Here is a 71,619-nt window from a genome sequence, read left to right as displayed (position 1 = left end):
TCAATATCCAATCAATCGGAAGCCAGTGATCAATATCACTCCCAATCGATCAGGAGTCGGTGATCAATATCCAATCGATCGGAAGCCAGTGATCAATATCAACATCAATCGATCGGGAGTCGGTGATCAATATCCAATCGATCGGAAGCCAGTGATCAATATCAACATCAATCGATCGGGAGTCGGTGATCAATATCCAATCGATCGGAAGCCAGTGATCAATATCACTCCCAATCGATCAGGAGTCGGTGATCAATATCCAATCGATCGGAAGCCAGTGATCAATATCAACATCAATCGATCGGGAGTCGGTGATCAATATCCAATCAATCGGAAGCCAGTGATCAATATCACTCCCAATCGATCAGGAGTCGGTGATCAATATCCAATCGATCGGAAGCCAGTGATCAATATCAACATCAATCGATCGGGAGTCGGTGATCAATATCCAATCGATCGGAAGCCAGTGATCAATATCACTCCCAATCGATCAGGAGTCGGTGATCAATATCCAATCGATCGGAAGCCAGTGATCAATATCAACATCAATCGATCGGGAGTCAGTGATCAATATCCAATCGATCGGGAGTCGGTGATCAATATCCAATCGATCGGAAGCCAGTGATCAATATCACTCCCAATCGATCAGGAGTCGGTGATCAATATCACCCTTCATTCTGTCATTGTTACTTTGTGCCTGATGCCCTATGATCTCATTGGCTACCAGTTATCAGGATCTAAATAGACACAACTCGGCCGAGTTACTGCTTCGAGGCAGGTGGCCAATCACTTGTGCTCATGTTCCCTGTGAGGCAGCAATCACGTCCACTCGAGGCGGTAACGGGTGTCGTTGCGCCCTGGCAGGAACAGTTCCCCGCGGCTGGGACACCCCTCCACCCTCACTCTGTAACCACACAAACAACCAACAAGGAGGTAATGTTTGAGGGGACCTACTCTCTGCGACGCTGACTCCAACCACGACCGAGGTACAGATCAGAAACCACAAGGGTAGTTCTTGCTCCTTTAGAACCATAGTATTCAGACGGAATCAGCAGCACTTCCACTTCATTGGCGGCTTTCAGTTGCATTTCCTCCTAAAATAGCTCTCCGCCCTGCATCGGCCAACTCCCTCATCTTCCAGGTTTGCCCGCTAGGCCACAAGACTCTGGAACTCCAGGCCAGTGGAGGCAATGGGAATCTCGGAGGCAGGGACAAGGAGCCTCTGGAACTGGGATGTGAGGCTGACTGGAGCTCCAGGATCTGTCGAAAGCTGCTGCCTCTGGTACCAAAGATTCAAGTCCCACCCCTCACAGCAGCTCTTACTGGCCTTCGCCAATAACAGGAAGTCCTACAATTGGCCAGTTCGACTGTCAATTATGATGACGACGCATCCCGCCTCTCAGAATTATAACTTCACCCCAGCTCATTCCCTCCTCCCCTCCCCCCATGTACTAGTCCATGGTTTTGGAGTAAACAGTCACTTGTTTTCAGTATAACACTGGGTTACAATCTGTAAGGTTCTGGTGGAGGTGAAGCTCGGAATAGTTACTCACTGACATCTTATCCTACATGCCATGGTAACTAAACAGAGAGATACAGCGACAAGACTACAGACACCCAGACAGAGAGGAGAGACACACAGTGACCAGACACCCAGACAGAGAGACACGGTGACTAGACTAAAGACACCCAGATAGAGGGAGAGAGACACAGCAACTGGAATACAGACACCCAGACAGATAGGATTGACACACAGTGACTATACACCCAGAGAGAGAGACACACACACAGTGGCTAGACTACAGACAAAGAGAGAGACAGTGACTAGATCAAGGACAGACAGACAGAGCGACTAGACTACAGACACCCAGACAGAGAGAGAGCGACACAGTGACTGGACTGCAGACACCCAAAGAGAGAGACACAGTGACTAGACTACAGACACCCAGACTGAGAGAGAGACAGAGGCTAGACTACAGACACACAGACAGAGAGACACACTGACTGGATTGCAGACACCCAGACAGAAAGAGACACAGTGTCTAGACAATGGATACACAGACAGACACAGCGACTAGAATACAGACACCCAGACAGACAGAGAGAGAGAGAGACAGACAGTGAATACACTACAGACACACGGACAGAGACAGACGCAGTGGCTAGACTACAGACACACAGAGAGAGAGACAGTGACTAGACTACAGACATCCAGACAGAGACACAGTGAGTAGACTACAGACACACAGACAGAAAGACACAGTGACTAGACTACAGACCCCCAGACAGAGAGAGAGACAGTGACTAGACTAAAGACAGAGAGAGAGACACACACACACAGTGACTAGATTACAGACCCCCAGAGAGAGACACAGTGACTAGACTACAGACACCCAGACAGAGAGAGAAAGACAATGACTAGACTACAGACACCCAGAGAGAGAGAGACACACAGTGACTAGACTACAGACACACTGACAGAGAGAGACACAGAGACTAGACTACAGACACCCAGACAGAGAGAGAGAGAAAGACAGTGACTAGACTACAGACACAGAGAGAGAGACACAGTGACTAGACTACAGACACCCAAGCAGACAGAGAGAGAGTGACTAGACTACAGGCACACGGACAGAGACGGATACAGTGGCTAGACTACAGACACACAGACAGAGCGACACAATGACTAGACTACAGACACCCAGACAGAGAGAGACAGTGACTAGATTACAGAGACAGAGACACACACACACACAGTGACTAGCCTACAGACACCCAGACAGAGAGGGAGAGACACAGTGACTAGTCACTCTGTATCCCTGGTGTCCTGGGACCAATATTTATCCCTCAACCAACATCACTAAAGACCAATAATCTGGGTCATTAACACATTGCTGTTTGTGGGATCCACAAATTGGCTCTTGCATTTCCTACATTACAAAAGTGACCACATTGTCTTGCCGTGCCATTTCAGAGGGCAGGCAAGAGTCAACCACATTGCTGTGGGTCTGGAGTCACATGTAGGCCAGACCGGGTAAGGACAGCAGATTTCCTTCCCTAAAGGACGTTAGTGAACCAGATGGGGGTTTCTTTATGACAATTCAGCAGTTTCACGGTCACCGTCACTGAGATGAGCTTTTTAAATTCACTCGCGCGCTACACGTCAGTTTAGCTCTAATGCAGTACAATTCTCTCTTTCACCACTCGTCTGACCCAAAGACGGCTGTTGGGAGGATGGGAGTGAGAACCTGCCCCATTAACACCTGCGGACAAAGATCTGTGTAAATATCACAGAGAGAGGGAGAACGCACAAACAATCTGTTAACCTCGCCTTTGAAAGATTGGATGGGAACCGTCAGTGATAGAGTGTAAGGCCGATAGGACGTCAAGCTGCTCAGTCAAAAAGAAACATTTACCTTCTAACTTATCCAAACACAAGGCAGGAAGAGATCCGCAGCTAGCGTTGTTGCCATAGTGGCCTGCCCACACTATGAATCTTAGGCAGGACTGATCCCACAATATGGTCGACAAAAACACAAAGGGTTTGACAAAATAAACCACGCTCAAAGATACCCTGACTGCTCGATGATCTGGAAGATCACATCACGGGAGCACGCACTGGTCAGTCCTGAGATCCGCCGAGACAACAAGCTGCATTTATCGAGTGCTTTTAACGTAGTAAAACATCACAGTAACATAAATCAGACAAAACCAGACACTGAGCCACATAAGGAGATATTAAGGACAGGCGACCGAAAGCTTGGTCAAAGAGGTCGGTTTTAAGGAGCATCTTAAAAGAGGAGAGAGAGAGAGAGAGGGAGACGGAGCAAGAGAGAGAGGCGGAGAGGTTTGGGAGGGGTGGGGGGGTGGGTAGTATCCCAGAGCTTAGGGCCCCAGGCAGCTGAAGGCATGGCTGCCAATGGTGGAGCGATGGGAATCGGGGGACATGCAAGAGGCCGGAATTGTCCAGATCACCCTGAAGCCTCTCTGCATCCTCCTCACAACTCAACCTCCCACCCAGTTTTGTGTCATCTGCAAATTTGGAAATATTACATTTAGTTCCCTCATCTAAATCATTAATATATATTGTGAATAGCTGGGGTCTGAGCACAGATCCCTGTGGTACCCCACTAGTCACTGCCTGCCATTCGGAAAAAGACCCATTTATCCCTACTCTTTGTTTCCTAATTTACTATCCATCGCAATACACTACCCCCAATCCCATGCACTTTAATTTTACATGTAATCTCTTATGTGGCACTTTGTCGAAAGCCTTCTGAAAGTCCAAATAAACCACATCCACTGGCTCCCCCTCATCAACTCTACTAGTTACATTCTCGAAGAATTCTAGTAGATTTGTCAAGTATGATTTCCCTTTCGTAAATCCATGCTGACTCTGCCCAATTCTACCACTGTTCTCTAAGTGCTCTGCTATAAAATCTTTGATAATGGACTCTAGAATTTTCCCCACTACCGACGTCAGGCTGACTGGTCTATAATTCCCTGTCTACCTCCCTTTTTAAATAGTGGGGTTACATTAGCTACCCTCCAATCTGTAGGAACTGTTCCAGAGTCTATAGAATCTTGGAAGATGACCACCAATGCATCACTATTTCTAGGGCCACTTCCTTAAGTACTCTGGGATGCATACCATCAGGCCCTGGGGATTTATCGGCCTTCAATCCCATCAATTTCCCCAACACCATTTCTCTACAAATACTGATTTCCTTCAGTTCCTCTCTCTCACTAAGCCCTGTGATCCCCAACATTTCTGGTATGTTATTTGTGTCCTCCTTTATGAAGACAGAACCAAAGTATGCATTTAGTTGGTCAGCCATTTCTTTGCTCCCCATAATAAATTCCCCCGTTTCTGACTGTAAGGGACCTACACAAACCTATAGAAACTTTTACAGTTAGTTTTTATGTTCCCCGCAAGCTTGCTCTCGTACTCGATTTTCCCCTTCTTAATCAATCCCTTGGTCCTCCTTTGCTGAATTCGAAACTGCTCCCAATCCTCAGGTCTGTTGTTTTTACTGGTGAATTTATATGCCTCTTCCTTGGATCTAATGCCATCTTTAATTTCCCTTGTAAGCCATGGTTTGGCTACCTTTCCAGTTTTACTTTTGCACCAAACAGGGATAAACAATTGTTGCAGTTCATCAATGCGCTCTTTAAATGTTTCCCATTGCCTATCCACCGTCATCCCTTTAAGTAATGTTTCCCAATCCGTCATAGCCAACTCGCATGTCATACCTTCGTAGTTTCCTTTACTAAGATTCAGGACCCTAGTCTCAGAATCAACTACGTCACTCTTCATCTTGATGAAGAATTCTATCATATTATGGTCGCTCATCCCCAAGGGGTCTCGCACCACTAGATTGTCAATTATTCCTCTCTCATTACACAATACCCAGTCTAGGATGGCCTGTTCTCTCGTTGGTTCCTCAACGTATTGGTCCAGAAAACCATCCCGTATACACTCCAAGAATTCCTGTTCTATGGTATTGTGACTAATTTGATTTGTCCAATCTATATGCAGATTAAAGTCACCCATAATTACCTATGTTCCTTTATCGCATGCGTCTCTAATTTCCTGTTTAATACCATTCCCAACATCACCACTACAGTTTGGGGCTCTATATACAACCCCCACTAACGTTTTTTGCCCCTTCGTGTTTCTCAGCTCTATCCATACAGATTCCACATCGTCAGAGCTAATCTCTTTCCTCACTATTGCATTAATGTCCTCTTTAACCAGCAATGCAACTCCACCACCTTTTGCTTTTTTTCTGCCCTTCCTAAATACTGAATACCCCTGGATGTTCATTTCCCATCCCTGGTCACCCTGCAGCCATGTCTCCGTAATCCTGACTATATCATACCCGTTTACCTCTATTTTGCGCGATTAATTCATCCACTATATTGCGAAAGCTCTGCGCGTTAAGGTACAAAGTCTTAAGGCTTGTCTTTTTAACATTACTTGTCCCTTTCCCACTATTTTTCACTGTGGCCCTGTTTGATTCTGGCCTTTGATTTCTCTGCCTATCACTTTTTTTATTCCCCTTACTGTCTTTTGTTCTTGGCTTTGATTCCCTCCGCCTCTGACTCCTTGCAAAGGTTCCCATCCCCCTGCCATTTTAGTTTAAACCCTCCCCAACCACTCTAGCAAATACTCCCCCTAGGACATCAGTCCCGGTCCTGCCCAGGTGTAATCCGTCCAGTTTGTACTGGTCCCAACTCTCCCAGAACCGGTCCCAATGTCCCAGGAATCTAAAACCCTCCCCCTCACACCATCTCTTCAGCCACATATTCATCAGATATATCCTGCTATTTCTACTCTGACTAGCACATGGCACTGGTAATAATCCTGAGATCACTACCTTTGAGGTCCTACTTTTCAACTTACTTCCTAGCTCCCTATATTCTGCTTTTAGGACCTCATCCTTTTTTTTTACCTATGTCGTTTGTACCAATGTGTACCACAACCACTGGCTGTTCACCCTCCCCCTTCAGAATGTCCTGTAACCGCTCTGAGACATCCTTGACCCTAGGACCAGGGAGGCAACATACCATCCTGGAGTCTCTTTTGTGGCCACAGGAACGCCTGTCTATTCCCCTTACAATTGAATCCCCTATAACTATTGCATTCTCACACTTTTTACTCCTCCCTGTGCAGCAGAGCCAACTGTGGTTCAACAAATTGGGCTGTTGCTGCTTTCCCCTGAGAGGCCATTCCCCCCAACAGTATCGAAAGCAGTTTATCTGTTTTGCAGGGGAATAGCCACAGGAGGTTCCTGAACTGCCTGCCTAGTCCTCTTGCTCTGCCTGGTAGTCACCCATTCCCCTCCTGCCTGTGGAGTCTGAGCCTGCGGTGTGACCACCTCTCTATACGTGCTATCCACGATACTCTCCGCCTCGTGGATGCTCCACAGTGTCCCCGAAACCCGGGCTTCCAGCAGCTGCAGCTGGAGACACTTCCTGCACACATGTCGGTCCCGGGCACTGGAAATGTTCCCGGCTTCCGACACCTGCCCTGGCCTCCCTCACCTGTTCCTCTGCTCCCTCTGCTGTTCTCCCTCTGCCTCACTTGAATTTCCTCTCCCTGTCTCTCGCTCAACTGTTTCTCCTCCACCTCACCTGTACCCCCTCTCCCTCACCTGTTCACCCTCTCCCTCACCTGTTCACCCTCTCCCTCACCTGTTCACCCTCTCCCTCACTTGTACCCCCTCTCCCTCACCTGTACCCCCTCTCCCTCACCTGTACCCCCTCTCCCTCACCTGTTCCCCCACTCCCTCACCTGTTCCCCCACTCCCTCACCTGTACCCCCTCTCCCTCACCTGCTCCCCCTCGCCCTCACCTGCTCCCCCCGCGCCCTCACCTGCTACCCCCACTCCCTCACCTGTACCCCCACTCCCTCACCTGTACCCCCTCTCCCTCACCTGTACCCCCTCTCCCTCACCTGCTCTCCCTCTCCCTCACCTGCTCACCCTCTCCCTCACCTGCTCACCCTCTCCCTCACCTTCTCACCCTCCCCCTAACCTGCACGCCCTCTCCCTCACCTGCACGCCCTCCCCCTCACCTATCCCATCGCCCCCTCACCTGTCCCTCCGCCCCCTCACCTGTCCTCCCTCCGCCTCACCTGCTCCCCCACTCCCTCACCTGCCCCCCCACTCCCTCACCGGCCACCCCCACTCCCTCACCGGCCCCCCCACTCCCTCACCTGTTCACCCTCTCCCTCACCTGCTCCCCCTCGCCCTCACCTGCTCCCCCTCGCCCTCACCTGCTCCCCCCGCGCCCTCACCTGCTCCCCCCGCGCCCTCACCTGTATCCCCTCTCCCTCACCTGTATCTCCGCTCCCTCACCTGCTCCCCCTTCTCCCTCACCTGCTCCCCCTCTCCCTCACCTGTTCACCCGCCCCCTCACCCGTCCCCCCTCCCCGTCCCCCCTCCCCCTCACCTGCTCCCCCTCTCCCTCACCTGCTCCCCTACTCCCTCACCTGCTCCCCACACCTGTTCCCCCACTCCCTCACCTGTTCCTCTGCTCCCTCTGCTGTTCTCCCTCTGCCTCACTTGAATCTCCTCTCCCTGTCTCTCGCTCAACTGTTTCTCCTCCACCTCACCTGTACCCCCTCTCCCTCACCTGTTCACCCTCTCCCTCACCTGTACCCCCTCTCCCTCAGTTGTACCCCTTCTCCCTCGACTGTTCACCCTCTCCCTCACCTGTACCCCCTCTCCCTCACCTGTTCACCCTCTCCCTCACCTGCTCACCCTCTCCCTCACCTGTTCCCCCTCTCCCTCACCTGCTCACCCTCTCCCTCACCTGTACCCCCTCTCCCTCACCTGCTCCCCCTCTCCCTCACCTGCTCCCCCTCTCCCTCACCTGCTCCCCCTCCCCCTCACCTGCACCCCCTCTCCCTCACCTGTAACCCCTCCCCCTCACCTGTACACCCTCACCTGTCCCCCCGCCCCCTCACCTGTCCTCCCTCTGCCTCACCTGCTCCCCCACTCCCTCACCTGCCCCCCCACTCCCTCACCTGTTCACCCTCTCCCTCACCTGTTCACCCTCTCCCTCACTTGCTCCCCCCGAGCCCTCACCTGCTCCCCCACTCCCTCACCTGTATCCCCTCTCCCTCACCTGTACCTCCGCTCCCTCACCTGCTACCCCTACTCCCTCACCTGCTCCCCCTCTCCCTCACCTGTTCACCCGCCCCCTCACCTGCTCCCCCTCTCCCTCACCTGCTCCCCCACCTGTTCCCCCGCTCCCTCACCTGTTCCCCCGCTCCCTCACCTGTATCCCCTCTCCCTCACCTGTGCCCCCTCTCCCTCACCTGTGCCCCCTCTACCTCACCTGTGCCCCCTCTACCTCACCTGTTCCCCACTCCCCCTCACCTGTTCCCCACTCCCTCACCTGTTCACCCACTCCCTCACCTGTTCACCCACTCCCTCACCTGTTCACCCTCTCCCTCACCTGTTCACCCTCTCCCTCACCTGTTCCCCACTCCCTCATCTGTTCCCCACTCCCTCACCTGTTCACCCTCTCCCTCACCTGCTCCCCCTCTCCCTCACCTGCTCCCCCACCTGTTCCCCCGCTCCCTCACCTGTTCCCCCGCTCCCTCACCTGTATCCCCTCTCCCTCACCTGTATCCCCTCTCCCTCACCTGTGCCCCCTCTCCCTCACCTGTGCCCCCTCTCCCTCACCTGTGCCCCCTCTCCCTCACCTGTTCACCCTCTCCCTCACCTGTTCCCCAATCCCCCTCACCTGTTCCCCACTCCCTCACCTGTTCACCCACTCCCTCACCTGTTCACCCACTCCCTCACCTGTTCACCCTCTCCCTCACCTGTTCCCCACTCCCTCACCTGTTCACCCTCTCCCTCACCTGTTCACCCTCTCCCTCACCTGTTCACCCTCTCCCTCACTTGTACCCCCTCTCCCTCACCTGTACCCCCTCTCCCTCACCTGTTCCCCCACTCCCTCACCTGTTCCCCCACTCCCTCACCTGTACCCCCTCTCCCTCACCTGCTCCCCCTCGCCCTCACCTGCTCCCCCCGCGCCCTCACCTGTACCCCCACTCCCTCACCTGTACCCCCACTCCCTCACCTGTACCCCCACTCCCTCACCTGTACCCCCTCTCCCTCACCTGTACCCCCTCTCCCTCACCTGCTCTCCCTCTCCCTCACCTGCTCACCCTCTCCCTCACCTGCTCACCCTCTCCCTCACCTGCTCACCCTCTCCCTCACCTTCTCACCCTCCCCCTAACCTGCACGCCCTCTCCCTCACCTGTACCCCCTCCCCCTCACCTATCCCATCGCCCCCTCACCTGTCCCTCCGCCCCCTCACCTGTCCTCCCTCCGCCTCACCTGCTCCCCCACTCCCTCACCTGCCCCCCCACTCCCTCACCGGCCACCCCCACTCCCTCACCGGCCCCCCCACTCCCTCACCTGTTCACCCTCTCCCTCACCTGCTCCCCCTCGCCCTCACCTGCTCCCCCTCGCCCTCACCTGCTCCCCCTCGCCCTCACCTGCTCCCCCCGCGCCCTCACCTGCTCCCCCCGCGCCCTCACCTGTATCCCCTCTCCCTCACCTGTATCTCCGCTCCCTCACCTGCTCCCCCTTCTCCCTCACCTGCTCCCCCTCTCCCTCACCTGTTCACCCGCCCCCTCACCCGTCCCCCCTCCCCGTCCCCCCTCCCCCTCACCTGCTCCCCCTCTCCCTCACCTGCTCCCCTACTCCCTCACCTGCTCCCCACACCTGTTCCCCCACTCCCTCACCTGTTCCTCTGCTCCCTCTGCTGTTCTCCCTCTGCCTCACTTGAATCTCCTCTCCCTGTCTCTCGCTCAACTGTTTCTCCTCCACCTCACCTGTACCCCCTCTCCCTCACCTGTTCACCCTCTCCCTCACCTGTACCCCCTCTCCCTCAGTTGTACCCCTTCTCCCTCGACTGTTCACCCTCTCCCTCACCTGTACCCCCTCTCCCTCACCTGTTCACCCTCTCCCTCACCTGCTCACCCTCTCCCTCACCTGTTCCCCCTCTCCCTCACCTGCTCACCCTCTCCCTCACCTGTACCCCCTCTCCCTCACCTGCTCCCCCTCTCCCTCACCTGCTCCCCCTCTCCCTCACCTGCTCCCCCTCCCCCTCACCTGCACCCCCTCTCCCTCACCTGTAACCCCTCCCCCTCACCTGTACACCCTCACCTGTCCCATCGCCCCCTCACCTGTCCCTCCGCACCCTCACCTGTCCCCCCGCCCCCTCACCTGTCCTCCCTCTGCCTCACCTGCTCCCCCACTCCCTCACCTGCCCCCCCACTCCCTCACCTGTTCACCCTCTCCCTCACCTGTTCACCCTCTCCCTCACTTGCTCCCCCCGAGCCCTCACCTGTTCCCCCACTCCCTCACCTGTATCCCCTCTCCCTCACCTGTACCTCCGCTCCCTCACCTGCTACCCCTACTCCCTCACCTGCTCCCCCTCTCCCTCACCTGTTCACCCGCCCCCTCACCTGCTCCCCCTCTCCCTCACCTGCTCCCCCACCTGTTCCCCCGCTCCCTCACCTGTTCCCCCGCTCCCTCACCTGTATCCCCTCTCCCTCACCTGTGCCCCATCTCCCTCACCTGTGCCCCCTCTACCTCACCTGTTCCCCACTCCCCCTCACCTGTTCCCCACTCCCTCACCTGTTCCCCACTCCCTCACCTGTTCACCCACTCCCTCACCTGTTCACCCACTCCCTCACCTGTTCACCCACTCCCTCACCTGTTCACCCACTCCCTCACCTGTTCACCCACTCCCTCACCTGTTCCCCACTCCCTCATCTGTTCACCCTCTCCCTCACCTGTTCCCCACTCCCTCACCTGTTCACCCTCTCCCTCACCTGCTCCCCCACCTGTTCCCCCGCTCCCTCACCTGTTCACCCTCTCCCTCACCTGTTCACCCTCTCCCTCACTTGTACCCCCTCTCCCTCACCTGTACCCCCTCTCCCTCACCTGTTCCCCCACTCCCTCACCTGTATCCCCTCTCCCTCACCTGTGCCCCCTCTCCCTCACCTGTGCCCCCTCTCCCTCACCTGTTCACCCTCTCCCTCACCTGTTCCCCACTCCCCCTCACCTGTTCCCCACTCCCTCACCTGTTCACCCACTCCCTCACCTGTTCACCCACTCCCTCACCTGTTCACCCACTCCCTCACCTGTTCACCCTCTCCCTCACCTGTTCACCCTCTCCCTCACCTGTTCCCCACTTCCTCACCTGTTCACCCTCTCCCTCACCTGTTCACCCTCTCCCTCACCTGTTCACCCTCTCCCTCACCTGTTCCCCACTCCCTCACCTGTTCACCCTCTCCCTCACCTGTTCACCCTCTCCCTCACCTGTTCCCCACTCCCTCATCTGTTCAGCCACTCCCTCACCTGTTCCCCACTCCCTCACCTGTTCCCCTCTCCCTCACCTGTGCCCCCTCTCCCTCACCTGTGCCCCCTCTCCCTCACCTGTGCCACATTCCCTCACCTGTTCATCCTCTCCCTCACCTGTTCACCCTCTCCCTCACCTGTTCACCCTCCCCCTCACCTGTTCACCCTCCCCCTCACCTGTTCACCCACGCCCCCTCACCTGTTCACCCACGCCCCCTCACCTGTTCCCCTTCTCCCTCACCTGTTCCCCTTCTCCCTCACCTGTTCCCCTTCTCCCTCACCTGTTCCCCCTCTCCCTCACCTGTTCACCCACTCCCCCTCACCTGTGCCCCCTCTCCCTCACCTGTGCCCCCTCTCCCTCACCTGTTCCACATTCCCTCACCTGTTCCACATTCCCTCACCTGTTCACCCACTCCCCCTCACCTGTTCACCCACTCCCCCTCACCTGTTCACCCACTCCCCCTCACCTGTTCACCCACTCCCCCTCACCTGTTCACCCACTCCCCCTCACCTGTTCACCCTCCCCCTCACCTGTTCACCCTCTCCCTCACCTGTTCACCCTCTCCCTCACCTGTTCACCCTCTCCCTCACCTGTTCCCCACTCCCTCACCTGTTCACCCTCTCCCTCACCTGTTCACCCTCTCCCTCACCTGTTCCCCACTCCCTCACCTGTTCACCCTCTCCCTCACCTGTTCACCCACTCCCTCACCTGTTCACCCACTCCCTCACCTGTTCACCCACTCCCTCACCTGTTCACCCTCTCCCTCACCTGTTCACCCTCTCCCTCACCTGTTCCACACTTCCTCACCTGTTCACCCTCTCCCTCATCTGTTCACCCTCTCCCTCATCTGTTCACCCTCTCCCTCACCTGTTCACCCTCTCCCTCACCTGGTCACCCTCTCCCACACCTGTTCACCCTCTCCCACACCTGTTCACCCACTCCCCTTCACCTGTTCCCCACTCCCCCTCACCTGTTCCCCACTCCCCCTCACCTGTTCCCCACTCCCCCTCACCTGTTCCCCACTCCCCCTCACCTGTTCCCCACTCCCCCTCACCTGCTCCTCCACTCCCTCACCTGCTCCTCCACTCCCTCACCTGCTCCCCCACTCCCTCACCTGCTCCCCCACTCCCTCACCTGTTCCTCCTCTCCCTCACCTGCTTCCTTTCCCTCACCCGTTCACTTTCCCCCTCACCTGCTCCCCCCACTCCCTCACCTGTTCCTCCTCTCCATCACCTGTTCCCCTTCTCCCTCACCTGTATCCCCTCTCCCTCACCTGCATTACCTCTCCCTCACCTTTCCCCCCCCTCGCCCTCACCTCCCCCCTCTGGCCCTCACCTACCCCCCCTGGCCCTCACCTCTCCCCTCCCCCCTGGTCCTCACCTCCCCCCCCTCGCCCTCACCTCTCCCCCCTCGCCCTCACCTCTCCACCCCCTCGCCCTCACCTCTCCACCCCCTCGCCCTCACCTCTCCACCCCCTCGCCCTCACCTCTCCACCCCTTCGCCCTCACCTCTCCACCCCCTCGCCCTCACCTGCATCCCCTCGCCCTCACCTGCATCCCCTCGCCCTCACCTGTGCCCCCTCTCCATCACCTGTTCCCCACTCCCTCACCTGTTCACCCTCTCCCTCACCTGTTCCCCACTCCCTCACCTGTTCCCCACTCCCTCACCTGTTCACCCTCTCCCTCACCTGTTCCCCACTCCCTCACCTGTTCACCCTCTCCCTCACCTGTTCACCCTCTCCCTCACCTGTTCCCCACTCCCTCACCTGCTCCCCCACTCCCTCACCTTCTCCCCCACTCCCTCACCTGCTTCCTCTCCCTCACCCGTTCACTCTCCTCCTCACCTGTTACCCCTCTCCCTCACCTGCTCCCCCCACTCCCTCACCTGCTCCCCCACTCCCTCACCTGCTCCCCCCACTCCCTCACCTGCTCCCCCACTCCCTCACCTGCTTCCTCTCCCTCACCCGTTCACTCTCCTCCTCACCTGTTACCCCTCTCCCTCACCTGCTCCCCCCACTCCCTCACCTGTTCCTCCACTCCCTCACCTGCTCCCCCACTCCCTCACCTGCTCCCCCACTCCCTCACCTGCTTCCTCTCCCTCACCCGTTCACTCTCCCCCTCACCTGCTCCCCCACTCCCTCACCTGCTCCCCCCACTCCCTCACCTTCTCCCCCCACTCCCTCACCTTCTCCCCCCACTCCCTCACCTTCTCCTCCCACTCCCTCACCTTCTCCCCCCACTCCCTCACCTGCTCCATGACCAGACAGAAACTGATCACTATCTGGTTACTTGTAAAGTCTGAAAGTTCAAGATTAAAAGAATGAGAGAACAGGAGGGAGAGAGAGAGAGACAGTGTGAGTGAGAGACCGGGAGAGAAAGTCAATCTTGTGTTTGTATCGTGCTTTCCACAGCCTCAGGACGTTTGAAAGAACATTGCAGCCAATCAGGCACTCTGCTGGTGTAGTCACTTCTGTAATGTAGGGGAACTTGTCCGTGTGCATTGCTGAAAGCACAGGCTCAGCACTGGAATGTTGTACGAGAAACTCCCTCGACTGAAAGAGGTGAACTAGCAACAAGTGGCAGGGGCTTGAAAGCAGCTCCATCACACAGGCACTGCACCATACGGGGAGGGCCGAGAGGTCAGAGCAAGACTGAGACGGGTGGGGGACTCCTTTGTCACAAGAGAAACAACAGGGGTCAGAGGGGAGGGAGAGAAATTCAACCTCACACTGAGCTGGGCTTCACTGCAGGCAGCGAGAGGGAGGGGAGGGAGGGAGGAAGGGGCTGGGTCTAACTGCTGTGTCACAAAGGGGCTGAGTATTAGTATCCCAGAGAACAGGCAGACACTCGACAAGAGAGAGAGAGAGAGAGACAGAGAGGAAAACTTCAGCCACGAGTTTAGCTTCAGAGATCCAGATGGAAGCCACGTTGAAACAAAGGGCTCTGGGGGGTGAGTCCTTTGAGCTGCGAGAGCTGAATGAGCGATTGGAGGTGTACCTGCACCGTGTGACGCTCCTGGAGCAGGAGAACACTTCCCTGCGGGGTGAGATCCAAGCTCTGAAGAGGATCCCTGCCAGCGGGAAGCGCAGGGAGCTGGAGGAAGAGCTGGAGCAGCTCCGCGACTCTCTGGAGGAGAGGTGGAGGGAGGTGGACCAGGCGGCCCTGGAGAGGGACAGCCTGAGGGAGGAGCTCCGCCTGGTCCAGGAGAGGTGCGCGGGCGAGGCGTCCCGCGGGGACGAGGCGAGGCGGCAGCTGGCGGAGAGCCGGCGAGAGCTGGACGAGGAGAAGAGAGCGCAGGTCGGACTGGGCCGCAAAGCGCTGACGCTGGAGGGCGAGCTGAAGTTCCTGGAGGGCCTGCACCAGGAGGAGATAGGCAACCTGCAAGAGGAGAGATCGAGGGCTTTGCCCAGTCTCGCCCAGTGCCCAGTGCCATCTCCCGGCCTCTGCCCTCAAGAGGTTGACCTCTACTCCCAGAAGCTCAGCCAGATATGGAAGGGGTCTCTGGAGATCTACCAGAAAGAGCTGGTCAAGATGGAACACGGGCTAGCAGAGGCCAGGGGGAGGCAGGAGACAGTGAAGGAGGAGAAGAGGCAGAGTCGGCTCAAACTGCTGTCCTTGCAGAAGGAGATGGAGGTTCTGAGGGAGAGGAAGGGTCTGTTAGAAGGACGGGCGTCCCAGCAGAACGAGAAACAGCAGCAAGACCTTGAGGAGTTCCAGGTTGGTTAGCCCAGTGTTTGATTTGCTTTTGTATCGGTCTGTCTGTGTGTGAGTGTGAGAGTGTGTGTGAGTGTGAGTGTGTGTCCGTCTCTCTGAGTTACGTATTATTTCCCTGCTAACACAGTAAGAAACCCTGCCTGAGCAATTTCAACACAACCATAAACCCATTGAAAAGAACAAAGCTGTATTTACACAGCGCCTTTCACACCTCACATCCAATGAAGTGCTTTTTTTTTTGAAGAGCCATCACTGTCGGAATGTAGGAAACGTGGCAGTCCAATTTGCGCACAGCAAGCTCCCACGAGCAGCAGTGTGATACCCACCGGCTAAGCTGTTTTAGCGAGGGATAAATATTGGCCCGAGGACACCGGGGAGAGAAGTCTTCTGCGTCTTATACGTGCACCTGAGAGGTGTAGACGGGGGCCCCGGTTTAACGTCTCATCTTGAAAGACGGCGCCTCCAACAATGCAGCACTCCCTCAGTCCTGGCACTGGGAGTGTCGGTCTGAAATTTGTGCTCGAGTCTCTGGAGTGGGGGCTCGAACCCACAAACTTCAGACTCAGGCGACAGAGACAGAGATAGACAGAGAGATAGAGAGAGAGAGAGAGAGAGACAGAGAAAAAGAGAGAGAGACAGAGAAAAAGAGAGAGAGACAGAGAAAAAGAGAGAGAGACAGAGAAAGAGAGAGAGACAGAGAAAAAGAGAGAGACAGAGAAAAAGAGAGAGACAGAGACAGAGAGAGAGGAAGAGAGAGACAGAGAGAGAGGGAGAGAGAGACAGAGAGAGAGACAGAGAGAGAGGGAGAGACAGAGAGAGGGAGAGACAGAGAGAGCGACAGAGAGAGAGAGAGAGTCAGAGAGAGAGACAGACAGAAAGAGAGAGCGAGAGTGAGTGAGAGTGAGACAGAGAGAGAGAGTCAGAGAGACGGACAGAAAGAGAGAGCGAGGCAGAGAGAGAGACGGATACAGACAGAAAGAGAGAGAGACAGAGAGAGAGAGAGAGAGACAGACAGACAGAAAGAGAGAGAGAGAAATAGAGAGATAGACAGAGAGAGAGTGAGAGACACAGAGACAGAGAGCCCCCCACTGAATCCCGGCCTCCAAAGACAAGCTTTCTCCGCCCCAGTCCCAAGTCTCCATTAGTGAGAACAGGCTGCCCGATCAATCAATACCAGAGACCCCCCAGGGTGCTGGCCTGGTTCAGATTTCAGCCCTGGCGCACCTGCCACAAGAGAGTTAATACCATTTTGAAATCCCATTGTGCCAATCTTGAACCATCTGGGTCCTTGAGGGGGTGACAACAACTGACAATGTGAACTAGGGGGGCCATCAATATAAGACAGTCACTAATAAATCCAATGGGGAATTCAGGAGAAGCTCCTTTCCCCAGAGAGTGGTGAGAATGTGGAACTCACTACCACAGGGAGCGGTTGAGGGGGAATAGCGGAGATACATTTAAGGGGGAAGCTGGATCAACGCGTGAGGGAGAAAGGAGTAGAAGGATATGGGGTTAGGGTGAGATGAAGAGGGGGGGTGGGAGGAGGCTCGTGTGGAGCATAAAGACCATCACAGAGCAGATGGGCCGAATGGAGAGAGAGAGATAGAGAAAGAGTGTTAGCCATTGAGACACTGCCTTCAAGTGAAGAAATGATCAAGTGTAGGGACACTTGAATATCCGACTGTGTTGCCTCAATGGATGGATGGGGGTAAATGAGAGGGCGAGCAATGCCCATGGAACCCGGAGCCCCGGCGAGAGTCAATACCTTCAGCTGTCAAACACACCGGCCATTCCTGCTCACTTCAAGCCAAGAGACTCACGTTAAAACGCGACAACACGGGCACAGTTATTAACCTCTGACTGTCTCAACTCTTTCAGGCAACAATAGGATTGCTGGAGCAGGACAAAGAATCCTTGGCCGCCAAGATGGACAGAATCCTGGACGAGCAGCGTCAGCTGATGCAGACGAAATTGGCGCTCAGTCTGGAGGTCGCCACCTACAGGTACGTGTGGCAACCATTTTATCTCCAGTCGGCCATTTTAGTGAATATTTGCGCACAGCAAACCCCCCATGAACAGTAATGTGATAATGACCCAGATCATCGGTTTTTTTTTTAGTGATGTTTGTTGAGGGATAAATATTGGCCCCAGGACACCAGGGAGAACTCCCACCCCCACCCCACCCCCGCTCTTCTTCCAATAATGGCCGTGGGATCTTTTACTTCCACCTGAGAGGGTAGATGGGGCCTTGATTTAACATCTCATCCGAGAGACAGCACCTCTGACAGCGCGGCACTTCCTCACACTCACACTCACACAGGCACTCGTACATACACTCAGACACATATACACTCACACAGGCAGAATTAGCTGTCAGTCAGGAAATGCAAGGGAGGGAGGAACTCAAGAAAATTACAGTCACCAAGGAAGTGGTACTGAGCAAATTGTTGGAGCTGCGGGCTGACAAGTCACCGGGTCCTGATGGACTTCTAGGGTCTTAAAAGAAGTGCCTAGTGAGATAGTTGATGCGATAGTTTTCATTTTCCAAAAGTCTCCAGATTCAGGGAAAATAGCGAATGTAACTCCTTTATTCAAAAAGGGAGGGAGACAGAAAGCAGGAAACTACAGGTCTGTTAGCTTAACATGTCTTAGGGAAAATGCTAGAAGCTATTATTAAAGATGTTATAGCAGGACATTTAGAAAAATTCAAGGTAATCAGGCAGAGTCAACATGGTTTTGTGAAAGGGAAATCATGCTTAACCAATTTATTGGAGTTCTTTGAGGGAGTTACATGTGCTGTGGATAAAGGGGAACCAGTGGATGTATTACACTTAGATTTCCAGAAGGCATTTGATAAGGTGCCCCATCAAAGGTTATTACAGAAAATAAAAGCTCATGATGGAGGGGGTAACATATTGGTATGGATAGAAGATTGGCCAGCAAACAGAGTCAGAGAGTAGGCATAAATGGGTCATTTTCTGGTTGACAAGATGTAATGAGTGGTGTGCCACAGGGATCTGTGCTGGGGCCTCAACTTTTTACAATTTATATAAATGACTTAGATGAAGAGACCGAAGGTATGGTTGCTAAATTTGCTGATGACACAAAGATAGATAGGAAAGTATTTTGTGAAGAGGACATAAGGGGGCTACAAAGGGATATAGATAGGTTAAGTGAGTGGGCGAAGACCTGGCAAATAGAGTATAATGTGGGAAAATGCAAATTTGCCCATTTTAGCAGGAAGCATAAAAAAGAAGCATATTATCTAAATGGTGAGAGATTGCAGAGCTCTGAGATGCAGAGGGATCTGGGTGTCCGAGTGCATGAATCGCAAAAGGTTAGTGTGCAGGTACAGCATGTAATTAGGAAAGCTAATAGAATGTTATCGTTTATAGCGAGGGGAATTGAATATAAAAGTAGGGAGGTTATGCTTCAGCTATACAGGGCATTGGTGAGACCACATCTGGAGTACTGTGTACAGTACCGGTCTCCTTATTTAAGGAAGGATGTAAATGCGTTGGAAGCAGTTCAGAGAAGGTTTACTAGACTAATACCTGGAATGGGTGGGCTGTCTTATGAAGAAAGATTGGACAGGCTAGGCTTGTATCCACTGGAATTTAGAAGAGTAAAAAGCGACTTGGTTGATCCTGAGGGGTCTTGACAGGGTGGATGTGGAAAGGATGTTTCCCCTTGTGGGAGAATCTAGAACTAGGAGTCACTGTTTATAGATAAGGGATCGTCCATTTAAGACAGATGAGAATTTTTTTCTCTCAGAGGGTCGTGAGATTTTGGAATTCTCTTCCTCAAAAGGTGGTGGAAGCAGAGTCTTTAAATATTTTTAAGGCAGAGGTAGATAGATTCTTGATAAACAAGGGGGTGAAAAGTTATCGGGGTTAGGTGGAAATGTGGAGTAATCAGTTCAGCCACGAACTTACTGAATGGTGTAGCAGGTTTGAGGGGCCGAGTGGCCTCCTCCTGCTCCTAATTCGTATGTTCGTATACTCCCTCAGACACAGACACACACAGGCAATTTCTCACACACACACACAGTCACTCACATACGCACATACTCTACATACACACACATGTACACTACGTGATGTTGAATATGGTCACAATGGGACATGTTTGTGAGTCAGACAGCCTGAGTGCAGGCTGGGGGTCTCAGATGGCCACACAATAGGGAGACCAGTGAGTCATTAACATGACAATGGGCCAGTTCAGCAAAATTTGTTCTGTCGGCTGCACTCAAACAGACTATTTTGTCAGCCACAGGCTCTCGCTGAATAACACTCTCTCTCTCTCACATTCCCTTTCACTTTTAGTCTCACTCTATCTGTCAGTCTCTCTCTCTCTCTCACACCACCTCTCCCTCTCTCTCACACTGCCCCACTGTTTCTCTCAATCACACCATCTCTCTCACACGCCTCGCCCCTCTTTCTCACACCTTCTCTGTCAGTCTCTCACATTCATACCATCTCCCTCTCTCACTCTGCCCCTCTCTGCCCTTGGTCTCCCTGACACTCACAGCACCTCTCTCCTTCTCACATTCACTCTCTCACACACTTTGATTCTCACCCTATCTCTCGCCGTCCTCCACAGACCTCCTTACAAGGAATAGGAGCAGGAGGAGGCCATTCAGCCCATTCAGCCAGCTCTGCCATTCAATCAGATCACAGCTAATCTACTAGGTCAGCTCCACTTTCCCGCCCAATCCTTATGTCCCTTGATTCTCAGCCATTAAATATCACGCAGACCCTGGGCCTCACGTACAAAGTTGGCCAATGATCTTGGACACTCCTGCCCAGAGATGGGCAGACTGAGGTAGTGAGGGTGGCCGGTGGGTTCAGTCAGAGAGGGTAGGGGTATCGGTGTGTGTGTCTGTGTGTCTCGGGGCAGTGGGTGTAATTCTCAGCCTGTGCGACCCACAGTTCCTGGATGGGACAGCGAGGTCAGGAATCCACCAGGAATCCACAGGCAGCAACTGCAGTGGATGGGAAGCTGGGAATTGCTGCCGCAATGCCTGGTGCCTGGAAGGTCGGTGGGGGGGGAGGGTGGGTCGAGGAGCAGCTGCGATTCTCGCACTGCTCTCTACAAATCGTTCGAGAACAGCAGGCTCCTGGAAACGGGTTAACAAACGTCTATTCCCAAAAGCGTGCGGAAAGAGATTGAAATGGGAGGATATCTTCAGCCCCCGGAGTTTATTCATATGGATTTCCAGCCCTGCATCCTGTTCGCCCACTCCAGAGGTTAGAGCCCATAATCCAGCCAGTACTGAGGGGGCGCCGCACTGTCGGAAGGTCAGTGCTGCACTGTCGGAGGTGCCCTCCTTCAGCATGAGACGTTAAACTGAGGCACGGTCTGCCCTCTCAGGTGGATGTAAAAGATCCCACTGCTACATTACAAAGAAGAGCGGTGGGGAGGGGGGGTGGGGGAGTTCTCCCCAGTGTCCCGGGGCCGATATATATCCCTCAACCAACATCACTAAAAACAGATTGTCTTGTCATTATCACATCGCTGTTTGTGGGACCTCACTGTGGGCAAATTGGCTCCTGCGTTTCCTACATTACAACAACATCCTGAATTTATATAGCACCTTTAATGCAGTATATGTCCCAGGGTGCTTCACAGGAGCATAAATCGGACAGAATGTAACGCCGAGTCACATGAGATATTAGGGACAGGCAACCAAAAGCTTGGTTAAAGAGGTTTATTTTAGGGAGCGTCTTAAAGGAGAGAGGGAGAGGCGGAGAGGTTTAGGGAGGGAATTCCAGAGCTTAGGGCCCCCAGGCTGGAATTGGAGGAGTGCAGAGATCCCGGAGGGTTGTAGGGAGGTTACAGAGATAGGGAGGGAATGAGGCCATGGAGGGATTTGAACACGAGGCTGAGAATTGTATGGGCGAGGGTCTGAGGGAGTGGCAGACCAATCCCGGGATCCGTTAGCTGCACAGCCCTTATTCCGCAGGCTGTTCAGTCTGGAGTCTCCAGGATCCCTCCCCGTGCACCTCTCCACTCCCCCCTTGTCACGCCTCACACATTCCGGCACATTCTTGCCGGGTGACGCGAGCTGGCAAGGGTCGCATGACATCATTCTCCAAGCTCCCTCTTTCTCCTCTGTTGAATAGCTATTGGCAGCTCCTCACCCGGCTCGATTGTTTCTGCACACTGTCTGATGATTAGGCTGCAGCCAGCCAAGGGCTTTTCACAGGCTCCAGTCTCACATCACCACGTACACACACACACAGACACACACACAGACACACACACACACACACAGACAGACACACACACAGACACACACACACAGACAGACACACACACAGACACACACACGTCTTTGTGTCCCAATGGATGACCAACACTATTCAGTTCCGGCCCTTTCTTTCCCAAGAGAGGCTGCACTGAAACCACACTCTCTGGGGTTAACCCCTTCCTCACTGGACTCCTAGCTCGTACACACAGACACACAGGGAAAAACAGCAACAAGGACAGACAGACACACACACACACACAACATAGATATACACACACAGAGTGACACAGCAACACAGGCAGACACACACGGACACACAGCAAAGACAAACAGACACACACACACATGCATACATGCATATACACACACACACAGCACAGACACACACACAGACACACACACAGACGCACAGCAACACAGCTGACGACACAGCAGCCCAGGCACACAAACATCGACACAGATAGACATAATGACGGACACACACACACACACACAGACACGACAACACAGACAGATAAGCAGCGACACAGGCACGCACAGACACCATGACAGACACACTCACAGCAACACAGTGACACAGACACACCCACACATCCACACGCAGGGACAGTTGCGTGGGGCCAAGCAGACAAATGAAAGATTTGAGTATAAAAGTTCTGGTTTTATATCCTAGAGCTCTATTGGATGCTGAGGTTGGGAGAATACGCTCCTCATCAGAGACTCCAGGACTCCCAGTGTCTCACAGAGGTAAGGTTGACTTACAGCACCTCACTCGACTGACAGATATTACTGTTATTCACTTATCACTCAGACACACAGGAAGGCCCTCACTGTGTTTAACCATAGAGTGATCCAGCACAGGATTAGGCCACTCGGCCCCTCGAGCCTGCTCCACCATTCAATCAGATCTGATCTGATTGTAACCTCAACCCCACATTCCCACCTAACCCCGATAACCTTTCACCCCCCTTGCGCATCAAGAACCTCTGCCTTAGAAATATTTACGGACTCTCCTTCCACTTGAGCAACTTGTCTATGGGCACTCCAACTGACGGCACCTCAGTAGTGGCACTGTCGGCCTGGAGTTTTGACCTCAAGTCTCTGGAGTGGGACACGAACCCACAACCTTCAGTCTCTGAGACCAGAGAGCTACCCACTGAGCTACGGCTGACCAGCAGAATTCTATTCTGGCTTAACCGCCACTAGTTTCCCTCACCCACTGCCCTGAATGAACTCAAGGATTGCTGCCAGTGTCTTTGTGAGCCGCATCTCAACAGATTACCAACCCGCCCCTTGTCTGGAGGGGTCTACTGAACCCAAATCAACTCCCTCCTCAGGGAGTGCCTTCCCTAGAAAAGAGAAGACTGAGGGGTAACCTGACAGAGGTCTTTACAATCGTGGCAGGGTTTGATGTAGAGTAGGCGTAGAGAATATTTTTCCACTTGTAGGGGAGACCACAACTAGAGGGTCATCAATTTAAGATAGTAACTAATAAATCCAATGGGGAATTCAGGAGAAACGTCTTTCCCCAGAGAGTGGTGAGAATGTGGAACTCGCTACCAAAGGGAGTGATTGAGGGGGAATAGCAGAGATACATTTAAGGGGAAGCTGGATAAACACATGAGGGAGAAAGGAATAGAAGGATATGGTGATAGGGGGAGATGAAGAGGGGGGTGGGAGGAGGCGCGTGTGGAGCAGAAACACCAGCACGGAGCAGATGGGCCGAATGGCCTGTTTCTGTGCTGTACATACTTTGTATCTGTGTTGAGGGGGTTGGGTCAGGCTGTTCTTAATACTAACACTGCTCAAAGCTCCCACTTGGAATTACACTGACCTATTTTCCTGGGCCTTTTGCAGATGCCAGTCTGGAGCTGGACTGGACTGAGCTTGGATTTCAAGGAAGGAGGGCAGTCTCCATGGAGAAAAGTTGGTGTACCTCGAAGAAGAGGGAGGCAGATAAAGATATCAGGAAGCTACGAGCACCATTACACTCTGGAACAGATTCCCCAGCGTACGGATTGAGAGGTCAGAGTCTACCCAGGGGCAATCGCCCAAAGGAGTCTCACCTACTAATGACTGACATCCCAAGCTCAGAGAGTGAAGCAACTGCCCACAGCGTAAGGAACCAGGAAGCAATACCAGCACTGGGCGGCGCCGAGAATTCATCAAGCTGCACCATTCCGGAATGTGCTGTGCTTCCCCAAATAGATTCCCAAAGCGTCGATGTGGAGCGGGGCGAGGGGTTGTTGGAACTGCACCAGTTTGATGGAGAAACCAAGGGAAGTGTCACGGAAGAGCAACGTCAAGAGAAAACACAGCTCAATGGAGATGTCAATGAAGGTGTGATAGACAGAGAGGAATCAGAGGAGAATATTGACCTAGTGTTGGACACCATAGTGCTCAACGGCACCAGTAAGAAGCCTATGGATGACGAGGAGCCCAAGTTATCCGAGGGCAAGGAGGACCTGGTGTCAGAGGATGAGGAGATCAACGAGGCAAGTCAGGAGTGTTTGATGGAGGAACAGCCTCAAGAACCCAAGGTGCAATTCAACCATGTGTCAGGGAAGCTGCTGTCCAGCCACGAGACGTGGGAGCATTCAACAGAAAACGCTGTTGAGATAATCGAGCGGATGAAGGATCTACCGCTGAAGGAGCAATGGGTTAACGAAGATGCCAAGGAGCAGGCAATGGAAAAGGAGCAATCGGAGGGACAGGCCAATCCCGGATCAGAGAAAGTGACGCTCAACGGCTCAAGTAGTGAGAATGTGAAAGAAGATGATGCGCCCCAGATCATTCAAGAGCTAGAGAACGAGGACGGACAATCCAACACAGAAACTAAGCAGAACGTGAGGGACAACAGGTCAGAGTTGCCAGAGGAAGAGAAAGATCTAGTGTCACCAAACCCACTGTCCAACGGCACAACTGAGGAACACATGGCAGAGGTAAATCAGGAAGATCTGGGCTCTAAGAAGGGACAACTGAATGGGGAACCCAAGGAGCACATGGTGGGAGACAAGACATCAGAGATGTTGGAGGGAACAATTGATGCGTTGCCTGAGGTGAGATTGTCCAGTGATAAGACTCAGGAGCTGGTGCCAGAGCAGGAGAACCATCAGACAGAGGTTGCGGAATCAGGGAGACCTGAGGGAAACAACAATATGGAATCAGAGGCGGTTTTATCAAGTGACACAGGTGAGGAACATTCAACAGAAGAGATGTCTGAGAGACAGGAAGTGCTACAAGGCAGGGACACAGAGGAGCATGTGGCAGGAAAGGGCACAACTGAGGTAACTGAAGAAAAGGAAGACTTAACTTCAGAGAACGGAGACGCTAAAGAGCTAGCAACAGATGAGAAGTTCGAGATGACCCAGGTAAACTTTGATTCAAGGGCAGAGAAAGGACAGCTCGGTGACACAAACGGGAAGAACGTCCGAGATCTGTCAGTCCAAGGGGGGCTCAGTGAACCAACAGGCAAGAAAACTGCAACATCAGAGAATGTACTGTCAAGTGATGGTCAGAGGACAGAAGAAGCTGAAGCTGAGACAACTGAGGTCCAGACAGATGAAGTGGTGGAGCAGGAAGAATACAATGGAGGAATGAAGGAATGTGAGATTGAAGAAGCTCTGGAAGTATCTGAGGGAAAGATTGTTCCAGAGTCTGAGAAACTGCTGTCCAGTGAGAACATCCAGAAGCACGCAACTGATGAAGAGACTCTGATATCTGAGGGGATAGGGCATCTGGTACCAGAGAAAGGGCAATTCAGTGGGCATATCGAGGAGCATGTGCTGGACACAGAGATGTCCGAGAATGTGCTGTTCACTAACCCAACCGAGGAGCACGCAGAAGAGGCCGAGACCGCACCGATTCTGGGAGAGAAAGATCTGGGATCCGAGCAGGGGGAGCGAAGTGAGGATATTAAAGAGCACACCGCAGAAAATGAGGAGCTGGAGATTTCAGAGGCGAGTGAGCAGGAGGTTTCCCAGATCGAGGAAGGGAAGGGCGAGACCTTGGAGGGAATGGAAAGCCTAGGATCAGGGATGGGATCGTTTGACGAGACAATTCTGGAGCATGCGATGGATCAGGAGATGGCTCAGGCAGGAGGAGCCAGACACAAGATCACTGAGGTCGAACATCTGGGGACAGAGATGAAACAATCTAATGGAGAAACTGAGGGACATGGGATAGAAACAAAACAGTCTGAGATAGCTGAGGAATTGGTTGACCAAGTGGCGGAGGAAGGACCTCCCAGTGACACAAAGCAGGAGCGAGTGAGCCAAGACACCAAATTTCAGATAACTGAGGAGGAGGTAGATGTGGGGTCTGACAAGGATCAACTCAATGAAGAAGCTAAGGAACGTGCATTAGCAAAAGATGATTCCGAGATGCCTGAGGAGATGAAAGACATTACAGAGAGGGGACTGCCTGGTGACACAGCTAAGCAACATGCAACAGATGAGCCAACATCAGAGGGAAGGAATGATCTTGTGCTAGTAAAAGGATATTTAAAAGAAGATTTGGAACATGCGACAGACAAAGATTCATCAGTGGGAAAGTTTGATCCAGAGGAATTTCTGTTCAGTGATGTGACTCATGCACAAGAGAAGCCTCAAATAGAGGAAGAGATGTTTGGGATGCCTGAGGAAAAGGATAACCTAGAAGGTGGGCAAATCTCCGGAGAAGCTAAGGAACACGTGTCAGAAAAAGAGCCATCGGAGATAGCTGAGGCGTTGGCGGGTCTGGTACCAGGGACAGAACCGCCTAGTGACTCAGGTCAGGAGCACATGACGCAAGAAATGATTCAGGAATCTGAAGGAAAGGGTGACTTTGAGTCAAAGAAAGGACAACTCGTTGAGGAAACTCAACTGCAGGCGACTGAAGGTGAGAAATGCCAAACCTCAGAGTTAAAAACTGAGGCGGTGTCAGGTATGGGACTTCACAGTGGCACAGCTATGGAGGATATGACGGAAGATGACACCAAGACAATTGGAGGGATGCCAGATCTTCTGACAGAGGGGGTACTGGTCAATGATACGACCAATAATATGACAGAAGAGAATAAGAAGCTGGAGATAACTGAAGATAAGGAAGATCTGGAGTTGGAAAAGGGACAATTCAATGATGGCATTGAAGAGTGCATGACAGAAAGTGAGAACTCAGAAGGACACACTGATGCAGTGTCTGAGAAGGCACTGTTTAGCGAGGTGAGACATGCAACAGAAGTAAAGTCTCAGATAAACGAGGGAAAGAAAGAGCTAGGATCAGAGGAAGGACAACTGAGCGAGGAAACTGAGGAGCATATCGAGGAAGACAAGAAACCAGAGATCGATAAAAGGACGGTTGCAGCAACTGGCGACAATGGAGATTATCTGGAGATGAAGACAACAAGCCCAGCAGGGAAGATGAACCTGGTTGAGGATGAAGTTACACTTGACAAGGAAGAGACATGTAAAGAAGTGGAGAATGTGCACCAGACTCTTGCAAGATCCCAGTCAAATACTTCAGGAAATATGGAAAAGGGACTGGAACCACTATTGGATGAGCTGTCAGAATCCGAGGAAAGGCAGGAGATTGAGGAAGAAAGAGCTGCTTCACCTTTTGATACCGAAAACGAAGAGAAGCAGACACAAGGGGAAGAACCACTGACATCTTCAGCTGGCCAGTCTCGAAACGCAGATTGTTTGTCAGAAGACCTGCGGACTCAAAATCTTCCTGAACATGAAGAGTTGACGAAAGCAGCAGATGGAGTTGATGAGATTGCAGAAGCAGAGCAGGAACACAGTCTACAGCATACACAGGAGGCCCGGTTAGAAGTGCAGGGCATAGGCAGCCAATCACTGGGAGAACGTCTGGAAGATGTGTCTCAGTTACACGAACCTCCTGCAGAGAGATATACAAGATGCGAAGGAGTTTCTCTCCATGGAGACACAGCTCTTTGGGAAAATACTCTTTCAGAGTCAAGTGTGAATGCTGAAGATGTTGCTGTTGGATGCCAAAAAGCACAGACAATAAAAGAAGGGATGGACCTTGTGCCTGGAGTGATGACCGGAGATATCAACAATGACAAATCAGACTTTATGACTATGTCGAATTTTGGAGTTGAGCAGGACGAGGCTGATCAAACAGAGGAGAGTGACATCACCTCAAACTCAAATGGGGAGGATAGTTCGACAAGAAAGGTGGTCACTGAATCGGAGGATGATGGATCCATTAATCTGAGAGAGGCTGAAGATGAAACCTTGATTGAAATGGTAGACAAATCCCAAACTGCTGGAACGGCCGATGTTTTTGAAGACGTGAATTCAGAGACACAGTGTGTGATGCAAAATAGGTGGTCAACACCATCGGACACGGATATCTCAGCAACCTCAACAGACGGACATTCACCAAATGCTTCCCAAACTGTGGAAAGTTCCGCCAATACCTTGGGAGAGCACGGAGAGAATTTGGAACCACCTCGACCAGAAAGTCCACTGCAAGAGAGCAGCGATGACGTACAGTTGGAAGAACGAGAAGAACCACAAACAGTAGTGGAAGGCCGCGAATTCCTGAATACTTTCCAAGAGGAGACTTTGGCAATTTCAAAGCTGGGTGCAGATCTTGACCTCAGCCCGGGAGAGAAAAAGGATAGCCAAATCTTTCAAACGGACGGCTTTTATGATCTTGAATCTTCGATCGACAGGCTAGCAACAACAGCATCACAAGAAGGGTCAACGGCAGAACTTGTCCAAACAAGTCTTGAGAAGGTTGAAGACTCCCAACATGGACCAAGAGAGGAAACAGAAGGGAACTCCTTAAATGAAAATCAACTAGGGTCTTTCAATAGGAATAGTCCAGATCTGAATAGTGACACAGCAATAGACAATACAAACAGCAACGACGAAAAGACTGAGGACAAAGTACCAGAGGAACTTGGGAAAATCTTCAGAGAAGATGATCTCTATGAGCCTAGTGTGGCCCAGGAGTGCAACAATGAAAGTGGCAAAACCAAGCAAGTTGAAGACACTTACGACACAGAGTACAAGACAACAGCCTTCCACGGGACACAGCACAGTGCTGAAGACATTGACGATGATGAGCTCAACAAGACGGTTCCCTCACAGCACTTCAGTACGGAGACTGAGCAGGAGGCTCACTGCCGCAATGCTGATCTCATGCTGCCCGCAGCTCTGGGGGCACCATCTCAAGAGACAGACGCAGAAGTCGGCACGAGGCATCGCTCAATCCTCTCCTTGACGTCCAAAGACCATGAGCTGAACGGGCTGCATGGAGAATATCTTGGAGGCCCAGGGAAAGGAGAAGGAACAGCGGTGGAAAAGTTAGCTGCTGCCTACCACTATTGGTCTTCAGAAGACGAGTAAATGGACCACATTCGGGAAACCATCGTTGCATTGACAACAGGATACAGAACACCTTCGCGACCCAACCATCCCAAGCGAGAGACTGCAGGCCTCAGGGCAACAGAGGCACTTACAATCTTTGCATGGCTTGACTTAATGAGCACGTCGTCATCTTGCCATACGATCCAGTGGATTCTACTTAAACAAATGCACTATCTTTCATTAGACAGACTCACTCAATGAGATGGGCAATCTGGCCAGTATCCATGCCACTGATGTGCTGTTTTGAGTGACCCGTTGTTAGCGTACTGTTGGACTGCTCACAGGACGATGACTAATTTCCAGACAGCCCAGCTTAAGCGCAAGACCCATATCTGTCTCAGAGACGTAAGCCTCACACTCAACCTTTGTGCTCCCATTGTGGAGCCAGCACAACGCAGTCAACAAGCATTAATGATTGCATCTGGCTTTCAAACCAAGGCAAAGCACTCTTCAATCTCAATGGTCTTCATCAGTGATGTAAACCCTTCATCATGTGCTGTGTGATTTGATTTCGATTTTAAAAATAGACATTAGCAAACGTGTGGACAGAAAAAGTATCGGTTGCCTGCAGGAAATCTGGGAGAGCCTGGAGCCCTGAGATTGAACCTTCCCCTCTTGCATGAGCACGGAAAAATTTTCTGCATCTTTTTTTTTAAAAATACAATACTTAGCGTGAATGTAAACTTGTTTAGTTTCAGGGAATGAATAAACGGAAAAAAAAGGTCTCAGGATTTGTGTCTTCCGATTTTTGATACTGAGGCTCTACTTCTGGTTCCAGCAACAATAAACTGCATTTATATAGCGTCTTTAATGGGCTGAAACATCCCAAGGTGCTTCACAGGAGCGTTATCAAACAAAATTCGACTCTGAGCCACGTCAGGAGATTTTAGGACAGGCGACCAAAAGATCGGTCAAAGAGGTCAGTTTTAATGAGTGCCTTAAAAGGAGGAGATAGAGAGAGAGAGAGAGAGAGAGAGGCGGAGAGGTTTAGGGAGGGAATTCCAGAGCTTAGGACCCAGGCAGCTGAAGGCACGGCCGCCAATGGTGGAGCGATGGGAATCGGGGCGGGGGGGAGGGGCCGCGCAAGAGGGCAGAATTGGAGGAGCTCAGAGATCGCGGAGGGTTGTAGGGGCTGCAGGAGGTTACAGAGCTGGGGATTGTGGAGGGGTGGGGCGAGGGTAACCCAAAGTGGAGGCATGGCGGTGAAATGTGGATAAACCCCACCATGGAACCTCAACAATGATGGAGCGAGTTGGAAAAGCTGGTTAAAGACACACAGGTGTGAAGCTGAACTGGGCTTGGCTTTGAAATGCTCCCACGGTCGAATAGCCCACCAACATTCACCTGTGGAGAATAGCAGAGGACACCCCTGGGATCAAAACTCAACCATGAGGCCACATCAACAGGACAGAAAAATCAAAGGAGGGTGGGGGGGGGGCAGTTAGTGAGGTGATGGAAAACAAAAAAGGAACTTCAGAGTCTATAAACCTCACCCAGTTTCTATAAACCTCACCCAGAGTCTATAAACCTCACCCAGCGTCTATAAACCTCACCCAGCGTCTATAAACCTCACCCAGCGTCTATAAACCTCACCCAGCGTCTATAAACCTCACCCAGCGTCTATAAACCTCACCCAGTTTCTATAAACCTCACCCAGAGTCTATAAACCTCACCCAGTTTCTATAAACCTCACTCAGCGTCTATAAACCTCACCCAGCGTCTATAAACCTCACCCAGCGTCTATAAACCTCACCCAGAGTCTATAAACCTCACCCAGAGTCTATAAACCTCACCCAGTTTCTATAAACCTCACCAGAGTCTATAAACCTCACCCAGTTTCTATAAACCTCACCAGAGTCTATAAACCTCACCCAGTTTCTATAAACCTCACCCAGTGTCTATAAACCTCACCCAGTGTCTATAAACCTCACCCAGTGTCTACAAGCCTCACTCAGTGTCTACAAGCCTCACTCAGTGTCTACAAGCCTCACTCAGTGTCTACAAGCCTCACTCAGTGTCTACAAGCCTCACTCAGTGTCTACAAGCCTCACTCAGTGTCTACAAACCTCACTCAGAGTCTATAAACCTCACCCAGTTTCTATAAACCTCACCCAGTTTCTATAAACCTCACTCAGAGTCTATAAACCTCACCCAGTTTCTATAAACCTCACCCAGAGTCTATAAACCTCACCCAGTTTCTATAAACCTCACCCAGTTTCTATAAACCTCACTCAGAGTCTATAAACCTCACCCAGAGTCTATAAACCTCACCCAGAGTCTATAAACCTCACCCAGAGTCTATAAACCTCACCCAGTTTCTATAAACCTCACCCAGTTTCTATAAACCTCACTCAGAGTCTACAAGCCTCACTCAGTGCCTACAAGCCTCACTCAGTGTCTACAAACCTCACTCAGTGTCTACAAACCTCACTCAGTGTCTACAAACCTCACTCAGTGTCTACAAACCTCACTCAGTGTCTACAAACCTCACTCAGTGTCTACAAGCCTCACCCAGTGTCTACAAGCCTCACCCAGTGTCTATAAACCTCACTCAGAGTCTATAAACCTCACCCAGAGTCTATAAACCTCATCCAGTTTCTGTAAACCTCACCCAGAGTCTATAAACCTCACCGAGTCTATAAACCTCACCCAGTTTCGATAAACCTCACCCAGAGTCTATAAACCTCACCCAGTTTCGATAAACCTCACCCAGAGTCTATAAACCTCACCCAGTGTCTATAAACCTCACCCAGAGTCTATAAACCTCACCCAGAGTCTATAAACCTCACCCAGAGTCTATAAACCTCACCCAGTTTCTATAAACCTCACCCAGAGTCTATAAACCTCACCCAGTGTCTATAAACCTCACCCAGTGTCTATAAACCTCACCCAGTTTCTATAAACCTCACCCAGTTTCTATAAACCTCACCCAGAGTCTATAAACCTCACCCAGAGTCTATAAACCTCACCCAGTGTCTATAAACCTCACCCAGTTTCTATAAACCTCACCCAGAGTCTATAAACCTCACCCAGTTTCTATAAACCTCACCCAGAGTCTATAAACCTCACTCAGAGTCTATAAACCTCACTCAGAGTCTATAAACCTCACTCAGAGTCTATAAACCTCACCCAGTTTCTGTAAACCTCACTCAGTGTCTATAAACCTCACCCAGAGTCTATAAACCTCACTCAGAGTCTATAAACCTCACCCAGTTTCTGTAAACCTCACCCAGTTTCTGTAAACCTCACTCAGAGTCTATAAACCTCACCCAGAGTCTATAAACCTCACCCAGAGTCTATAAACCTCACCCAGTTTCTATAAACCTCACTCAGTGTCCATAAACCTCACCCAGAGTCCATAAACCTCACCCAGAGTCCATAAACCTCACCCAGTGTCCATAAACCTCACCCAGTGTCTATAAACCTCACCCAGTGTCTATAAACCTCACTCAGTGTCTATAAACCTCACTCAGTGTCTATAAACCTCACTCAGTGTCTATAAACCTCACTCAGTGTCTATAAACCTCACTCAGAGTCTATAAACCTCACCCAGTGTCTATAAACCTCACTCAGAGTCTATAAACCTCACCCAGTGTCTATAAACCTCACCCAGAGTCTATAAACCTCACTCAGTGTCTACAAGCCTCACTCAGTGTCTACAAGCCTCACTCAGTGTCTACAAGCCTCACTCAGTGTCTACAAGCCTCACTCAGTGTCTACAAGCCTCACCCAGAGTCTATAAACCTCACCTAGTGTCTATAAACCTCACTCAGTGTCTATAAACCTCACCCAGAGTCTATAAACCTCACCCAGTGTCTATAAACCTCACCCAGAGTCTATAAACCTCACCCAGTGTCTATAAACCTCACTCAGTGTCTATAAACCTCACTCAGTGTCTATAAACCTCACTCAGAGTCTATAAACCTCACTCAGAGTCTATAAACCTCACCCAGTGTCTATAAACCTCACTCAGTGTCTATAAACCTCACTCAGTGTCTATAAACCTCACTCAGTGTCTATAAACCTCACCCAGTGTCTATAAACCTCACTCAGTGTCTATTAACCTCACCCAGTGTCTATAAACCTCACCCAGTGTCTATAAACCTCACTCAGTGTCTATAAACCTCACTCAGTGTCTATAAACCTCACTCAGTGTCTATAAACCTCACTCAGTGTCTATAAACCTCACTCAGTGTGTATTAACCTCACCCAGTGTGTATTAACCTCACCCAGTGTCTATAAACCTCACCCAGTGTCTATAAACCTCACTCAGTGTCTATAAACCTCACTCAGAGTCTATAAACCTCACCCAGTGTCTATAAACCTCACTCAGTGTCTATTAACCTCACCCAGTGTCTATAAACCTCACCCAGTGTCTATAAACCTCACTCAGTGTGTATTAACCTCACCCAGTGTGTATTAACCTCACCCAGTGTCTATAAACCTCACTCAGTGTCTATAAACCTCACTCAGTGTCTATAAACCTCACTCAGTGTCTATAAACCTCACTCAGTGTCTATAAACCTCACTCAGTGTCTATAAACCTCACTCAGTGTCTATAAACCTCACCCAGAGTCTATAAACCCATGAGGTGACAACCAGGCAGTGGGATTCTCTTTGCATTGATCCTGCGCAGAGTAGGAACAGATGTGATAGACTGAATGGCCTCGTCTCTGTGCTGCTAACCTTTGCAGCTCTATGAATGTTGAGTCGCCCTGTCGCCATAAGAACAAGAGCCAACTATCAGAAATGAAGCGGAACTGTTTATATATCTGGAAAGTTAACACTTTGCAGAGCTATGGGGAAAGGCAGAGGTTGATGGGGTGGGCTAGTGGGGATCACTCTTTCAAAGAGCTGGCACAAGTGCCGATGGGCCAAGTGGCCTCCTCCTTGTGTCATAAGGTTACGTGATGTGGCAGTCTCGTGTGGTTTGTGAGAGGAGAAAGCCAAAGTGTACTCGAAAAGAGAGAGAAAACAGGGAGAAGAGAGGGGGCTGGTGCATTAACGTCGCTAGGTTGCTTCTTGGGTTTAGGGCTTGTCGTCGTGAGCTCAGCTTGGTCCTCCGACTGCCAAGCCCCACTTCAGGTAGGACCCAACATGGTTGGAAATCCCGCACTCAACAGTTTGCCTGCTATTGATGACCTTGCCTGCAGTCAGTCCGAAACATGGTGTAATCCGATGCTCTGGGAGGGGTTCAGTGCATCTGAGAGGGTCACAGGTCACTGGAACATCACGAGCTATATAATGAGTCCTGTAGGATATTAGGTGACCAGACAACAGATGGCCCAGAATTCCAATACTTGTTGGTTGGGTGGGGGAGGATGAGGTCAGCTGTCCAGTAGGAATCTTAAAGGAGCCAGGAATTTCAAGCCTCACACTCAAGATCACACCTTGCTATATCGGGCTCAACTCATTCTTGGGATGGGGGGTGGCAGGGTCACTGGCAAGGCGGGTGTTTATGCCCCTAGTTGCCTTCTTCTTAAACTAGCAGATTCCATACAAACCGAGGGGTTCTGACACTCCAGAGGGAGAGGTTTAGGGATGGGAATTCCAGAGCTGAGGGCTCAGGCAGCTGAAGGCACAGCCGCCAATGGTGGAGTGATGGGAATCGGGTGGGGGGAGGGTGGCGGGGGGGGGAGGAGATGTGTAACAGGTCGGAATTGGAGGAGCGCAGAGATCTCGGGAGGTTGTAGGGGTGGGAGGCGGTTACAGAGATAAGGAGAGAGGGGGGGGAGCGGCTCCAAACAGAGGCCATAAGGCAAAGAGATGCGGCCGAACTGGGAGCGGGTGTAGGTCAGCGAGCACAGTGGGTGATGGGTGAACGGGGGCTTGGTGCGAGTTGGGCTACGACGGCAACAGGAGTTCTGGATGACGTCGGCGGAAGATGGGAAACCAACCAGGAGAGAATTGGAATAGTCGGAGACTGGGTGGGGGGGGGGGGGGGCGGGGGTAGCAAAGGCGTGGATGAGGGTGTCAGCAGCAGATGAGTTAAGGCAGGGATAGAGACGGGGGAGGATATTACAGTTTGGAAGCAAGTGATCTTGCTGATGAAGAGGATGTGGAGACAGCAGCTCAGGCTTTCAAATTCTCAAAATGCCATGATGGGTTTAGAACTCACATTCTCAAGATTAACAATCCAGTAATATAATCAGTACACCGCCATCCACTATAGCTAAAGAACTAACCTTGCATTTATATAGCACCTCTGACCCACATCTCAACATTGTACTCATACTAGAGATTAGGATGTGAATGGGCAAGCTATTTCTGTGTCCAGGCCACACACACACACACACACACACACAGGGCACTGCTGTTTGACCTCAGCTGTTCTCTGGTGAGCGAAGCTCACAGCTGTCAGTCAGCAGGGACTGACTGAAACAGCAATTTATAAAAAAATCTCTCACCAGCGGATGGGGGATTGAAGTGAGGGGGGTGGGGGGTGGGGGGGGGTCCTTACTGTCTAGGAATGTGCCTGATAATTGACACCATGAGAGGGGGGGGGGCGGATGTGGAGAGGTTTAGGGTGGGAATTCCGGAGTTTAGACACGGTCACCAATGGCAGAGCGATGGAAATCAGGGGGGGCGAGAGGCCAGAATCGGAGCAGCGCTGAGATCTCAGAGGATTGTAGGGGCTGGAGGAGGTTACAGAGATGGGGGAGGCCGACCCCAAAACAGAGGTCATAAGCTAAAGAGATGAACCCCGCAGTGAGACCCCAATAAAGCCAAACAGTTACAGACTGTGCACGGCAATCGTGATAACCAACATTCCTTTCTGGCTGGGAACGTCCTATATGTGGGAGATAATGGCTGCACTCACAGTGAGTCCCAACTGTTTGGGAATACTGATGGTGACACATGACAAAGCGACCAGTTGTTGCAAGAGGAATTTTGTCGCAGTCAGAGGACTATGTAATGTTGGGGGAGGGGGAAGGGACAGGAGCTGTTCCACTCCATCCATTTAAGGACAGGTTTAACCAACAGTAGATTAAACTCTCTGCTGCAACTGAAAATAACAGCGAATGGGGGGGCCCGGGGGAGGTGCAGAAGGGGGCCCTCGGTAACAGAGTCACGCACTCGAGTTCATTGTTTGCCCCAAAATTTTACCCCCTCTCTTTGCCTCTCTCCCTGTCTCTCATCTCTCCCACCCCCATCCCACTTCCTCTCTTTCTCTTTGATTATCTGTCTTTCTCTCTCTGTTTCTGTCTTTCTCTCCCTCCATCTCTCTCTGTGTCTCGGTCTCTGTCTCTCTCGCTCTCTGTCTCTCTCCCTCTTGTGTCCCTCTCTGTGTCTGTCTTTCTCTCTCTCTCCCTCTCTTTTCTCCCTCTCTGTGTTTCTGTCTCCCACTGTCTCTCTGTGCAGTTCACTCTCCGGCAGCCCCTTCCATTGTCAGACAGGCTAATTTAATTATCATCTATTAACAGGTGCTGACGCTGTCCTATCGGAATGCCGAGACTGAACCATTTTTAACACAGCCTGTGTATAGCACTGAGCTTCCCCATGTCCCCTCTTCCAGCCTCCCCCAACCCGTGATCCCTGACCCCAGGAACGCTGACAGCTGCCTTGTGCTATTCCTGACAATGGCTCCAACCAGCTGTGACCCCTGACCCTGGGCAGACAGCAGGTTCTGACAGTCCCAGGCCAGTCCGCAGCTTGTTGGCCCCATCCTGCCTTTTCTAGGGGGCTTCCTGCATTTGGCAAGGTTTCATCATTCTGTTCCCCACAATCTCGACTGCAGAAGGGGACCCGGGGCCCCTTGCGGTCATTGCCTCCCTCCTCTCCCGGTCGTGTCTGCATACCATGTGTGAAAGGTTGTATGTCCGTGTATACCAGTGATAAATCCCACTGCCCCACTCTTCCCATAGCTCTGTATCAATCCCCAAACTAATCCCACTGCCCCACTCTTCCCATAGCTCTGTATCAATCCCCAAACTAATCCCACTGCCCCACTCTTCCCATAGCTCTGTATCAATCCCCAAACTAATCCCACTGCCCCACTCTTCCCATAGCTCTGTATCAATCCCCAAACTAATCCCACTGCCCCACTCTTCCCATAGCTCTGTATCAATCCCCAAACTAATCCCACTGCCCGCTCTCTCCCCATAGCTCTGTATCAATCCCCAAACTAATCCCACTGCCCCGCTCTCTTCCCATAGCTCTGTATCAATCTCCAAACTAATCCCACTGCCCCACTCTTCCCATAGCTCTGTATCAATCCCCAAACTAATCCCACTGCCCCACTCTTCCCATAGCTCTGTATCAATCCCCAAACTAATCCCACTGCCCCACTCTTCCCATAGCTCTGTATCAATCCCCAAACTAATCCCACTGCCCCACTCTTCCCATAGCTCTGTATCAATCCCCAAACTAATCCCACTGCCTCACTCTTCCCATAGCTCTGTATCAATCCCCAAACTAATCCCACTGCCCCACTCTTCCCATAGCTCTGTATCAATCCCCAAACTAATCCCACTGCCCGCTCTCTCCCCATAGCTCTGTATCAATCCCCAAACTAATCCCACTGCCCCGCTCTCTTCCCATAGCTCTGTATCAATCTCCAAACTAATCCCACTGCCCCACTCTCTTCCCATAGCTCTGTATCAATCCCCAAACTAATCCCACTGCCCCACTCTTCCCATAGCTCTGTATCAATCCCCAAACTAATCCCACTGCCCCACTCTTCCCATAGCCCTGTATCAATCCCAAACTAATCCCACTGCCCCACTCTTCCCATAGCTCTGTATCAATCCCCAAACTAATCCCACTGCCCCGCTCTTCCCATAGCTCTGTATCAATCCCCAAACTAATCCCACTGCCCCGCTCTTCCCATAGCTCTGTATCAATCCCCAAACTAATCCCACTGCCCCACTCTCTTCCCATAGCCCTGTATCAATCCCCAAACTAATCCCACTGCCCCACTCTTCCCATAGCTCTGTATCAATCCCCAAACTAATCCCACTGCCCCACTCTTCCCATAGCTCTGTATCAATCCCCAAACTAATCCCACTGCCCCACTCTTCCCATAGCTCTGTATCAATCCCCAAACTAATCCCACTGCCCCGCTCTTCCCATAGCTCTGTATCAATCCCCAAACTAATCCCACTGCCCCACTCTTCCCATAGCCCTGTATCAATCCCCAAACTAATCCCACTGCCCCACTCTTCCCATAGCTATCAATCCCCAAACTAATCCCACTGCCCCACTCTTCCCATAGCTCTGTATCAATCCCCAAACTAATCCCACTGCCCCACTCTTCCCATAGCTCTGTATCAATCCCCAAACTAATCCCACTGCCCCACTCTTCCCATAGCTCTGTATCAATCCCCAAACTAATCCCACTGCCCCACTCTTCCCATAGCTCTGTATCAATCCCCAAACTAATCCCACTGCCCCACTCTTCCCATAGCCCTGTATCAATCCCCAAACTAATCCCACTGCCCCACTCTTCCCATAGCTCTGTAACAATCCCCAAACTAATCCCACTGCCCTGCACTCTTCCCATAGCTCTGTATCAATCCCCAAACTAATCCCACTGCCCCGCTCTCTTCCCATAGCCCTGTATCAATCCCCAAACTAATCCCACTGCCCCACTCTTCCCATAGCTATCAATCCCCAAACTAATCCCACTGCCCCACTCTTCCCATAGCTCTGTAACAATCCCCAAACTAATCCCACTGCCCGCTCTCTCCCCATAGCCCTTTATCAATCCCCAAACTAAACCCACTGCCCCGCTCTCTCCCCGTAGCCCTTTATCAATCCCCAAACTAATCCCACTCCCCCACTCTCTCCCCATAGCCCTTTATCAATCCCCAAACTAAACCCACTGCCCCGCTCTCTCCCCATAGCCCTGTATCAATCCCCAAACTAAACCCACTGCCCCGCTCTCTCCCCATAGCCCTGCATCAATCCCCAAACTAAACCCACTGCCCCGCTCTCTCCCCATAGCCCTGTATCAATCCCCAAACTAATCCCACTGCCCCACTCTCTCCCCATAGCCCTTTATCAATCCCCAAACTAAACCCACTGCCCCGCTCTCTCCCCATAGCCCAGTATCAATCCCCAAACTAAACCCACTGCCCCACTCTCTCCCCATAGCCCTGTATCAATCCCCAAACTAATCCCACTGCCCCACTCTCTCCCCATAGCCCTGTATCAATCCCCAAACTAAACCCACTGCCCCGCTCTCTCCCCATAGCCCAGTATCAATCCCCAAACTAAACCCACTGCCCCACTCTCTCCCCATAGCCCTGTATCAATCCCCAAACTAATCCCACTGCCCCACTCTTCCCATAGCCCAGGATCAATCCCCAAACTAAACCCACTGCCCCACTCTCTCCCCATAGCCCTGTATCAATCCCCAAACTAATCCCACTGCCCCACTCTTCCCATAGCCCTGTATCAATCCCCAAACTAATCCCACTGCCCCACTCTTCCCATAGCCCTGTATCAATCCCCAAACTAATCCCACTGCCCCACTCTTCCCATAGCTCTGTAACAATCCCCAAACTAATCCCACTGCCCCACTCTTCCCATAGCTCTGTAACAATCCCCAAACTAATCCCACTGCCCCACTCTTCCCATAGCCCTGTATCAATCCCCAAACTAATCCCACTGCCCCACTCTCTCCCCATAGCCCTGTATCAATCCACAATTTTTTACAATCTTTTATTTGCATTTATTTCATTTCACCTTAGTGTGTTCATTTTGCTTACCCACTGTTTTTTTTCAGGTTTGCACTTGCTGCTGTTCAATATTCAGTGTATTAACAGCTAATCTGTACTAATGCTTTGTCTTTCAACACACCATTAACATATTGTTTGCCTTTGCTCCGTGACCTTTTGGTCAGCTGTGTGGCCTGGTCCAATCTAGACCTCCTTTGTTATCTCTTGTCCCACCCCCACCTCACTTGCTTATAACCTGTGACTTTTCTAATATTTGTCAGTTCCGATGAAGGGTCACTGACCCGAAACGTTAACTCTGCTTCTCTTTCCACAGATGCTGCCAGACCTGCTGAGTGGTTCCAGCATTTCTTGTTTTTATTTCAGATTTCCAGCATCCGCAGTATTTTGTTTTTATTTACCCAAACTAATCCCACTGCCCCGCTCTCTTCCCATAGCTCTGTATCAATCCCCAAACTAAACCCACTGCCCCACTCTCTCCCCATAGCCCTGTATCAATCCCCAAACTAATCCCACTGCCCCACTCTCTTCCCATAGCTCTGTATCAATCCCCAAACTAATCCCACTGCCCCGCTCTCTCCCCATAGCCCTGTATCAATCCCTAAACTAATCCCACTGCCCGCTCTCTCCCCATAGCCCTGTATCAATCCCCAAACTAATCTCACTGCCCCACTCTCTCCCCATAGCCCTGTATCAATCCCCAAACTAATCCCACTGCCCCACTCTCTCCCCATAGCCCTGTATCAATCCCCAAACTAATCCCACTGCCCCACTCTCTCCCCATAGCTCTGTATCAATCCCCAAACTAAACCCACTGCCCCACTCTCTCCCCATAGCCCTGTATCAATCCCTAAACTAATCCCACTGCCCGCTCTCTCCCCATAGCCCTGTATCAATCCCCAAACTAAACCCACTGCCCCGCTCTCTCCCCATAGCCCTGCATCAATCCCCAAACTAATCCCACTGCCCTGCTCTCTCCCCATAGCCCTGTATCAATCCCCAAACTAATCCCACTGCCCTGCTCTCTCCCCATAGCCCTGTATCAATCCCCAAACTAATCCCACTGCCCCACTCTTCCCATAGCCCTGGATCAATCCCCAAACTAATCCCACTGCCCCACTCTCTCCCCATAGCCCTGTATCAATCCCCAAACTAATCCCAGTGCCCCGCTCTCTTCCCATAGCCCTGTATCAATCCCCAAACTAATCCCACTGCCCTGCTCTCTCCCCATAGCCCTGTATCAATCCCCAAACTAATCCCACTGCCCCGCTCTCTCCCCATAACCCTGTATCAATCCCCAAACTAATCCCACTGCCCCACTCTTCCCATAGCCCTGTATCAATCCCCAAACTAAACCCACTGCCCCACTGTTCCCATAGCCCTGTATCAATCCCCAAACTAAACCCACTGCCCCACTCTCTCCCCATAGCCCTGTATCAATCCCCAAACTAATCCCACTGCTCCGCTCTCTCCCCATAGCTCTATCAATCCCCAAACTAAACCCACTGCCCCACTCTCTCCCCATAGCCCTGTATCAATCCCCAAATTAATCCCACAGCCTCAGTCTCTCCTCATAGCCCTGTATCAATCCCAAACTAATCCCACTGACCTGCTCTCTCCCCATGGCCCTTTATCAATCCCCAAACTAATCCCACTGCCCCTCTCACTCCCCATAGTCCTGCACCAATCCCCAAACCAATCCCACTGCCCCACTCTCTCCCCATAGCCCTTTATCAATCCCCAAACCCATCCCACTGCCCCGCTCTCCCCATGGCCCTTTATCAATCCCCAAACCAATCCCACTGCCCCACTCTCTCCCCATAGCCCTTTATCAATCCCCAAACCAATCCCACTGCCCCACTCTTTCCCCATAGCCCTTTATCAATCCCCAAACCAATCCCAGTGCCCCACTCTCTCCCCATAGCCCTTTATCAATCCCCAAACTAATCCCACTGCCCCACTCTCTCCCCATAGCCCTGTATCAATCCCCAAATTAATCCCACAGCCTCAGTCTCTCCTCATAGCCCTGTATCAATCCCAAACTAATCCCACTGACCTGCTCTCTCCCCATGGCCCTTTATCAATCCCCAAACTAATCCCACTGCCCCTCTCACTCCCCATAGTCCTGCACCAATCCCCAAACCAATCCCACTGCCCCACTCTCTCCCCATAGCCCTTTATCAATCCCCAAACCCATCCCACTGCCCCGCTCTCCCCATGGCCCTTTATCAATCCCCAAACCAATCCCACTGCCCCACTCTCTCCCCATAGCCCTTTATCAATCCCCAAACCAATCCCACTGCCCCACTCTTTCCCCATAGCCCTTTATCAATCCCCAAACCAATCCCAGTGCCCCACTCTCTCCCCATAGCCCTTTATCAATCCCCAAACTAATCCCACTGCCCCACTCTCTCCCCATAGCCCTTTATCAACCCAAAACTAGTCCCACTACCTTGCGCTCTCCCCTCTCAAATTAATCCTGGTCTTGCATTTATTTATAAAATTAACAGAATTCTCCTTTGTGTAGGGCTGTTGTCAAGTGTTTGAATAATGAGAGCCAGTGGGTGACGACTGGGAACAGAATTGCAGGAAACACCTGGCCAGTGAGGAGTGGGACCAGTCATTGTTGTACACCTGGTTTCTCCTAGTAACTGATGTATTCTGTCCTCTCTGAGAGCAACAATTACTTAACTTCCTGCCTCCTCCTTTCAGGGATGTGAACCATTTTAACTGATTGTTTGCTGATAAAGCTCCCTTTACACTGACCCCATAAAAAAAACACGATTAGATACTGAGTGAAGCTCCCTCTGCACTGTCCCCATCAAACACTCCCCACGACAGGTACAGTACGGGGTTAGATACAGAGTGAAGCTCCCTCTACACTGTCCCCCATCAAACACTCCCCACGACAGGTACAGCACGGGGTTAGATACAGAGTAAAGCTCCCCCCTACACTGTCCCCATCAAACACTCCCCACGACAGGTACAGCACGGGTGTTAGATACAGAGTAAAGCTCCCTCTACACTGTCCCCATCAAACACTCCCAGGACAGGCACAGCACGGGGTTAGATACAGAGTAAAGCTCCCTCTACACTGTCCCCCATCAAACACTCCCAGGACAGGTACAGCACGGGGTTAGATACCGAGTGAAGCTCCCTCTACACTGTGATTGCCCTTGTTTTGTGGGGGCAGACAGAAGGTGCTGATTGAGAGTCAATCAGCTGACTGAAGGGGAATAAACCAGCCCGAGTTACTGCTTTCCCCTTTGTAAGTATCTGGCGCAGGGCCCATTAACTAGTTGCTGGAGAGAATGCCTGTCTTCACGTGGGATTAACAGCAGCTGGGGCTGCCGGCTGAAAAACAGGGTTGAAAATGGCCAGTCACTTTTCACTGAGTCACCAGTCAGCTGCTCCCCAGAAGTGACACTGTCGCTGAGTAGTATGAATGGAGAGGTCAGAAAGCCTTTTCATTGGGAAACAGGAACCAGAGTTGAAATGACCAAAGGGATTTGTTCATGTCTGATTCACTCCAATCGAAAGCAGCTTGAATTTACATTCTATTCCAACACAAACTGCCTCCGTCACCTTGGTATCAGCGGTGAATCACCTCTGAGTCAGAAGGTTTGTGGGTTTAAGCCCCGATGCATAGACTTGAGCCCAAAATCAAGGTTGGCATCGCCAGTGCAATACTGAGGGAGTGCTGCACTGTCAGAGGTGCCGTCTCTTGGATGTAACCGAGGCCCCGTCTGTCCTCTCAGGTGGGTGTAAAAGGATCCCAGAGGCGCCATTGGAAAAAGAGCAGGTGTTGGGGGGGGGGGGGATCTCCCCCGCGTCCTGGCCAATATTTATCCCTCGCTGCTCTCCGGTCATCATCACATTGCCGTTTGTGGGATCTTGCTGTTCGCAAGATTGGCGGCCGCTTTTCCAACATTACAACAGTCACCACGCTTTGGCTATAAAGCGCTTTGAGACCTCTTGAGGTCGTGAACGGGCGCTATGGAAATGCAGGTTCTTTCTGCCCAGGTGCCCGTCATTGTCCTGACGCCCCAGCACCCTCACCCATCCTCCTCCCCCACTAAACGGCTCCTCTGCCCTCCCTTGCCTTCCCACTGTTGTTCAGCATGGCATTCCTTGGCTGATAGGCTCTCCATCGATTTTTTGGGAGGCTGGGATGTGACTCTTCCTCCGTCTGAGGGACCGACATCATCCGTCAACCCTGCCCTCAGCATAGGGTGGCAATGCAACCCGCTTCAACGGCTCAGTCTGTTGTTTATGACCCGGGTGAAGGGGCGCTGAAGTCCGAATTTATTTCAAATTCTCATCCTCCTTTCCAAATCCCTCCATGGCCCTCGTCCCCTCCAAGATCTTTGCCCTCCTCCAATTCCGGCCTCTCGCCCATCCCCCACGATTCCCATCACTCCACCACTGGCGGCCGTGCCTTCAGCTGCCTGGGGGCCCTAAGCTCTGGAATTCCCTCCCTAAACCTCTCTGCCTCTCTCTCTCTCTCTCCTCCTCAAAACAGACCTCTTTGGCCGAACTTTTGGTGGCCTGGCCCCCAATATCTCCCCATGTGGCTCGGTGTTCAATTTTATTGGGTAAACGTTCCTGTGGAGTGTCAAAGGCGCTATACAAATGCAAGCTGTTGTCCCTTCAGCCACTTGTCTCAGGCCCGATTATATCTTGGCTGCCGCCCACAGGCTCCTCTCAAAATAACCAACCCGCCTCCCAACGCAGGGACCCTCCGCTCACACTGCAATAACTGGGTGGAAGATGGCGGGAAGACATACAGTGAAGATAAGTCGCCTTACGCTGACAAAATGCTCGGCGTCCTTTTGTTGCGATCACCCCGAGAGACAGTATCCCAGAGAAACCGTCTCCGTGGAGATCCGGGCCTGAATGGCAGGAATTTACATGGCTATTTTTTGAGGGAGTCGGAGTGAGTGGCCGGGAAGGCCCGATTCCCCATCCCCCTCCCACTCACCCAATTTCAATTCTCTCCACCAGGCCGACAGTAAACAGCACCACCCCCTGGAAAAGGGAATTCAGCAGCAACAAAAGAACATTCTGGAAGAGACGCCCGAAGTGCTTTACAGCCAATGACGCACTTATCTTTTGCCTGAAGTGTGGGTCGCTGTTGTAATGTCGGAAACGCGGCAGCCAATCTGCGCACAGCAAGATCCCACAAACAGCGATGTGATAATGACCCAGATCATCTGGTTTTTTTTTAGTGATGTTGGTTGAGGGATAAATATTTGGCTCCAGGACACTGGGGAGAACTCCCCCCCCCGACTCTTCTTCCAATAGTGGCCGTGGGATCTTCTACATCCACTGGAGACGGGCAGACAGGACCTCAATTTAATATCTCATAGAAAGACAGCACCTCCGACAGTGCAGCACTCCCTCAGTACTGACCCTCCGACAGTGCGGCACTCCCTCAGTACTGACCCTCCGACAGTGCGGCGCTCCCTCAGTACTGACCCTCCGACAGTGCAGCACTCCCTCAGTACTGACCCTCCGACAGTGCGGCACTCCCTCAGTACTGACCCTCCGACAGTGCGGCGCTCCCTCAGTACCGACCCTCCGACAGTGCGGCGCTCCCTCCGTACCGACCCTCCGACAGTGCGGCACTCCCTCAGTACTGACCCTCTGATCGTGCTAGCATTGACTGGGGTTACAAGCGAAGAATGGTTCCGAAGGGAAGGTCAGTACCGACCCTACGACAGTGCGGCACTCCCTCAGTACTGACCTTCCGACAATACAGCACTCCCTCAGTACTGACCCTCCGACAGTGCGGCGCTCCCTCAGTACTGACCCTCCGACAGTGCGGCGCTCCCTCAGTACTGATCCTCTGACAGTGCGGCGCTCCCTCAGTACCGATCCTCCGACAGTGTGGGGCTCCCTCGGCACTGACCCTCCGACAGTGCGGCGCTCCCTCAGCACTGACCCTCCCACAGTGCGGCACTCCCTCGGTACTGACCCTCTGACAGTGCCGCGCTCCCTCAGTACTAACCCTCCGACAGTGCGGCGCTCCCTCAGTACTAACCCTCCGACAGTGCGGCGCTCCCTCGGCACTGACCCTCCGACAGTGCGGCGCTCCCTCAGCACTGACCCTCCCACAGTGCGGCACTCCCTTGGTACTGACCCTCCCACAGTGCGGCGCTCCCTCAGTACTAACCCTCCGACAGTGCGGCGCTCCCTCAGTACTAACCCTCCGACAGTGCGGCGCTCCCTCAGTACTAACCCTCCGACAGTGCGGCGCTCCCTCAGTACTGCACTGGAGTGCCAGCCTGGATTACGGGTTCAAGTCTCTGAAGTACCCAACTTGAGCAATGTGTCTAGTTTTGGTCAGATCCAAATTGAACACCATTCTGTGCTCATATGTTTTCGGATACGGTAACACAGTGATTATGTTTCTGGGCCACTAAGCCAGAGGCCTGGATGATGATCCAGAGACACGAGTTCAAATCCCACCACAGCAGCTGGGGAATTTATATTCCATTAATTCAATAAATCTTCAATAAAAAGCTACAATCAGTAAAAGGTGACCGTGAATATAAGCGGATTGTTAAAAACTGGATCACTAATGTCCTTTTAGGGAAGGAAATCTGCCGTCCTTACCCGGTCTGGCCTACACGTGACACCAGACCCACAGCAATATGGTTGACTCTGAACCGTCCTCTGAAATGGCCGAGCAAGACACTCAGTTGGCTCAAACCGCTACAGGAAAGTCAAAGGAGAATAAAATCACCTGCCGTTGACCTAGGCACTGTAAATGACAAAGGCACACCCTGTCCAGCCAACCCTGCATCGTCCGCCTCACTAACATGCTGGGGGCTTGTGCCAAAAGTGGGAGAACTGTCCCACCGACCAGTCAGGCAACAGTCAGACTCACTGAATCATACCTTGCAATACCCCAAACTCCTCCATCACCATCCCCGGGTATGTCCTGTCCCACCGGCAGGACAGACCCAGCAGAGGTGGCGGGACAGGGGTCTACAGTCGGGAGGGAGTTGCCCTGGGAGTCCTCAACATCGACTCCGCACCCCATGAAGTCTCGTGGCATCTGGTCAAACATGGACAAGGAAACCTCCTGCTGATTACCACCTACCCCTCTCCCTCAGCTGATGAGTCAGTACTCCTCCATGTTGAACACCACTTGGAGGAAGCACTGAGGGTGGCAAGTGCACAGAATGTACTCTGGGTGGGGGGACTTCAATGTCCATCGTTAAGAGTGGCTCAGTCGCACCACTACTGACCGAGCTGGCTGAGCCCCGAAGGACATAACTGCTGGACTGGGTCTGCGGCAGGTGGTGAGGGAACCAAGAAGAGGGAAAAAAAACATACTTGACCTCGTCCTCAACAATCTACCTGTCACAGGTGTATGTGTCCGTGTATTGGTAGGAGTGACCGGCACAGAGTCCTTGTGACAAAGTCCTGTCTTCACAATAAGGACATCCTCCATCGTGTCGTCTGGCACTGTGCTAAATGGGATAGATTCAGAAGAGAATTAGCAACTCAAAACTGGGCATCCATGAGGCGCTGTGGGCCATCAGCAGCAGGATTGTATTCAACCACAATCTGTGACCTCATGGCCCGGCATATCTCCCACTCGATCATTACCGTCAGGCCAGGGGATCAGCCCTGAGGAAAGTGGGTATGCCAGCAGCAGCACCAGGAGTACCTGAAAACGAGGTGCCAAGCTGGTGAAGTTACAACACAGCTCAACAGCAGAAGTAGTTGTGTGGGGGGGGGGGGTTCTCAACCTCGGAGGCCCCTGCTTCGATGTTATAAAAATTCCACGCACCCTGTACAACAAGTATGTATTCTGTATAAAAATGAATGATACAATTAAAATATATTGCTGATCTTTGTTTTACTTACTTCATCTGGTGCTGAGCAACAATTCTGTTGAGAAGTGGAGGGATCTTCGAGAAGCACACGGGCCTGTACGTCATGGTCAATGCTCATCCTGCCTCAGGGGAATGTCGTCTTCATTGCTGTCATTGCTGAAAATCCAGCTTCATGTAAGCAGGTTGTGGAAAGCGGGGCAAACACTGTGGGTGCTGCAGAACAGCCAGTGCTGCACTCATTGGAGCATTCACACCCGGAGCCGACACAGCGTCTGACCCCCGGAGCCCTCACCGTCTCCCGTAGGATAGATTTGTCTAATAGTTCAGCACAGATGGAGACTCTGTGCCAGCTCGTTGGAAGAGTAATCGCTTTAGGCACCCCTCCCCCCTGACCCCCCCACAACTCTTTCCCCAGATTGCTGCAATTTTTTCCCCTTGCGTTATTTACCCCGTTCGCTCCGGAAGCTGCTTTTCATCTGTTTCTACCTCCCTTCTCGGTCTCGACACCTGGTCATCTCTCTCCTCTGAAATTGCCAACCCCACCTACGCCAGTAATTCAAACAGGAGCAGTGGGTTCCAAATAGATTCCAAATATTGCCGGTCCTTCATTTTTAATGTTGACCTTTGTAAATGAATTGATAGGATTGAGGTGAGGGGTCAGGTGGGTCACATGACTGGTAATGGCATTAATTGTGATGGTAACCATCAGCAGTTGATGAAAGCTGAGCCCATCCTGCGGCAGGTGTGGGGGGGGGGGGGGGGGGGGGTGGGAGGTGGAGTGGGTGCAGGGGAAGCGGACCCCTTGAAACCTTCTCACAGGCCCCCCCGGGGGTTGTGGATTCCCAGTTGAGCATCCCAGACTCAGCCAAGCGATTCCACGTCCAATGGAAAGATCAAAGCTCCTGCCCCATCCAGTTGTGAATGGTAGTGGAGAATTGAACAACTATCTGGAGGAGGCGGAGGCTGCACGAACATCCCCGTCGTCAATTATGGGCTCCATCTTCAGCATCTTCATCAATGACCTTCCTGCCATCATAAGGTCAGAAGTGGGCATGCTCGCTGATGATTGCACAACGATCAGCGCCATTCGTGACTCCTCAGATACTGAAGTAATTGGTATCCAGATGCAGCAAGACCTGGACAATATCTAGGCTTGGCCTGATAAGTGGCAAGTAACATTCGCGCCACACAAGTGCCAGGCAATGACCATCTCAAACAAGAGAGAATCTAACCATCTCCTTTTGACATTCAACGGCATTACCATCGCTGAATCCCCCACTATCAACATCCTAGGGGCTACCAAAGACCAGAAACTGAACTGGAGTAGTCATATAAATACCATGGCTACAAGAGCAGGTCAGAGGCTAGGAATCCTGCGGCGAGTAACTCACCTCCTGACTCCCCAGTGCCTGTCCACCATCTACAAGGCACAAGTCAGGAATGTGATGGAATATTCTCCACTTGCCTGGTTGGTTGCAGCTCCAACAACACTCAAGAAGCTCGACACCATCCAGGACAAAGCAGCCTGCTTGATTGCCACCCCATCTACAAACATTCACTCCTTCTCCCACCGACGCACAGTGGCAGCAGTGTGTACCATCTACAAGATGAACTGCAGCAACACGCCAAAACTCCTCCAACAGAACCTTCCAAACCCGCGACCTCTACCACCTAGAAGGACAAGGGCAGCAGATGCATGGGAACACCACCACCTGCAAGTTCCCCTCCAAGTCACACACCATCCTGACTTGGAACTATATCGGCCATTCCTTCACTGTCACTGGGACAAAATCCTGGAACTCCCTCCTTAACAGCACTGTGGGTGTACCTACACCACACGGACTGCAGCGGTCCAAGGCGGCAGCACACCACCACCTTCTCAAGGGCAATTAAGAGTGGGAAGTAAATACTGGCCCTGCCAGCGATGCCCACATCCAATGAACAAGTAACAATAAAAAGTGTCAGGAGTGGGGACTTGAAGCCACGACTGCCTGATTCAGAGGAGAGGGCACTAATAACAGTCATTCAGACCTTCCTAATCCATCCATCGAGAAAGAAACTTCAGTGTGTGTGTGTGTGAATAATCTTCCAAATTATCCTAAACCAACCATTTTATTCATTCAAACTGTGTCCCCTTGTCCTACTCCTGCGATTTAAAGCAATATTTTGAGTTAGATTTTCCATTGTTTTATATCCCTCTATAGGTTCACCTTGCAGAGGCCTGTTTTCAAGTTCATTAAGACTGAATATCTCCTGTTTTCATAGTCTGTTCATTTATTATTTGTTCATGGGATGTGAGCATCAACCCAGACACTGAGGCTATGCCTGAGGGTTCTTTGTCCACACTAGCTCTTGGAGCTGAATATCTCCCTTGTGTCTCAGTGACCAGAACTGGACACAGTGCTCGAGGTGGGTCTGACCAGAACTGGACGCAGTGCTCGAGGTGGGTCTGACCAGAACTGGACACAGTGCTCGAGGTGGGTCTGACCAGAACTGGACACAGTGCTCGAGGTGGGTCTGACCAGAACTGGACACAGTGCTCGAGGTGGGTCTGACCAGAACTGGACACAGTGCTCGAGGTGGGTCTGACCAGAACTGGACACAGTGCTCGAGGTGGGTCTGACCAGAACTGGACACAGTGCTCGAGGTGGGTCTGACCAGAACTGGACACAGTGTTCGAGGTGGGTCTGACCAGAACTGGACACAGTGTTCGAGGTGGGTCTGACCAGAACTGGACACAGTGTTCAAGGTGGGTCTTATCAGAACACTATCTGTTCTGCTCACGACTTCCTCAGACTTGTATTGCGAAGTTTTGAGCATTGCTGTACAACAGAAAAACACATAACATCATGTAATCCCCTCGGAAAAGGCTCACCGCTGTTGTAAGCATTACACCAAAGTCTGCCGTTACAATCACAGCAATTCCACCCTGTGAATGATTTCCAGATTGTTCCATCGACACTACCTTTGAACAGCGAGCTAAGAGTCTCTGCATCTCACCCAATGCCCCTCAATTTGCCACTCACTGGGTTTTGAGTAACCCCCAACGGAGGATGACCTCAGTCCCTTCAATCGGTTGGCGTTTCATCACATGCAATCCAAGTGGATGTAAGCAGGCTTCGACTGCAGTGGGCATCGCAGCTGAGCCCGATCCTATCCGCCGCCCCACATCCACAAACGCCAGCAGCCATCCGCTGGATAGTGCTCAGGATCACAGGAGCTGCTGATTTTCCCCCTTCCTAAAGCAAGGCTCACATTTTAACCAATGACACAGAATCACATCGCGTGCACTGCACAGAAACAGGCCATTCGTCCCATCTGCTCCGCGCTGGGGTTCCTGCTCTACACGAGCCTCCTCCCACCCCACTCTTGATCCCACCCTATCCCATATCCTCCTATTCCTTTCTCCCTCATGTGTTTATCCAGCTTCCCCTTAAATGTATCTCTGCGATTCCCCTCAACCACTCCCTGTGGTAGTGAGTTCCACATTCTCACCACTCGCTGGGTGAAGAAGTTTCTCCTGAATTCCTGATTGGATTTATTAGTGACTGTCTTATATTGATAGCCCCCTAGTTCCGGTCTCCCCTCCACACCCCCCCCCCCCCCTCCACACCACCTCCAAGTGGAACCATCTCCACTATGCCTACTCTATTGAACCCTTTCATAATTCTAAAGACCCCTATCAGGTCATCCCTCAGCCTTCTCTTTTCTACAGAAAGCAGCCTGTTCAGTCATTCCTGCTACCTCGAACCTCTCAGTTCTGTTATCATCCTGATGCATCTTTGTTGCACTTTCTCCAATGCCTCGACATCCTTTCTGTAATCTGGAGACCAGAACTGTGATTGGACGCAGACGTTAAACTAGGGAGGCAATAAATTAACACAGAACAGACAATCTGATCAGAAATGTGTATTTAAAATAACGGTAGTAAACTTCTTTACAACAAATATAGTGCAGGAGTTCACAACTGAACATCCGATTTAATATTTTTTTTGTGTATAATATACAAGCATCACCATACAGCACAGGGGAGAGAAACGACATCACACGTTCACACACTCACCCACGCTCGCTCACACACACACACACGCACACGCACGCTGCCGTATCAGAATAAAACATTCTGCAACATTATTAGTGATTGTCTTTACAGAGAGAATAAGGGAACAAGATAAAAGGCGGAAATCCCGCCGTGTAAAATTCAACATCCGAGCCGCCCGTGAGGAGGAGCCAAACGAACGGGCAGCGGGTTTGCGATGCCCGCCCTTGCCAAACGCCGTGAAGAAATACGCGGGTCTGCGCCTAGGGCTGCCAACTCTGGTTGGACGCTTTCCTGCCGGTTTCGCCACGTGATCCCTCCTGCCTCCCCGCTCTCCCGCCATTGGCCGCCCGACAAGTCCATCATTGCGGAGCCCCGTCTTCCCACGGACCAATTGGAGAGCATATCTCCTACTTGTTACCTGATTGGATGATTCTTGACTATTGTTAAAACAGCCTTTATTCCACACCCCTCCCCATGACCCCGTAACCCATTTAAAAAAAAAATATAACTAATAAAGTTTTGAAAGGATTTTTAAAAAAAAAATTGATGCCCCTTTTCCTCCCCCTTGGAGATTAATCTTTAGCCCCTGGAGACTCCAGGACACTCCTGAAGGGTTGGCAAGCCCACTCACGCGCAGCTATAAACTCTTCCCCTGCGGACATGGACAGGGTTCTCCCCACCCCGCGCCCCCCACCCCCCCACCCTCCCCAACCCCGGCCGATTCTTATCTGTCCCCAGCGGAATTTGAGGCTGCACCCCGCCTCACCCCAGAACACATGGGGAGAGAAGCCAGGCGTTCTGCGGGGCAGAGGCTCTGCTCCGGAAAGGCCAGTTGCCAAATCACATCTCACCGATCGACACTGGGTCAGCTGGAGGTGGGCACCGCTCAACTCCGGCGCCCCCGTGCACACCCTCCCCGAGCTACCTGCTCACCTAACCTCTGAAGGTGCATTTTTTTCTCTCTCTCTCCCTACCTTCCATTAGCAGAATCGAGGCGGCTCCCAGATTTTCGTCTGTTTGCTTTGAAATTTTAACCCGGCGGGTTCCCCGACAGGGAACACAATACTCTAGAACGTCGATTTCACACAGCTTCAAGCAAGCTGAAGCCTGCGTTTATTTTAATATACTCTTGACAAAAATATAGATTCATTTTGTAGGTTAACAGACGATGCAGCTGTACACGGTGCGCAGCTAGCAGATACACCCAACTGTTACCTACACAAGCTAACAAACAGCGGGCAAGGTTTGACCACTAAAACCCACCCCCCCTCCCCTACCCCACCCTGAGCCTCAAGCTCCCTCAGGTTCCCCCCCTCCATCTCCTGCCACCGTCACCAGCTGCTGCTATTTAAGGTGGGGAAGGGGGCTGGGATCGGACTGTGCACTCCGTTTTTTTTTTAACTCCAGGGAAGGTCATGAGAGTTGCTCCCGACATCGCGGTACCTGCTCTTCAGAGGGGGATGTCAGAGGTCATTGCCGGAGGAGTGGGGTCAAAGGTCAGACCGTGAAGGGGAGGGGAGGACACTGTGCATCAGTCGTGCATTCTTATGCGCAGAAGGAGGGATGGACAGAGACACGTCAGGTAACTTGCTGCTTTCATTTGCCCCTCCTTTTCCTGTACGCGTTAACTCTCGTCGCGGGCTTGGGTTCCACGCAGGCAGAAACGCCCTCTTCAAGCGTGCACCCAGGTGGAGAACCCAGGCTTTACGGGTAGATCGCACCAATCCTGGTGTGAGGTGCCAGCTAAGGGATGAATATTGGCCTCAGGACTCTGACGGAGAACTCCCCCCGCCGCTCTTCTTCCAATAGTGGCCGTGGGATCTCTCCCTGAGAGGGGGAGACGGTGGGGGGCCTTGGGTTAACATCTTACCGACAGTGCAGCACCCCCTCCGTACTGGCACTGGACAACGCCGGCCTGGATGTCTTGCTCAAGTCTCTCACGACCTCCTGACTCCAGGACCAGCGGAAGTGCTGACAACTAAGTCTTGGCTGACTCTCCCCAGGCCCTCCAACGTTCCCCCCCACCACCCCCCCCCCCCCCCCACCCCACCAACTCCCCCACCAGCCCCACCTCACCCCACAATCCCAACCCGCTGGCCTGGCTTAGCTCGGCACAGTCTGCGGTTGTGGGGCTCAGTTTCCTCGCGCAACCTCCGACCCTCCCGTCGAGATTCCTCCGCACCAGTGCACGCCCATCCCCCCCGCCGCGCGGAGGAAGGTCCCGACAGTCCGTCCCACCATTTGGCAGGAGGGGTGGGGAGTGAGGTGAGGTGCGGGGATAGGGGTGCGGGGAGGAACAGTTTGATCTGAAAGAAGACCCATACTGTCCGTAGCCCTCCATCCACCCCTGCGAGATACTCGCAAGTAGCTGTGACCGCTTTGGGCAAACCCCCGATTGCTTTCGCTCCCCTGGCGCAACTCATGGACAAAACCAGAAATGTGCACAGTGGGCGTGCTCCTCCTGGCTTCCTCCGCCACGTCCTCCACCGAAGGGAAAACCTCAACTAACAGGCAGAAGATCAGTGCATACACACGCTTATGAAAAATATACACAATTTCAATTGTATTTCAACAACCCTTCAGAGAAAAATAAAATAATAGCAATAAATTCCGAGATGCAGACTTATCCCGAACACAATATATTAGTTATACCTCTTCTCTGCCCTCCAGAGAGGTTTAGGTTTTTTTTTCCTTTTTTTTTTCATATGTTTGACATGCATTTTTTTTTTCTTCTAAAACGAACATAACCATTCTAGCAATAAATTAGCACTGTATTCTTCCCCCCACCCCCCCCCCCCCCCCCGCTTGCTTTCATCCTCAGCCCCTACCCACTCTCCTGCCCTCCCCTCCACATTCCAAGGACTATTTTGGTGCTTTTCCTTCACCCCCGACCCACAATCGTAATTTGCGACGTTTTTGCTTTTAAATGACGATGAAGTCTAAATACTGTGGGCCTTTCCTCTTTTCGGAGAAAAAAAAACTAATAGTCTGTACAAGTATCCTGTGACAGCACTTGGAAAAGAAAACACTCACACTCACACACTCACAAGATTAACTAACCAACCAAATAACTTAAATAATCGTCTGGGATAACCGAGCACGTAGGAGGTGGAGGATTGAAAAGAAAAATTCCATTGTTTTTTGACTTTTTTTTTCTCTCTCTCCCCACTTTGCTTCCGGCGACAGCTCGAGGGGTTCGGGTCGAAGCACATCCCAGGCTCTTTTCCGCAGTGACCACGGGGTGGGGTGGGGGGGGGGGGTCAAAGGCCGTGTCCGTCAGCAACGGTCAAGAGTCTGGGGAGCGGGGGGGAGGGTGGGGGGAACGATGGGACTTGCCGACAATCCGGTTAATTTCCCTTCGATTAGTTTCCAATCGGTTTCGCCGTTCGGTCCAACGGGACAAGGGCGAAGGTCGGAAAGCCGAAGGGTGGAGGTGAGATACTTCAGGGTGCGGTCTTGGGATGACGCCAAGCTCCCGAGGAAGGAGGGAGCACCGAGGGGTGGAGGGCGGGAGACTTCCGCTTGTTCTGAAGACCTGGGAAAGGTTCACGCGGGAGACCATCGCGCTATCCGGACATAGGGAATCAGGCCAGCAGCACCAGCCTTCCTCTCCCTCCCTCCTGCCCCTAACCCAGCATCGACCAGGGGTGGATCTCTTATCCTGTAGGGTTTGGTGGCTCTCCACTGGGTGGAGGGGGGAGGTGGGTGAGTGTAGTTACTTTACTGAGCCTGTGCAAGGTGCGGGGGGGGGGGGGGTGGGGGGGAGGGGGGTGAAAGGCCGGAGGGGCGGGCTGATGGCGGTCTGCTAGTGCAGTCGTGATAAGGAGTGTTCATTAGAGAGGGAGGGGGTGAGTGAAATGGCAGGAGGGGGGAGGGGAGGAGAGAGGGGAAGAGGAAATACCCTGATTACGGTTAACTTAAAAAAAAAACTCCCCACATCATTGCTGAGGAACACTCATCCCCTGCATGTAGCTCATTCCCAGCAACCTCCCCGACCCTCTCATTGTGCATCCCAACCTCCAAATCCACCCCCGCCCCACCAAACCCCCCCCCCACCAGGGCTGTATATCACTGGGTGCTGTACAGCACTGACTCAGCACAGAGACACAGTCGAGCCAGCCACACGACGGCCGATCGATGGGTCAACCTCAAGACTGAAAAAAAAACGGCCTGTTCAAAACAAAGCAATGTCTGACTCCCTCGGGGAGCCAGGGGAGGGGGCGGGGAAAGTCCGGGCTTCTTTTTTGTGTTTGAAACGGAGCTTGTAGGCTTCCGAGTTCCGTGTAGACTGAGGTGTGTGGAGGTACAACTGCGGGAAGGGGGGAGGGAGAGGGAGAGAGAGGTGGGGAAGGGAGAGAGGGGAGGGAGAGGAGCCAGTGGGAGAGGGCGCTTGTTGGCGGTGGGGGAGGGAATTCCATTGTTCTGCAGGCCACGTGGTCTCCAGCTGTGGCAATCTGTTACTGACTGGCTGCCCGGAACTGGAGCCCGGAGACGACTACGTGTAGCTGGGGGCCACAACAGTTTAAGCGGCCGACCGACGGCATTGAGTTTCACGAGTGAGCGATGGCTGCTGGGGGGGAGGGGGGGGGGGGCTGGGGGAGGAGGGGGCCATGAAACTTACAGATAGCGTTTCTCAATCAGCACAACAAGTGGCAGGATCGTGGCAGTGATGGGGTGGGGTGGATTGGGGGAGGGCGGGCAAAGAGAGCAAGCCCAACTCCCAGGCAGCCCTTTTCTGCCGCGTGAAGCCTCCTTTTTGTTTTTAGGTGAAGTGTCAAACCAAAGAGAAGAGGTGGGTGGGCGGGGGCGGGGGGTGGGGGGGGGGGAAGCTGGCTGATGCAGGAGGGGAACACTCGAAGCCTTTGGTTCAAGACAATGGGCGACACTGGGTGGGATTGACGACCCCTCGCCATCAGACATTGCGTCACGTGAAGTACATTATGTCAGTTGGGACGTAACTCAGATAATTCTCCCTCCCTTCCATCACACGGTGGCAGTGAAGGTTAAAGCCCCTTCGCTCTCTCTCCCCGTCTCTCTCTCTCTCTCGAGCAAAGCCCCATGCGTCAGAGGGCGGTTGGGGGAGGGGGGGGGGGGGAAAAAGAGAGAAAGGGGAGGGAGGGGGACAGCGTTAGGTCACCCAGGTGTCCATACGCATACGCTTGACAGACAGGTTCTCGCCCTCCTCCCCCGCCATCCTCATGGGTCCGACGGGCACCATGTAGTCCCGGGTCTCGTCCCGCTCACTTCCCTCGAAGGAGCTGCTGTTGCTGCTCAGGCTGTCGACCGGAGACCTGCCCATATCCTGGTGCGTCTGCTGGAGGAGGCCGGAGGGGGTGGTGCGGTCGCGGGTCGGGGAGACCGGCTCCGACTTGATGTGCACATCCTGGCTCGTGCCGACAGACAGCGTGGAGACCTGAGGTAACTGGTTGCCAGGGCCAATGCTGCATGGAAGCAAAGAAAGGGCTGATGTTGACATTGTAGTTTTCACCAAGTCGGAGTCATAGAGAGATACAACACTGAAACAGGCCCTTCGGCCTGTATCCCCATCACCATTTAAAATCTTGATGTCAAAACATGAGATGAAGAGTCACAGCCACCCAACCATGACTACTGAGGCATTCATTAAGGGAATGGCAGAGGTTGTTGGCTCCTCGGCCACTGTCGCAGCCTCAAAGGTGTACGGGAAGGCAGTGTTTTTCCTGAAAACCAACTGGGCGGTTGCCCTGGCCCTGAGTAGAGGGCTCACCGTGGGCAGGACTTTCCTGCCAGTGGACCTTTCGGAGGCCACTGCACAGTGTGTGATTCTATCGAACATCCCGCCCTTTATTCCCAATGAGCTCCTCCTCCCCCATCTGCACCATCTGGGGGAGGTGAGATCGGGGCTCACCCCAGTCTTCGGGAGAACAGCCTCCGACATGTCTACTCCTTCTGCCGCCAGCTATTCATGCAGCTGGTGTGGGAGGATGTCATGGCAGGCTATTTTGCTGTTTAGTTCCAGCGGAAGGGGTACCATGTCTTCTGGACCTCGGACGGGGCGCGGTGCCATGCCTGCAAGCGGGTGGGGAATGTTCGAAAGAACCGCCCCAACCTCCCGGCTGCCAACTCCACCTTGGCGGCCCAGGGTGGTGCCATTGCACCTCCTCCCACTCCCCCTACACCTCCGATAGATACCACTCAGTCGGTTCCGGAGGCAGTGGTTTTCCGGCAGGGAGGGGAGTGCCTCTCCGAGTGGAAGGAAGAAACGGAGTAAAAATAAACACTGAGAGGCTCGTCCCCGGACACCGAGGCACAACCCAAGCCTCGGCTCAGCCCAAGGCCTGATCCCGGGGAACCCATCTGCCTCAGGGCTGGGCTCAGGCCCAGGTCACCAGGCAAAAGGAGGGTGCGGACGCGGAGGCCTCTGATGACATGGAGGTCTCTGAACCCCCGCGTCCCAGTGGGAAAAAAAAAGAAGGCAACCCTCCACAGAGGTAACACAGGACCCTGGAGGTACAGGGCCCCTTTGCTGGAGAGGAGCTGTCTCCTGGTTCGGTTCCCCCTGCCACCACCACCACCACCATCAAGGCTGGGCAGGAGCTCCCTACTCCTCAGGATGGAGGTGAGGGGGAGACCCCTGTACATGTGGACCCTCTAAAGAACAAGTGGAGCCCTGCTTGTGGTGGGGGAGCCTGGAGACCCTCCTGAAGAAGCCTCCCATTCTGCCACTGGGTCAGGTGCCGAGTGGAGGGGAGGGCAAGGCCCCAAAGGGTCGGCCCTCCCAGCCAAATCCACTCCCGTCCACGGCGTACCTGACCCAGTTATGGGTGAAAATGCTGCCCTGTCTGCTGGGCCTGTGGGCACTGGCAGGGCGGGAAATGCCTCCTCTCTCCGCCTCCAGTCGGATTTCCGGAGGTAGGAACTGCTGTCTCCCCTGGGCCGCTCATTGGCCTGGGGAGGGAGGTGGAAGGGGGTCCTGAACCGCTCCAGTTCCACATAAGAACCCAGTGAGGACTCCTCCGCCATCGATCCTGGGGGTGAGATCGTGATGGAGGCGGGACCAGCTGGCGCGGTCGGGACATCCGCCCCACAGCTGGCGGTGACGACCCGGAGGAGGATGGGGACTCGGTGTGGGGCAAGAAGGACGACCTTCAATCCATTGCCAGTGAGGTGGTGAACTCCCTCCTGCCTCCCACCGAGTCTCCTCTCATCCCCACCCGTGAAAATCCGGGACTTCCTCGCGGCTTGCAGGGGTTGCCGCAATAAAGTTCAGTTGGCCCTCGGCCAGCGGTCAAGTCTGGCGCTGATCATACAGTCCGTCCATGCCGTCCTCAAGAAGGCAGGGAAGGGTGAAACTGGTTGAGAGGCGCCGGTTTAAAACGTTCCTCAATGGGTTGCTGGGGGGAATGGAAGGCCAGGTGCACTTCCGCTCTCTCCTCACAGTGACGGGTTTTAAGTACCTTTGACATGAAGATAACCATAGCCAGCCTCAACATCAACGGTAGCAGAGGGGTCTCACCACAGATTTCACAATCTCTCAGTCCTTAGGGAAGGGAGATACGCGGTGAGCTTTCTGCAGGAAACCCACACCGTTCCGGGAGACGAAGTCACCCGGCTCCTGGAGTGGCAGGGTGGGGTCTACATGAGTCACCTCACCCCTATTTCTAGTGGGGTGGCTATCTTGATGGCCCCGACTTTTCAGCCGGAGATCTTGGGGGTCAAGGAGCTAGTGCCGGGCCGCTTGCTCCACCTCGCCGTTCGCCTGGGTAGCGTGCCGCTCCACTTTGTGAACGTGTACGCGCCCAGGCCCGGCGCTTTGCAAGCGCGCTTCTTTGAAGAAGTGTCCGCTCTCTTGAGCTCCATCGATAGCGGCGGGTGCATCATCCTCGGGGGGGATTTTAACTGCACCCTCGAGGTGGGGGATCGCTCCGGTCCCCAACGCAGCCAAGCGTCGGTGGAGAAGTTGAGGGGACTGATCAGCTCCCTTAACTTGGTGGACGTCTGGCGGAATCTCCATCCCGACTCCAGCGCCTTCACGTGGAGGTCTGGAGGAGGATGGTCCTGAATCGACCGCCTCTACATTTCGCAGGCGTACGTCTCACGCGTCTCAGCGGCCTCCATGCAGCTGGTGCCGTGCTCGGACCACCGCCTGGTGTGGGCGGAGTTCACTTTAACAACCGGCTGCTGGAAGACGAGCGATTCCGGGACTCGTTCTGTTGATTCTGGGCCGACTGGAGAAGGAAACAGGGGGTTTCTCCTCCTTGAGGCTATGGTGGGATGTGGGCAAAATTCACATCTGTGTCTTCTGTCAGGAGTACGCGAAGGGGTCGACCAAGAGGCGGGAAGTCAAGATCGGGCACCTGGAGAGGGAGGTGCTTGACTTGGAGTCCCGCCTCAGTCATGCCATTGCGGACCCGGCCCTGTGGCAGGTGTCTAAAGAGAAGGGCGCGCTGAGGGACCTGCAGCTCATAGTGCGTACGTGAGGTCGCGGATCCAGATCCTGGAAGATTTGGACCGCGCTTCACCCTTCTTCTACTCGCTGGAAAAATAGCGGGGGGTCCGTAAGCAGCTCATCGAGCTGCTGTCCAACATCGGATCCTCCATCATGGATCCGGAGGGATTGGGCCTTTTGGTCTGTACCTACTACGGCACGTTGTTCTCTCCGGATCTGTCCAGCGAGGACGCGCCCAGTGTTTTGTGGGAGGACCTGCCGAAGGTCGGCCCGGAGGGCGGCGAAGGACTGTAGGCTCCGCTCACGTTGGCGGAGCTGACCGGCGCCCTCCACCAGCTCTCGAGGGGCAAATCCCCGGGGCTGGACGGGCTGACCGTTGAGTTCCTCAGGGCATTCTGGGACATCGTGGGAGGCAATTACGCGCGGATCCTGGGCGAAAGCCTGGCGACCGGAGAGATGTCCCCCAGTTCTCTCCCCGTGTACCCAGCGATGCCAGTCTCCCCCTGCCCCACACTCATACCAACACGCCCAGTGTGCATGAATTCATTACTCACAACAGGTTGCTAAGCGTCGCTGGTGCCAACTGTTGCCAAGTCGCTACGTTGCCTAGTGACAGCCCACCAGGTGAGTTGAATGATTGCAGAGCAGATAGATCGGCACTGGTCAACTGATAATCTGAAATAGTAACAAACCATCAGCTGATTGAACACAAGTCATTGCAGAAGGGCCAGCTGTGGAAAAACTACCAGTACATCCATGGCAACCGTTACTCATTCAAAGAACGCCCCTCGTCCCTATCCACGCATCCAACAACAACAACTTGCATTTTTAAAGCGCCCTTAATGTAGCAAAACGTCCGAAGGTGCTTCACAGGAGCGTAAATCAGACAAAAATCGACACTGGGCCTTAGAGAAGATATTAGGACAGGTGACCAAAAGCTTGCTGACAGAGACGCAGATCATTAAAATGCAATGAACCGGTACAGGAAAAGTCTCATGAAATGTTGCCCTTTATATCTAGAGGACTCGAATACAAGGGGGTAGCAGTCATGCTTAAGCTTTACAAAGCCCTGGTTAGACCACACCTGGAGTTACTGGGAGCAGTTCAGGGCACCACACCACAGGAAGGATGTATTGGCCTTGGAGGGGAGTTCAGTGTAGATTCACTAGAATGATGCCTGGACTCCGAGGGTTAAATTACGAGGAGAGATTACACAAAGTAGGGATTGGATTCCCTGGAATTTAGGAGGTTAAGGGCTGATTGGATCGAAGTTTTCAAGATATTAAGGGAAACAGATAGGGTCGATGGAGAGAAACTATTTCCCCTGGTTGTAGGAAGTCTAGGACGAGGGGGCAGAGTCTAAATATTAGAGCCAGACCTTTCAGGAGTGAAATTAGGAAACAATTGTACACACAAGGGTGGGAGAAGTTTGGAACTCTCTTCCCCAAATGGCAGCTGATGCTGGATCAATTTTTAATATTAAATCTGAGATTGATAGATTTTTATTAACCAAGGGTATGAAGGGATATGGGGTCAAAGGTGGATGGATGGAGTTAGGTCACAGATCAGTCATGATCCCATTGAATGAGGGGCTGAATGGCCTCCTCCTGTTCTGATGCTTGGTCGAGGAGGTAGGTTTTAAGGTGCGTCTTAAAAGGGGGACAAGTTCAGGGAGGTTTAAGGCACAGGTGTACAAACCTTGGGTCGGGCAGGACCGGGTTTGGCATATGTGGTTTATTATCTCAGTGAGTTGATTTATCGTAAAGAACAAAGAACAAAGGAAATTACAGCACAGGAACAGGCCCTTCGGCCCTCCAAGCCTGCGCCGATCCAGATCCTCTATCTAAACATGTCGCCTATTTTCTAAGGGTCTGTATCTCTTTGCTTCCTGCCCATTCATGTATCTGTCTAGATACATCTTAAAAGACGCTATCGTGCCCGCGTCTACCACCTCCGCTGGCAACGTGTTCCAGGCACCCACCACCCTCTGCGTAAAGAACTTTCCACGCATATCCCCCACTAAACTAAAGATTTCAACACCAGACGTCTCAACGTTTCCAGGTCCTCTGACTTGTATTCGGGCAGGCGGGATGTAACGCGATATAACCCCAAGGGTGGTCGCCCTCGCACTCACCTGTGTTGTACGTGGCGTGCATGGCCGAGTACTGCAGCCCCTGCGGCAGTAAGCTGGGGGTAGCGACTGAGACCACCGGGGTGGTCAGTGACTGCGTGGCCTGGGAGGTGATCAGCTGATGGGTGCTCTGGAAGGAGACAGAGAAACGTTGTTAAAATAAGTCAAGCACCCGCGCCCCTCCCCACCACCCCCTCGCCCAGATAAACTGAAAGACAGCAAACCAGGGATCCGGGACAAAAGCTGCGGGTTTACACGCGGGTCAAAAGCACAGTGCAGGTGTTGGGAGACAGGGGGCAGAATTGTCCACCTTCCCCAACTCGCAGGGGGTCTCACCCTTAGAATTAGGGATCAAATTGAAGAGCAGAGCTGTTGTGTTAAACGTACATCAAACCTTGGTTAGACGACGCAAGGAGTACAGAGCACAGTTCTGGGCCTGCGTATAACAAGAAGGATACAGAGGCACTGGAGGAGGTGCAAAAAGTAAGATATATGCGGAAAATACCAGAACCAAGTTGATAACTACTGGGTAACATTGAACAGGCTGAGGGGCTCTTTTCTCTAGAATAGAGAAGGCTGAGGGGTGACCTGATAGGGGTCTTTAAAATTATGAAAGGGTTTTGATAGGGTAGACGTAGAAAAGAGGTTTCCACTTGTATGGGAGAACAGAACTGGGGACTATCAATATCAGATAGTCACAAATAATTCCAATGGGATTTCTTTCCCCAGAGAGTGGTGAGAATGTGGAACTCGCTACCACAGGGAGTGGTTGAGGGGGAATAGCAGAGATACATTTAAGGGGAAGCTGGATAAACACATGAGGGAGAAAGGAATAGAAGGATCTGGGGATAGGGTGAGATAAAGAGGGGGTGGGAGGAGGTGATAGGGTGAGATAAAGAGGGGGATGGGAGGAGGCTCGTGTGGAGCAGAAACACCAGCACGGAGCAGATGGGCCGAATGGCCTGTTTCCTGTGCTGTAAATACTGCCGGTACGGAGGGAGCGCCGCACTGTCGGAGGGTCGGTACGGAGGGAGCGCCGCACTGTCGGAGGGTCGGTACGGAGGGAGCGCCGCACTGTCGGAGGGTCGGTACGGAGGGAGCGCCGCACTGTCGGAGGGTCGGTACGGAGGGAGCGCCGCACTGTCGGAGGGTCGGTACGGAGGGAGCGCCGCACTGTCGGAGGGTCGGTACGGAGGGAGCGCCGCACTGTCGGAGGGTCGGTACGGAGGGAGCGCCGCACTGTCGGAGGGTCGGTATTGTTTGAGATGCCGTCTTTTGAATAAGCCATTAAACCGAAGCCCCAGGGAAATATATCTCTGACCTCCTTCGGCAATTGACAGAAGATCAGCAGTGGAGCTCCCCCCACCGATGTCCCCTCAAACAACAGCATCAGAAGCAAGATTACCCTTGTTGCAGAAAAGGAGGTCAAGTTTATTTATATCGCAGTCAGAGCACTTTAGAAGTGAGTTATGGCTTGAAGACTGCTTTATTGCAAGAGATTTCGATTGTGGGTAGTGTTAAGCTGCCACCTACTGGCCGGATGTTTATTGCGGAAGTGTTCCTCGAGCTGGGAAATGTTTTAAGGAGTTATTGTACGGATTTGGGGCCTGGGGCTTTGGTCTTGCCTGTTTTATGAATCCCTGCAGTTCTCACTGAGCTTACACACCCATGACTGGACTCGAGTGTTTTTTCTAGATGGCAGTCATGGCTAAGTGGGCAGCACTCTCTCTCTCTCTTCGGACTCAAAAGGGAATGGGATCGAGTCCCACTCCAGACAGTTGAGCCCCTAAATCCAGGGCCGACATGCCCAGTGCCAGGACTGAGGGAGTGCTGCACTGTCAGCAGTGCTGTTTTCTGGATGAGATGTTAAACCGGGGCCCCTGTCTGCCCTCTCAGGTGGACGTAAGAGATCCCACGGCCACAACTGGAAGAACAGGGAGTTCTCCCTGAGGGCAATATTTATCCTTCAATCTATATCACTAAAGAAACTGATCTGGGTCATTACCACATTGCTGTCTGTGGGATCTTGCTGTGCGTAAATTGGCGGCCGTGTTTCCTATGTCAGCCTGGATATGGGCTTGGGTCTCTGGAGCAGGACTCAAACTCACGACCTTCTGTCTGAGAGGTGACAGAGCTCCCCGCTGAGCTGCAGCTGACAGAGAGGGGGGAAACCTCCGATGTTACTGGGGCTTTGCACTTGGGCAGGTATCGTTCTCCCTCACTCAGCACTTACCAGTTGCAGTTCATCCTCTGTCTGATAGCATGAAAGGGCAGGAGACACAAACAGTTACCAGACAGCAAAGGGAACACATCTTCCAGATATTCACCCATTCCCACTGAACTTTTGTCCATTATGTGGTCATGCAGGTGAGGGTTCTTTAAAGCTCCCTCGACACTGTCCCCATCAAATACTCCCAGAACATGGGTTAGATACCTCCCCCGCTGGCAGAGGAGAGTACCTCCGGGCAGCCGGCTCCGGGGATGGACCAACGGGTGGAGGAGTAGCCAAAGCCCCCAGGACGTCCTTCACTGCGGGTAACGACGGGGCTTGGGAGAGCGGAGTGCTCTCCACTTGCTCGCCCTCGTCAGCCGGCCGGACATGCCCTGGCGGTCCGCCTTGCCATCTGGCGGCGAGGGGAAACCCCGATGGAGGTCTCACTACGCTGGAGTCCTCCCCCTTTACAATCGGGGACCTGGGGTGGAGGGTGCTGCACAGGGCAGTCCCATGCAATAGACTTTAAGCAGGTTCACGGACTCCCAGGCCGCCTGTAATTTGGACGAGTCAGTGTTTCACGTACATATGGAGTGTGCGAGGTTGCAGCCCCTCTTTGAGTATCTGAAGGGGCTGCTCCTCAGGTTTTGGCTGCACTTCAGTCCCACGCTCCTGATCTTTGGGCACCCAGTGAGGAGGGGCGTGGGCCGGGAGGAGGACCTCCTCGTCGGTCTGCTCCTGGGCCTGGCCAAGGTGGCAATTCACAGGTCCAGGCTGCGGGCCGTCGGGGGGTCCGTCCTCCCCGATTGCCTGCCCCTCTTCCGCGGTTACGTTCGCGCCCAGGTGTCCCTGGAGAAGGAGCATGCGGTGTCCGCCGGTACGCTTGAGGCCTTCCGCGACCGGTGGGCACCGCAGGGACTGGAGTGCATCGTCGACGCCGAGAATGGCATTTTAATTTGAGTTTTTTTTGTTTATTTATCTGGTTTTAATAAAGTTATTTTAAAAATATGTATATAAAGGGGTCCTGAGGAATAAAGGCCCCCTCGATATGAAATATATAAAAGGGACCTGAGGTATAAAGGTCACCTTATATAAAAAATAAAAAATAAAAACGGGGTTAGATACAGTGTAAAGCTCCCTCTACACTGTCCTGTCATACTGTGACATTTGTGAACTGATTTTCTCTCCCTTCCCCTCTAAGCCAACTCTCTGATGGGGTGAATCCATTACTCACCAGCGACCCCATCATCCCTTTGCTCTGCGAGGTGATGACCCGAAGGTCCGGCTTGCGGCTGTTGCTGTGGGTCAGCTGTGCCGCTGGGGGAGGCGGCGACTTTGGCGACATCACTTTACTCAGGCTGCTGGTGGACAGGAGACCGGGCGAGGCCCTCTGATTAATGTAACCGTTTCCTGAGTGAAAACAGACGGGGAGCAAAGTAAATCGGGGGTTGAAGTTGGGGTGTGACGCTGCACGCCCCTGTCTGAGACGGGTCATGTCTGACCCCGAGGTGGACCTCTGCCCCCCCATCTCCCCTCCATCAATCAGTCAAGCTACTTCCACCTCCGTCATCGCCCGTCTCCACCCCTGCCTCAACTGTGTTGCTGCACGCTTCATCCGTGCCTTTGTTACCTCCAATCTCTGTCTATTCCAAGACACTCCTGGCCATCCTCCAAGATTTGAGCTCATGCAAAACTCTGCTACCCCTTGCTGCTCCCCGACCTCCACTGACTGGCTCCCCGGTCTGGCAATAGCTCGGTTTAAAAATACCTCCTCCGTCTCGCACCCCCCACCCCCTCCTCCCCCCATCTCGGTCACCTCCTCCAGCCCCTACAACCCTCCGAGATCTCTGAGCTCCTCCAGTTCTGGCTTCTTGAGCATCCCCCCCGATTCCCATCGCTCCACCATCGGCGGCCGTGCCTTCAGCTGCCTGGGGGGCCCTAAGCTCTGGAATTCCCTCCCTAAACCTCTCCGCCTCTCTCTCTCCTTCTTTAAGACGCTCCTTAAAACCGACCTCTTTGACCGAGCTTTTGGTCATCGAATGAGGTCATTCGGCCCATCGTGCCTGTGTCAGCTGTTTGAAAGAGCTATCCAATTAGTCCCACTTCCCCCCCCGCCACCCCCCCACCCCGCCACCCTGCTCTTTCCCCCACATCCCAGCACATTTTCCCCCTTCGAGTATTTATCCAATTCCCCTTTTGAAAGTTACTATTGAATCTGCTTCCACCTCCCTTTCAGGCAGTGCGTTCCAGATCACAACAACTCGCTGCGTGAAGAAATGTTCATCTTCTCCCTGATTTTTATCCAATGATCTTAAATCTGTGTCCCTCTGGCTACTGACCCTCCTGCCAGTGGAAACACTTTCTCCTTATTTACTCAATCAAAATCCTTTATCATTTTGAACGCCTCGATTAAATCTCCCCCTTAACCATTGGCACGGTCGCCAATGGTGCAGCGATGGAAAGCGGGGGATGCGCAAGAGGCCAGAATCGGAGGAGCGCAGAGATCTCAGTGGGTTGTAGGGGCTGGAGGAGGGTGACAGAGATAGGGAAGAGGGCAGAGGGGAGAGGAAAGGCCAGGGATTTGCCTCCAATGCTGGGGCAAAAAGGAGGCAGGAGGGGGACCTCAGGGTGCGGGGGGGGGGGGGGGGTGGGTGGGGGGGTGAAGTAATTGGGACAAAAGGTGTGGGGAGAGCGGGGCGGTGACGGGCTGTGAGGTGCCACTGACTGTGCCTGCAGTGAAAGCTAGATGGAGTGCACTCTCTGGTTTCAAGCATTCCAGGAATGCTGAGTGACGTCAATTCTGACATTCCGTGCTCCCGGTCGCCATTAATCCGCATCAGCGGCGTGCAACAGCTGAAAACATGCCAAGCCTACCCCTGTGGGCCCGACCTGGTCATTTCAGTCACAGAAGAAGCTGCTGTCTTTACAGAGTGGCTCATTCCCACACACCCCCATCCAGCTCCATACCCGACACAGGAGGGAGTGTATAACCCTCCTCATTAACTGGGTGTTTTGCAAGGATACAGACCATGGGAAAGACAAGGAAGAGGAGGGGAAATGGCAGGGAACGCCAGCTGCTATGGGAGCGGGCTCTATCACAGGCACACGTGGAGTCACGCCTGCCCACACATGCAGACACATGTCCACGCATGCATATAGGTCCAACACACGCACGCACAACACATGGCCTGAAATTGTGAAGTGCGCCATATAAATGCAAATCTGTTTTGAATTTTCTGCGCTCTGCGCTCCTCCAATTCCGGCCTCTCGTGCATCCCCCCCGATTCCCATCGCTCCACCATTGGCGGCCGTGCCTTCAGCTGCCTGGGGTCCTAAGTTCTGGAATTCCCTCCCTCAACCTCTCCGCCTCTTCTCTCCTCCTTTAAGACGCTCCTTAAAACTGACCTCTTTGACTGAGCTTTTGGTCGCCTGTCCTAATATCTCCTTATGCGGCTTGCGTCAAATATTACCAGATAATGTTCCTGTGAAGCACCTTTTTATTATATTAAAGGCGCAGTAGAGGTACGTAGGAACAGGAGGAGGCCATTCAGCCCCTTTAGCCTGTACCGCCATTCAGTTAGATCATGGCCGGTCTGTAGCTTAACTCCATTTCCCCGCTTTAGTTCCGTCATCCTTAAGACACTTCGCCAACAAAAATCTATCCATCTCAGTTTTGACATTTCCAATTGACCTCCAGCCTCAACAACTTTCCAGGGGAGAGAGTTCCAGATTTCTACTCTCCTTTGTGTGAAGAAGTGCTTCCTGATATCACCCCTGAACAGCCTGGCTCAAATTTTAAGGTTCTGCCCCTTTGTTCTGGACTCCTCCCCCCTCCCCTAACAACCAGAGGAAATAGTTTCTCTCTATTGACCCGATCAAATCCTTTAATCACCTTAAACCCCTCGATCAGATCACCCCTTAATCTTCTACACTGGACCAAATACAAGCCTGGTTATTGAAATCCACAGCACCCAGAGCCACTCCTGAGCAGGTCTTACCTACAGGGCTGGGACACCCTCCATTGGACGTGGAAAGCTCGCTTCCCATCAGCGTACCTGCAAGGTTAAAAGGAGTGTCGGCAGAGTTAGTACTGCAGAAAACAAGCTCGGTGCATTGAGAGAAACACACCACAACCCTTCCAATTCTATCTGATGCCTCGTTGCCTCCCCCCGCCGAGCCCCTTGTGCCTGAGGGTCAGGCAGGTGGCGTTGTGGCCTCCTCCCCCACCCCCTGAGCGGGCAGCTGCCAGGGGCTCTGATCTCGTCTCCTGATGGGTGAATCTGAAAGGGAATGTTTCCAAGGTTCCTCTCCCCCTCACTTTTCCTGTGGATTGCCTCAGGACAGACGTCCCCCTCAATAATGCAGTGGGTAATAGAAGGTTACACTGATGGGGATGGATGATGTATTGGATAGAATTACACAGAATGCAAAGTGCAGAAACAGGCCACTTGGCCCATCTGCTCCACACTGGTGTTTCTGCTCCACAAGGGTCAGAAGGTCACAGGTCAAAGAGACGCAGGGCTGGTCCCTGATCTGTGCACAGTCTGATGATCTCTGGAGGTCAGAGGGAGAGAAAGTTGCTGCTCCTGATCTATATCCGGCAGGTCCTGCTGGGGTGAGTGTGCAGGCAGACGCCAGAGGGAGAGCAAAACCTTGGAACGCCTGTGGAATTACCCGCTGCCGCACCACCAGGCCTCACCCAAGAGCAGTGGGCCACTCAGGTGAGGCAACAGGGGTGCCCGTGGAAATTGCATCTCTGCAAAAGTTCAAAAGAGGATAGGAGAGAAGCTCAGGAGATGTTTAGACAGAGGATGCAGCTTGTTTGCACTGGCTGCATCAGCCATGGTTCTTGGGTACAACTCTCTCTCTTTCGCATCAGAATCAGCAGGTTGTGGGTTCGAGACCCACTCCAGAGATTTGAACACACAATCCAGGCCGACAGACCCATACTGAGCGAGTGCTGCAGTGTCAGAGGTGCCGTCTTGTGGGCGAGACATTCAACAAAGCCACTTCTGCCCTCTCGTGTGAACGTCACAGTCACTAATGGAATAAGAGCCAGTGGGGGGAGTTCACCCTGGTGTCCTAGGCCAATATTTATCCATCAATCAGTATCAGGAAAAACAGATGACTGGTCAGTATCACATTGCTATTTGTGGGATATTGCTGTGCGTGAATTGGCTTCTGCGTCTCCTACATTACAAAAGTGATCGCTCTTCAAAAGTACTTCATTGGCTGTAAAGCGCTTTGGGATGACCTGAGGTCATGAAATGCACTATAGAAATCTCTAACCCAGGAGTCACTGGACAGTGATCAGGAGCAGGAATCCTGGCTGATTTCCCCCTCTCTCTAACCCAGGGGTCACTGGACAGTGATCAGGAACAGGAACCCTGGCTGATTTCCCCCTCTCTCTAACCCAGGGGTCAGTGGACAGTGACCAGGAGCAGGAACCCTGGCTGATTTCCCCCTCTCTCTAACCCAGGGGTCACTGGACAGTGATCAGGAGCAGGAACCCTAGCTGATTTCCCCCTCTCTCTAACCCAGGGGTCAGTGGACAGTGATCAGGAGCAGGAACCCTGGCTGATTTCCCCTCTCTCTAACCCAGGGGTCACTGGACAGTGATCAGGAGCAGGAACCCTGGCTGATTTCGCCTCTGTCTAACCCAGGGGTCACTGGACAGTGATCAGGAGCAGGAACCCTAGCTGATTTCCCCCTCTCTCTAACCCAGGGGTCAGTGGACAGTGATCAGGAGCAGGAACCCTGGCTGATTTCCCCTCTCTCTAACCCAGGGGTCACTGGACAGTGATCAGGAGCAGGAACCCTGGCTGATTTCCCCTCTCTCTAACTGAGGGGTCAGTGGACAGTGATCAGGAGCAGGAACTCTGGCTGATTTCCCCCTCTCTCTCTAACCCAGGGGTCACTGGACAGTGATCAGGAGTAGGAACCCTGGCTGATTTCCCCCTCTCTCTAACCCAGGGGTCAGTGGACAGGAGCAGGAATCCTGACGGATTTCCCCCTCTCTCTAACCCAGGGGTCAGTGGACAGTGATCAGGAGCAGGAACCCTGGCTGATTTCCCCTCTCTCTAACCCAGGGGTCACTGGACAGTGATCAGGAGCAGGAACCCTGGCTGATTTCCCCCTCTCTCTCTAACCCAGGGGTCACTGGACAGTGATCAAGAGCAGGAACCCTGGCTGATTTCCCCCTCTCTCTCTAACCCAGGGGTCACTGGACAGTGATCAGGAGCAGGAACCCTGGCTGATTTCCCCTCTCTCTAACTCAGGGGTCACTGGACAGTGATCAGGAACAGGAACCCTGGCTGATTTCCCCCTCTCTCTCTAACCCAGGGGGTCACTGGACAGTGATCAGGAGCAGGAACCCTGGCTGATTTTCCCCTCTCTCTCTAACCCAGGGGTCACTGGACAGTGATCAGGAGTAGGAACCCTGGCTGATTTCCCCCTCTCTCTCTAACCCAGGGGGTCACTGGACAGTGATCAGGAGCAGGAACCCTGGCTGATTTCCCCTCTCTCTCTAACCCAGAGGGTCACTGGACAGTGATCAGGAGCAGGAACCCTGGCTGATTTCCCCTCTCTCTCTAACCCAGGGGGTCACTGGACAGTTATCAGGAGCAGGAACCCTGGCTGATTTCCTCTTTCATAGAAACATAGAACATAGAAAATAGAAGCAGGAGTAGGCCATTCGGCCCTTTGAGCCTGCTCCGCCATTCATTATAATCATGGCTGATCATCCAACTCAGTAACGTATTCCCACTTTCCCCCCATATCCTTTGATCCCTTTCGCCCCAAGAGCAATATCTAACTCCTTCTTGAAGACACAATGTTCTGGCCACAACTGCTTTCTGCGGTAGTGAATTCCACAGGCTCACCACTCTCTGGGTGAAGAAATTTCTCCTCATCTCAGTCCTGAATGGCCGACCCGTTATCCTCAGACTGTGACCCCCCCCACCCCCCCTCACCCCAGTTCGAGGCTCTCCAGCCAGAGGGAAACAGCCTCTCAGCATTTTACCCTGTTAAGCCCCGTAAAA

At 52.7% G+C, this 71,619-nt stretch overlaps 2 protein-coding genes across 2 annotated transcripts in view; one reads left to right on the top strand and one right to left on the bottom strand.

Annotated features, from left to right (window-relative positions):
* The first annotated feature begins 14,763 nt into the window (after positions 1–14,763).
* On the top strand, positions 14,764–29,900 carry LOC137356756 (tanabin-like). The gene is made up of 4 exons (XM_068022497.1): positions 14,764–15,608; positions 17,484–17,608; positions 22,532–22,605; positions 23,716–29,900. The coding sequence occupies exons 1-4, from the start codon at positions 14,808–14,810 to the stop codon at positions 29,214–29,216; spliced, it is 6,501 nt and encodes a 2,166-aa protein (XP_067878598.1). The 5' UTR covers positions 14,764–14,807; the 3' UTR covers positions 29,217–29,900.
* A 23,959-nt stretch (positions 29,901–53,859) lies between these two features.
* The window catches only part of LOC137356805 (myocyte-specific enhancer factor 2D homolog), an 83,774-nt gene continuing 66,014 nt past the window's right edge, over positions 53,860–71,619 (bottom strand). Inside the window, exons 6-10 of the mRNA XM_068022595.1 lie at positions 68,578–68,634; positions 65,814–65,989; positions 62,371–62,497; positions 60,791–60,911; positions 53,860–57,249 (exon numbers count right to left, since the gene is read on the bottom strand). Of these exons, the coding sequence (XP_067878696.1) occupies positions 56,937–57,249; positions 60,791–60,911; positions 62,371–62,497; positions 65,814–65,989; positions 68,578–68,634 (794 nt within the window). The 3' untranslated portion in view covers positions 53,860–56,936. The remainder of the gene's footprint in view (positions 57,250–60,790; positions 60,912–62,370; positions 62,498–65,813; positions 65,990–68,577; positions 68,635–71,619) is intronic.

Source organism: Heterodontus francisci, chromosome 46, assembly GCF_036365525.1.
Source record: "Heterodontus francisci isolate sHetFra1 chromosome 46, sHetFra1.hap1, whole genome shotgun sequence".
Classification (NCBI taxonomy): Eukaryota; Metazoa; Chordata; class Chondrichthyes; order Heterodontiformes; family Heterodontidae; genus Heterodontus; species Heterodontus francisci.
Note: the sequence above shows the minus strand (reverse complement) of the source record. Positions and strands in the feature narration are given on the sequence as shown.

Excerpts from the sequence above, each read along its gene's own strand:
- LOC137356756 (XM_068022497.1), top strand. The coding sequence starts at position 14,808 with ATGGAAGCCACGTTGAAACAAAGGGCTCTGGGGGGTGAGTCCTTTGAG. Across the intron at positions 15,609-17,483 it reads AAGACCTTGAGGAGTTCCAG|GCAACAATAGGATTGCTGGA; the intron begins GTTGGTTAGCCC and ends CAACTCTTTCAG. Across the intron at positions 17,609-22,531 it reads CTGGAGGTCGCCACCTACAG|AGCTCTATTGGATGCTGAGG; the intron begins GTACGTGTGGCA and ends TTTATATCCTAG.